Genomic DNA, 68,563 nt, shown 5'->3' on the forward strand with positions numbered 1-68,563 from the left:
GTGTGGCAGCTCCACTTGGTAAAGTCCTCATGGACCCTGAATTCTTCCAAATCATCACTCCACCATCCCTAGGGTATGACCTTTATCCTCAGGTCCAAGTTAATGGCCTCTTTTCCAGACAGTTAGAAAGAGGAAGACATAAGAAAGAAGATGAAGTGTATATGTACTCTGTCTCTTGAGGAAGATTCTTAGAAGCTGCCAAATAGACTTCTATTCATATCATATTGGCTAAAACTTAGTGTGAAGGAGGCTTGGAAAAGTAGTTTTTATTCTAAGTGGCCAAATGCCCAGGTAATAATTAGGAGTTATATGATTATGAGATATTGGGGGACAGCTCAGTCTCCAACACGGTGAAGCAATACATTTATTTCTCATTTAAAATGAGTTTATATTGGACTTTCTATTAACTTGTAGCCAAAGAGGTCTTGACTAACACACCCTCTATCTAGCACATAATCTAGAATACTTTTATTCTTCCAGTTTGTTGACTCAGAAGTTCAAGTCCTGGATCCTGGAATTTATAGACAGTGTAGACAGATTGTAATAGCACGAGACAGTCTAAGTCAGGGATGGAAAAACTTTTGTATTAAATGCCAGACTCATTTCACAAACCCTCCAGGAAGGTAGGGACCAAATTATGCATTGTCTGCTGCTACAACCCAGCACCTATGATGATGCCTGGCACATAGTAAGAGAGCAATAAATATTTGCTGAACAAATGAATGACTAGATAAACTCTGACTGATTCATGTAGGTTTCCTAAGGAGTTGTGTTGAGGAGGATTCCAGGGCTTAGTTTGGGCTGAGCCATGATCCATTCCTGATATCTGCTGTGAGCTCAGTGTGGGGAATGTCAGGTATTTGCTGGTGCTCGACAGAGAAATACCTCTGGTGATTCTTTATAGTAGGTCTGTTCTATGCACCTTACACCTTGTATATAGACTTATATTTCAATTAACAACCATCTTTTCCTATGAAATTACATTTTTTCCACATAAGAAACCTGCTATAACAACTTGCACATGGTAGAATCAATAAATATTGAGTCTCAATCGTGTTTTTCAAAAACAGCACTCTGTATTCACTGAGCAATCAATGAACGGGCCAGATGTGTTTTAATTAAATATTTCTACAGATGCCTTCTTACATATTTACTCCAATCAGTGCCTTTTAATTCTCAAAAAAGAAATATAATCAGTACATCACAACTTGTTGGTAATGCTAAACTGAAGGAGAAGCAAATACTAGTGAAGGACTTGAACCAATCAAAACCCATGTGAAGAGGGTTTTTGTTTGTTTTCAAGGAAAGTAATTCACAGTATGTATTAAGCCTCTAGGAGCAATGACGAGAACAGAAATGTCAAAATAATCATGGTGAACGAAATGCTAATGAGACCCACGTGTGAAATGTGATTTCCCGGTGGGAAACGGCAGGGCTATTTTGGCTGGAATGTCTCATGGAGGAGGGAGGTCCAGTCTTTCTCTTGAGTCTTTTAGGTGCCGTTGCATAGAGAATGCCAGGTCCAGTTTTTAGACTAGTTTGTCCCGATCCTCAAAAGATGCTCATATGGGTGGAATAAAGAGAAATGCACATAGATATATAATAGTTAATAATAGTTGATAATGGTAAAGGTCTTTGTATGTCCTGGCTACCACACTACATACTTTTCATTTATGCTGAATTTGGTCCTCACTACAAACCCTTGAGGTAACTGCTAATACTTTAGGGAATTAGGGATTGATTTATGATGAGAAATATAAGGCGAGAATCATGCATAGCTCAGTTGGGAAGAAGCAAGAAAGATGTCAGCAATAAGACAAAGCCAAGAGGCACTTGTGTTTGACCTAGGACATGAAGAGAAGAGATGTATTTCAGAAAAGGGCCTCAGGCTGCATGCTGACACAACACTTTTGTGGTAGTAGGATAGCTGAGATTGGGCCACAGGGTCGTCCCCTTTTGAGATGCTGGACTCTATCGACAGGGAAGGGATGGCCGGCTCAGTGGGTGTTGCCTCCTTCTTCAGTAGCAGTCACACACAAGACATGGGCCTTTGGGCAGGAAGATGGCAGAGGACATGTAAGTACAAGTATGGTGTTCTTTGAGGAGACACTTTCGATACTTTTTTTGTTTTTTTTTGAGATAGTGTCTCTCTCTGTCACCCAGGGTGGAGTGCAGTAGTGCTATCTTGGCTCACTGCAACCTCGGCCTCCAGGGTTCAAGTGATTCTCGTGCCTCAGCCTCCCAAGCAGCTGGGATTATAAGCATGTGCCACCACACCTGGCTTATTATTATTATTATTATTTTTTGTATTTTTAGTAGAGATGGAGTTTCATCAGTTGGCTAGACTGTTCTCAAATTCTTGGCCTCAAGCGAACCACCTGCCTTGGCCTCCCAAAGTGCTAGGATCACAGGTGTGAGCCACTGCGCCCAGCTGAGGAGATACTCTATGCTCTTTCTGACACTTTTAGGTTATAAATATGTAGATTAGGAAATATCCAACTCTGGATATTTTAAAAAGATGTCTCCATCTCTTTTTTTCCTGTTTTTCTGCTATAGTTTCTTCCTTGAAAAGAAACATTACAAGACCAAATGCGGTAGCTCATGCTTGTAATCCCAGCACTACAGAGGCTGAGGCAGGAGGATTGCTTGGGCCCAGCCTAGGCAACATAGCAAGACACCATCTCCACACACACACACACACACACACACACACACACACACACAAAACAAAATTAGCCAGGCACCTGTAGTCCAAGCTATCCAGGAGGCTGAGGTGAGAGAATTGTTTGAGCGCAGGAGATCGAGGCTGCAGTGAGCTGAGATCACACCACTGCGTGAGACCCCTGTCTCAAAAAAATAAAAAAAGAAACAAAGAAAGAAAGGAAAAGAGAAAAAAAGAAAAAGTAGACAGGAGGAAAGAAAAAGAAAGAAAGAGAAAGGAAAGAAAGAGAAAGAAAAAGAATTAGGGCTGGGCGCAATGGCTCACTTCTATAACCCCAGCACTTTGGGAGGCCGAGGTGGGTGGATCACTTGAGGTCAGGAATTCAAGACCATCCTGGCTGACATGGTAAAACCCCATCTCTACTAAAAATACAAAAATGAATTGGGCATGGTGGCGGGCGCCTGTAATCCTAGCTACATGGGAGGCTGAGGTAGGAGAATTGCTTGAACCCAGGAGGCAGAGGTTGCAGTGAGTGGAGATTGTGCCACTGCACTCCAGACTGGGCGACAGAGTAAGACTCTGTCTCAAAAAACAAACCAAAAAAAAAAAAAGAAAAAGAAAGAAAGAAAAAGAATTAGATTAGTGCTGTGCACAGCAATGGAGAAAAGAGCATGTCAGACAGATGCACTATGGCTGTTTTATAATTTTTTGTGGCCTATGAGTTACTGGGAAGGGCCAGAATGTTGCAGGAGAGTTCACTGTAACTTTGTCTTAGTCACGGTGATGAAGGGGAGAGAGTAAGTAGTAGAAAGAGTCTCATAAATCCCCTCATCACTAGTAGCTCATTCATCGCCTCCAGACCCCATATGCCTGGTCATCTTGTCATCTGTCTGCCTGGAAACTTGATGGGGAACTCAGAATATATAATGAGGAAAGCTATAATACCGAACTCTGTGCTGGAGTAGTTCTGCCCAACAGCCTGGGAAAATTCCTAACATGGCTGCAAGTGTGGGGCAAGACTTACGAGGTTTGTGTCATCGGGGTTGAGGTGTGATTAAAGGCAGGGTAGGGGTGCTGTTTGAAGCCCAGTTGCCTTCCCCAGGGAGGCTCTGGGTTACTCTGGGCCAAGGTCTGCAAGTCATTTAAGAATATTTAATTTAGTGCTGCCCACAGGATGTTAGATTGTGGAGGAGACTTTGGAGAGCAATTTCAATGGTGGAAGAAAACAAGGTGTATGTAATGAGGAGTAGAGGAATCACATAATATTGAGGAAGTAGAACATGGGGTAAGAAGTTAAACTGACTGGATGCAGTGGCTCACTCCTGTAATCCTGGCACTTTGGGAAGTCAAGGCAGGAGGTGCGCCTGAGCCCAGGAGCTCAAGACCAGCCTTCATAACGTAAGGAGACACTATCTGTACCAAACAAAGATAAAAAATTAGCCAGGAGTGGTGCCATGTGCCCACAGTCCCAGCTACTTGGGAGGCTGAGGCAGGAGGATTGCTTGAGCCCAGGAGTTTGAGGCTACAGTGAGCTATGATTGTGCCACTACACTCCAGCTTGGGCAATAGGGCAAGATCTTGTCTCAAAAAAAGAAAAGAAAAGAAAAGAAAAGAAAAGAAAAGAAAAGAAAAGAAAAGAAAAAATAATGAAAAAAAAAGAACTTAAATTCTGCATCATCATTGGCTATTTCTCTTCAGTGTCATAGCGCCTGCTAAACTAACCTGACCAAATAAGGGATTTGGGTCCCTCTCATATTAAGAACTGATGGTTTTCACTTGCAGAGATATTAAAAAAAACCAGTAATGTCGTATTTGCTCTATACTCTCATAGGTATTTGAACTAAAATTTCTAGAAAATGAGAGTGGTTGAACGATTCATGCTTTATGAGATTCCTAAATAAAGAGTTAAGATTGACGCCAGCAGGAGTTAGTAACACAGAGCGGATGGAAGCTGCAGCCGAGACGGCAGCAGTGCCTCCTGCCACGTCATGTGAACTCAGGAACCCTGTGAGAAAACAACTGGGTGCTTACAAGATTTTCCAGCCACCAAACACACATTGGGATCTCTTCCCCCTCTGCCCTTAGGACCCTAATTATTCAAGATCAATATTTCCAAAGAAAACAAAATCATTCATTGACGTTTAGGACTCTGTGGCTCTCTGATCACTAGTGGTACTGTCACCAGGGACTAACAGTGATCTTTGGCGACTGGTCAAGACTTTGATGAGCTCCTGTGCTTCAGGTGCCCATCTGCAAACCTACATGCTCGAGGGCAAGAATTCAGGAGTTAGAAAGGCCAAGGGATTCAATTTTGGCAATGAAAATGCTTCTATCTCCTGGAGTTTTTACTCTGGAGTTCTTGTATATTTCAGCAGACTTTTTTGTGACTTGGACATTGGGAATGAAATCAGCTCTTGAGATCAGCAGTATTGTGCCAGAGATCTCAGTCCTATGCCTGAGTCCTTCTGCCTCTTCATTCTTTCTCTTGCCCCTCCTTTATCTTCAGGGTCAGTGTGACACAGGCGTTTTAGTTTTAGGAATACTCAGCCTACCTAAACTGGACTGATGTGTGAAGTGTCAGGGTGCCCAGGAGAACGAAGTGCTGATTGACGGCAGCTTGCAGCCTGACCCTGCAGCAGCCTTCATTAACAGAAGCTTCTTTGAAGAGCCTGCTGTGCTCACTTCCAGATTGTCCCTTAGGCCCAGCTATGGTTCTTCAAAGTCTAAATGTCAGGGCTTGTTCTGCCTCTAGCCACATGCTAGAAATGTTTTCTGTTTTCCTCAGTCGGTTTTGTCTCTGGTGCTATGGAAATCCTCAACACGTTCAACCAGGAATTTAGTTTCCCATCCTTTTTTAGTCATATGGTCAGTAACTTTCAAACAGGATTAATATAGTCTCTGAGTTTCACCAGGTTTCCAGGTTGAAATCTGACACTGATTCCATCACACAGGTACAGAAGCAAGGGATGGCAGGCTGCTTCTGTGAACAAATTCAGGAATGGAGAGAAGTAATAATGAGTTTGGGGACTGGGGCTCCTCTCATGAAAGGAAAGAGCTTGTGAATCCAGCAACAAAACCACCGTAGTTCCAAAATAAGCAGAAAGATGATCCAGTGACTTCGTTTCTTCTAAGAATCAATATAATTTTTTTAAGAAAGACTTGATCCAGTTTTCAAAACAACAGAAAGATTTTTCTATTTTTTTCTTTCTTCTTCCTTGTTCTCTTCCCTCCTCTGCTACCTCTCTTTCTTCTTCTTCTTTTTTTTTTTTTTTTAATTTTAATTCTCGTGTCCTAGAAAAGATACAAGGGAAGTTATTTCTTCATTGAAAAATAGGAGATCTGCACAAATTATTCATTATACTTTATGATGCCTGAGTGCTTTGTTTACACTGCATTGCTCTTTTGTGATGTGCATCAAGGATTATGGATCTGGGGATTAGGAAAAATGGTGCTTGACTTTTATTCATTTCATAGCTGTGCCATCCATTTCCTTGGCTGGTGCATTTGATAGGCAAAAAATAAAACTTGGAAAGGTGTGGTGTACCAGGTATTTAAAACTAAATTTAACCATCCATGGAGACCCTAAAGCAGAGGCTTTGCTTAATATGCTTTCATGCCCCAGGGGCTCATATAGTCTTACATGGAGTGGATGCTCATTCAACTTTCACAGTGGACATACAAGATATTAGTTTCAATGACTGGTCTCCTTCACCTTTCTGTGACCTCCTGGAAGAAAGGAACTTGTGTTTTAGAAAAGCAAACAATCCTGAAACCAACAAACAAGCAACCCCTCCAAAACATGCTAGGTCCCATGTAGTAAAATAATTAACCCACAGTACATGTCTTGGGCTCAATAAGTAATGAGAAGGTTGATTTTTATGTGTATAAACACCTCTGGATTGCTTTTGAGTGTGTATATAATTAGAGAGGCATAGAATGTCAGTTAATCAATTTATGCTACTATTTTTTTTTTTTTAAGTGACAAAAGGACCCTTACTGTGCTTGGGCTGTAACCATCTAAATGTGTGCTACCAGCCTGGGTAATATTTTAGCTATAATCCATATGCTATAATTCAATGTCTGCCACTTGTCGGCTTTCTTCTGTAGAATGTCCAAGAAATCTTTCAACTGTGAATACCTAGCATCAGAATGTCAGTGTTGAATGAGCTTCTGCGTGCAAAGCCCTGACTCAGACACCATGTGTGAGGAGCAGGCAGGGCAGGAGGAAGAGCAGACACCACACAGACCATCACAAGAAGGGTCTTTAGGTTTCAGGGCCTTACTGTCTTGCTGGCTGAATAGGAAATGCACACAAACCCATCATCTCTCAACACCTATGGGATGTATGGTTGTTTACTCATTCTTAGCTTTTCGATAACCCCAAAGAAGGTGTTTTGAGGCTGTTACTATTTGTTTTCCGGAATCAAGGAAAGATAAATGAAGTTTCCCAAATGGAACTAGTATCTATCTGCATGACTGTATTTTACACACACACACACACACACACACACACACACACACACACGCACACACACGCACACGGCTTTCTTTGGTTAAGGTGAGTCCCCTTTGGCCTTGACCTTGGTTTGTCACAGTCTTTCACACGAATGGTGACTACTAAAGATGACGGGCTTTCCTGACAGCTTCTGGCACCCAGCAGCTTTTAGCAGGCATGCTTTCAATTTATATTCAGTCCCTTAGACGCCCTCAGCAGGCTCATTTGCACCATGAGGTGAATGAGGGTGGAATGGCCAGGCCGTAAATCATCTTCCCGAACATGTTCTCAAGGAGTCACTTCTAAAGGAGCAGGATCAGGCGACCTGTGTAGTACTTTCAACTAACAAGTTCAAAGCTCTTTTAGACAAAAGCCAATTGATCTCAGCAGACTTTCTCTTTGGAGGAAGATAGGGTATCCCATTTAGAGAGAGGGAAACTGAGACACAGAGGTGAAGTTACTTTCCTGAGGTCATGGGGATCTCGTGGCAGAAAGGAATAGAAGCTCCAGCCGGCTGCCTTCTCCTTTACAGCCCCCTGCCTCAGCTTCAGTACAGTGAAACTAGTTTTGATTCAGATCGGATTCCCCTGATCGAATCTTTATCCAGCAATGGGAGTGAGCTTTCCTTATTCCAGCCTGCTTCCCTTGGTGTCCAGAAAGAACTTTTGCACTTTGGGGCTTCTGCTAAATGGAATACAGAGGTTTGATCCAGGAGAGCTGATTGATGGGTCAGCATGGGCTCTCAGCAGCTGTGTGTCTTGGGAAAGTCACTGTATTGTCTGTGATTCGGTTTTCCTACGTGTAAAATGGGAAGGCAATCCTGACGACAGGGCCAGGTTCCGGTGAGGGCCAAGCGGGATAACACGCCGGAAAGCCTTTTGAAGCTTTTAACAAATTATTGTGTACAGTTTATTTATTTTTATTTTTATTTCTTTGTGAAATCTGCCACAAAGTGTGTGTTTATTTTTGTAAATCGGAAAACTTTATGCAAACAGAAATATATATACTAAGTATTCAACTCCCATGGAAATATTAACTTTCTGTAAGAATCTGTCTACTACTCACTTCTTTTGGAATATTTTGAAGCCAGGACCCTTCCTGCTGTCTGCTTCACCTACTGAACCCTACTCTCCTAAGGAGCTTCCTAAAGAACTTTGTCTCCCTAATGCTATGGCCGGTGACTTTGTCTTTGTGTTGAAACTGCTTTTATAAGGATTATGACAGTGTGAGAAGTCTAGCATGGCTGACTACATCTTGCTTCTAGCCTCACAGGCTGGCTGTCCTTGCTCATTCCTGAGCCTAGGCCAAGCTAACCATTGGAGGAATTTAGTTGATAGTTTAATTTGAAAACAAGAATGATAATCGTTCCTCTCTAAAACTAACTTTCTTCTTTCTCAGGGACCAAAATTGCCTTTATAAAACTAATGAAAGGCCATGAGATTATTGAAGGGGCCTGAATTTTACTACACCATAGGTATAGTTTCTCTAATTCCTTACTGCTCAGGTCACAAGATTTGTGACTTCCTAAGTTGCTCCTATAGATAACATCAGTATTGTAGAAGCTAAGATTGGTCTTTTGAGATGTTTTTCAGACATATTCCATCTGGACTCATGACTCATGACTCAGCTGGTCCTGTGGTCGGTCCCCCACCCAGAGGCAGACTTAGTGCATGAGGACGGTTTTCCACCCCTGTGACTGCATTTCCCCATCCATCAGCTGCACCATTCCCTAGTCCCCTGCCCACCAAATTGTCCTAACCTCTGAGCCTTTGGAAAGATTGATTTGAGTAATAACTCCATCTTCTATGTGGCCGACCTTGAATTCATAAAACTCTTTCTCTACTGCAGTAGCACAGTGAATTGGTTTTGTCTGTACAATGCGTAGGAAGAACCTGTCTGGCCATTATAATGTGCATCCTTCTAGTAGAATGTGGCCTCTGATACTTTTCACATCTTGATTGCAGTTGTTTGTTTGGATTTTACCAAAAGCTCTACAAAATATATGTACATGGTGACAGATCAAACTGTATCCAGAAGCGTATAAAGAAAAAGTTAATCCAGTTTCCTTCCCCTCCAATCCTGTCCCACTTCAGTAATCAATGTTATTAGTTTAGTGGTATGCTTCTACTCTTTTCTCTGTGCTCATGCAAATGCTTTTAACTGTGCATGCATGCCTATGGGATCCTCTCCCTTATTTTTTACAGAAAGGGAATCATATTATAAATACTACTTTGCAATTTACATTTTGCTTTAAAAATATAGCACATCCCTTCAGGCCAAAACATATATTATTTTTTAATGGATACACAATATTTCATAGTATGGATATACCATAAATTACGCAATTATTTGCTTATCTGGATTCATTGTTTCAAGTTATTCCCTCCACTCTCCACTAACAAAAAATGCTGTGACCAACATTCAAATACAAGTATCTTTAAATATATTGGTGCTTGTATTTCTGTGTGACAGTTTTTCAAAGTTGAGGTGCATCGTTGGGTCAATGCATTTTGGAATGTATTAGGTGCCACAGAAAACTGTTAAAAAGATGGCAGCCATTTCCACTCCCACCTGCAACATATTAAAGAGCCTGGCTCCTCACACCCTGGCTGCCACAGATGCTATCAATGCTTTTGACAGGTTTTAATTTACATTGCCTTGATTACTGAAGATTATGAGTATTTTTTCAGATGTAAACTGGCTGTTTTCAGTTCCATTCCTGTGAATTACTGTTCATATTCTTTGGTCTTTCTCTATGGCAGTTTTTTTCATATTCATATTAATATTAACTCATCTACTATATGTAGTTTAGATGTGTTATGGTCTGAATATTGGTATCCCTCCCCTCCAAATTCATATGCTGAAACCTAATCCTCAGTGCAATAGTATTTGTACTATAAGAGGTGGGGACTTTAGAAGGTGATTAAGGCATGAGAGCTCTGCCTTCATTAGTGAGATTAATTCTCTAAAACAGACCCAAGGGAGCGTGTTTACCTTCCACCATGGGAGGACACATGGAAGGCACAATGAACAGGCCCTCACCAGACACCGAAGCTGCTGGCGCCTTAGTCTTGGACTTCCCAGCCTCCAGAACAGTGGGCAATAAAGTTCTGTTATTTATACATTATCCAGTCTAAGGTATTTTGTTATAGCAGCTCAAAAGGACTAATTCAAGATGTTTTCTCCTAGTCTATTGTTTATCTTCTATTATTTATGGCATCCCTTGCCACATGGGAATTTTTGTCACTCACTCTCTCTTTTCAAAAATCTTTTAATTATCTGTGCTGCTTCAATATTTCTGTATTTCCCTTCTTTCCTTCACTCTTCCTTTTTCATTTATCTGCTGGTTTCTTCTTCTTCTTCTTTTTTTTTTTTTTTTTTTTTTTTTTTGTTAGCTTTGGTTTTTGATGCTTGGTTTTTTTTTTTTCTTCTCTCAAAATGTGGAACAGTCCTTTGTCATTTCTCACCTTTATGCTGATGACATCTTGATCTGTAACTCTAGCACCAACCTCTAGTCCTAGGTGTCCAATTCCCCATGGGCATCTGCACTTGGATCTTTCTCCCTCACCTCTCAGACAACTTGGGTAAGAACAAATTCTGTTTAACCCCCGCTCAAAGCACTTTTTCCCACCAACTTCTCTGACTTTTGCAATATAATTAGCTCTCTGTCACCTGGACCTGCGATTTTGGGTTCTTCAACTCTTGTCCAACTCACTAAGGTTTTTCAAACCCAGTTCTTATCTCTGCCCAACGCCTCCTCCCTGGTCTAACACCTGGCACTTTGTGAGAAAATACTTCCGTTTTTAAGGTGTGCGATTTCATGTGTGATGCCAACCACCTGGTGAACAGGTGAGTCCTAGGTATGTCCAGGGAAATGAGAAAGAACTTCCGCTAAGAAGCATCTTCTCTAAGTTAGATATCCAGGTAGTTGCTCCCATTTTGCATGTTTTAAAGATGGTTTTACCACATGAAAAAGACCAGAAGGTGAGGGTATCAGGCAAGAAGTATTCAGGGATATCAGTCCTTGGAGTGAGTACAGTGTTCAGAGATCATAAGGAACCGGGTAAGCGAGCTAGAAAAGGAGTAGAGATTTGTGTTCCATAAGTCAAATTGGTTTTCTTAGTATTCTTCCTGTGTTTTCACCTTATTCTCATTTATGAGTTTTTTCTTTTTTTTGTTTTGTTTTGAGACAAAGTCTCTCTGTTGTCCAGGCTGGAATGCAGTGGTATGGCCTTGGCTCATTGCAACCTCTGCCTCCTAGGCTGAAACAATTCTCCTACCGCAGCCTACTGAGTAGCTGAGATTATAGATGCCTGCCACCATGTCTGGCTAATGTTTTGTATTTTTAGTAAAGATGGGGTTTCACCATGTTGGCCAGGCTGATCTCAAACTCCTGACCTCATGATCTGCCTGCCTTGGTCTCCCAAAGTGCTGGGATTATAGGTGTAAGACACTGCACCTGGCTGTTTTTATTTTTTATTTTTATTTTTTTAAACAAGTTTTGGCTTGCTTCAGCACTGCTAAGGGGACAGGGCAGCAGACCACTACTGAGATCAGCATGGTAGTGTCAGCAAAGATGCTGATGGATGAGCTCAAGGAAAAAGGGAGGTATTATCTGAGAGAGCTAAATACTTGGGAGGCAATGCAGTGAAGCTGTGGAGGATGCAGGCTGTGTGGCTAGACTCCACCTCCACCACTTGCTAGCTGTGTAACTGATATGGTTTGGTTGTGTTTCTACCCAAATCTTATCTTGAATTGTAGCTCCCATAATTCCCACATGTTGCAGGAGTGACCCTGTGGGAGATAATTGAATCATGGGTGGTTTCTCCCATTCTGTTCTCACGGTAGTAAGTACGTCTCACGAGATCTGATGGTTTTATAAGGGGTTTCTGCTTTCGCTTGGCGCTCATTCTTTCTCTTTCTTGCCTGCTGCCATCTAAGACATGCCTTCCACCATGATTGTGAGGCCTCCGCAGCCAGGTGGAACGGTAAATCCAGTAAACCTCCTTTTTTTTTTTTTTTTTAAATAAATTACCCAGTCTTGGGTATGTCTTTATCAGCAGTGTTAAAATGGACGAAAACAGTAACCTTCAGCAGGTCACTGAACACTTCTGTTCCTTAGTTTTCTAATCCATAGATGACAGTAATAATAATATCCACTTCATGGTTCCTGGGAAAATTAAATGAATTAGTATGTCAAGTCCTTAAAACACATTGACTAGCGTATAGTAAATATTAGCAAGTATCATTATTGTATCACCTCTCCTTTGTAACAGAAGACTATGCTTTGGGTACTAAATTTTGGAGACTCTGCAGTTTACTTTGATAGGGAAGATGACATTCTTTTCTATCCTTTGTGCCCTGAAAAATATACTAACCTCCCATTTATCACCCTCATCTAGATTTTCTAGGCTCTAAACCAAGCTTGTCCAACCTGACTTATTTTGTTGTCATTGTTTTGTTTTGTTTTGGGCTTTTAGCAGCCCGGAGCCACGATTTATAGTTTCTGTCTCTAGTGATAAGCAGAAAAGAGGGATGAGGAAGGGGCTTTATTGGCCAAACCGGAAACAGAAACTAAGAACCTATGACTGTGTTCTCTCCCTTAGACACCCCTGCATCTTATCACCAGAATATCCTTCCGCAGAGTGTACTTTATCATGACCCTGGATTCCTTCTATCTGTGAACATCATCTTTTTCCTCACAATTGGCTTTGTTGAGGTTGGTCTCATATGCTATTTTTGTTGCTACCTCTTTGACTTCCTTAAGAATACAGGACTATTCACTTACCTGAAATGCTCTCCTTTGCCAGCCGCCCTCCCCCTCCACCCTTGCACCTCCCTCTGCAAACTCTGCCTAGTCTTCTGGGCCTAGTGTAATCCAAACTTTTCCAGAAAGTCTTCTATGGCTACCTTAGTTTTCAACTAGGGGATCATCTCTACTAGATTTTTCACATGCACCTTGAGCTCGACGTATTTAAATCTGAGGACTTTACCCTCCACTTTTCCCATTCATTTTCCTATAGTTTTCTCCTGTTGATGCCAGCCAGGGTGTGAGTTGAAGATTGCACCCAATCACGATCCGGTAGAAATTAAGACCCAATAGAGATACATTGTCCTTGGCACTTCTCATTCCATATTCTCAACATTAATTGGCTATCATGTCATCTCGGTTCTACGTCCTAAGTAATTATTCAATCCCTCTCATTGGCTTTTGTTTGTACTATGGAATTACTTCCTAATTATTTCCTTTCCTCTAATCATGTTCCACTGCAAACACTCCTCCTTGCAGCGATTACAATAATTTTTTGAAGATGCAGATCTGATTGTCCTCATCTCCTCTTTTGATATTCAAAGGCTTCCTATTGTGTAAAGCTGAACCCCCCTCCTTTTTGCTATCTGGTCTCTACCCACTACTGTGATTATGTCCCATGATTGCTCAGCTTTGACTGTGGTTCAGCGATGACTGAAGCACGATGCCGTTTCCTTACTTTGTATCTTGCACACTAGTTCCTTCTACCTGGAAGACCTTCACTCATGAGTCTGCTTGGAAAATACCTTCAACGCTTTCTTCAAATGTCACCTTTTTGTGATATTTCTCCTAGTTCTCATGCCCACCCTAATGACTGTCATCTATCTGACTATCTACTTACTTGCCTACCTATTTATAAACAAATAGTCCAGTCTTCACTGTTGTTAAAATATACGTATTTATTTTTTTCACCTCGTCTACTTCCATGTAAAAATATATGTATATATGACTACACACACACACACACACACACACACACACACACACGCACACTGCATTGAAAGTAAATGATTTGGGTTTGGCATGGTGTCTTATGCTTGTAATCACACCACTTTGAGAGGCTGAGGTGGGTGGGTCACCTGAAGTCGAGAGTTTGAGACCAGCCCAGTCAACATGGTGAAGCCCCATCTCTGTTAAAGCCACTGGCATGGTGGTTTGTGCCTGTAATCCCAGCTACTCAGGAGGCTGAGTCAGGAGAACCGCTTGAACCTGGGAGGCAGAGCTTGCAGTGAGCTGAGATTGCACCATTGCATTCCAGCCTGGGCAGCAGAACGAGACTCCATCCCAAAAATAAATAAATAAATGAAAGAAAGTAAACGATTTGTTTGGTGGCTCTCACCTATTTTCTCAGCATTTTGAGAGGTTGAGTGGGAGGATCACCTGAGGTCAGGAGTTTGGGACCAGACTGGCCAACATGGTGAAACCCCATCCCTACTAAAAATGCAAAAAATTAGCTTAGCATTGTGGCGTGCACCTGTAATCTCAGCTATTCGGGAGGCTGAGGGAAAGTCATTTGAACCTGGGAGGCAGAGGTTGCATGAACTGAGATTGAGATCGTGCCACTGCACTCCAGCCTGGGTGACACAGTAAGACTCTGTCTCAAAAAAGAAAAGAAAAGAAAAGAAGAGAAAGTAAATGATACGTTTATAGGTCTGCCCTGCCAGTCCCCAACCAGACCATGAGTTCTTGTGGGTAATTGTGGGTTGTTCATACTCTTCTTATCTAGCATGTGCTTTACATGTTGTAGGTGGTTCATTAATATTCACTGAATAAGTTAATAAACAGAACAAACATAGTCTTTACAACCGGAGCATACAGTCTGCAAGGGCAACCACAGTGCCTTTTCTGTATTCTTTCATCTCACTCATGTTTTACACTTAGCAGGTGATCAATAAATATTTATTGACAATCTCTGTGAAATTCTGCCACACAGAAAGTGTTTTATATTATTATTTGCAAATGTTTTAATGCATATATGCCATGCTTTCATAATTAGATTTACATTCTTTCAGGATAGGAGCAATTTATATGTATGAGTGAGATGGAGTCTTGCTCTGTTGCCCAGGCTGGAGTACAGTGGCACAATCTCGGCTCACTGCAACCTCCACCTCCTGGGTTCAAGCAATTCTCTTTCCTCAGCCTCCCATGTAGCTGGGATTACAGGCACATTAGCACACCTGGCTAATTTTTGTATTTTTAGTAGGGACAGGGTTTCACCATATAGGTCAGGCTGGTCTCGAACTCTTGGTCTCAAGCGATCCGCTTGACTCAGCTTCCCAAAGTGCCGGGATTACAGGCGTGAGCACTACGCCTGGCCAAGAGTAATCTTTTATACATTGCTATCCCCACAGTGACTCAGGTAGTGCCGTTGAATGAATGGCCACTGATTGAATAACCAGGTAGAAAAGCCTGGATTCTTTTCTTCCAACTTTTATGACATTTTACTTCCTAGAACGGTATCTGGTCTCTCCTATTAATGGTTTCTGGTGAAAATGTTGTCAAGGCCTCTGGGAACACTCCTCTTTGGGCCAAACACAGGCTCTAAGCTCTTTATACAAGCCATGATGTGCTCTGACAGGAGTAACATCTCTGTGTCTCAAATATCACTGAAAGCACCCGGTCATTGACTTTTGCCAAGAAATGGCAGTGCTCCAGGGCTTGCTCACTTTGACTGGTGGTGAATCAAAGGAACTCCCAGGGAGCCTGTCAAACCTGGGTGGCCATGTTCAATTCTGCCTTAACCAGCAGAGAGCTCCTTGGTGTTTCCTCATCTGCCAAACAAAAATTATAATTGCCTCTTATCTATCTGAATGAGTTATGATGAAGCTAAACAAGACTATTCAATATGAAGGAAGCACAGGTTGGAAGTGCTTGAACAGCATAAGTACCAAATAAAAACAGGAAATTTCCTTCTCATCCAGTATTAATACCTGCTGTGACCTATAGCTGAGTGATGGAAATTATAAATGATTAGGAAGTGGTGATTTGTTCCATTAGATAAGGATACTTATACAATGATGAAACGCCTTTTATTCTTCCATTTTAATTCATTTAAATCCAAATACAGTATTTGACATGTTCGAGGATTGTGTGTTTGTTAGTAATGTAAAATAAATGAATAATATTTTAGGTCTGAGTCCTCTATTTCCTTAACACAGGAGTGCCTCCTTACAAGGTGATTGTTGAGTCAAACGTGTAGTTGTCACCTGTGATCAGACATTGCCCCCTGGTGGTCAAAAGTGACCCCACATTTTTCTCAAGAAAGAAGGAATCCAAAGGAAACAGACCAATCTCTATTTTCTCCCTCTCTCCTCTCTTTCTCTGCCCCAGCACAACTTCGTTTCCCACTTATGTTTCTTTCTCTATCTACCGTGTTCTTTTACACCATCATATCTGCCATTTACTTCTGTCATTCATTCCTGTATAGACTTATTTGTTCAGTTTATAGTCAAGGAAACATTTACTGAGTACATGAAAACTTAAGAGTCCAGCACAACAATTTACAAATATTCTGGATTTTGTAAAACTCTTAAGGAATGATCTGTTTTTATTGAGGCTTCTTATGTTCTTAAGCGTATGGAATTCTTCATTGCTATCACAGTGGGAGGAGTCTGGTGTGAGGCTTGAAAAGAAGTCTGATTTGAATGTAGACTCCAAAGAGTTTCTTTTTATGATAATATTTTTTTGGGTAGCGTTTAAATAAATTCCAAGTAGTTATGGCCTTTAAAAAAGGCCAGGTGTGGTGGCTCATGCCTGTAATCCCAGTACTTTGGGAGGCCAAGGTGGATGTATTGTTTAAACTCAGGAGTTTGAGACCAGCTTGGGCAACATAGAGAAACCCTGTCTCTACTAAAAAAATACAAAAATTGGGCCAGGCATGGTGGCTCACGCCTGTAATCCCAGCACTTTGGGAGGTTGAGGCGGGTGGATCAAGAGGTCATGAAATCGAGACCATCCTGGCCAAGATGGTGAAACCCCATCTCTACTAAAACACAAAAATTAGCTGGGTGTGGTGGTACATGCCTGTAGTCCCAGCTACTTGGGAGGCTGAGGCAGGAGAATTGCTTGAACCCAGGAGGCAGAGGTTGCAGTGAGCTGAGATTGCGCTACTGCACTCCAACCTGGTGCCTGGTGACAGAGTGAGACTCTGTCTCAAACAAACAAACAAACAAACAAAAAACAAAACCCCAAATTAGCTGGGTATGGTGGGGGGTGCCTGTAGTCCCAGCTTCTTGGGAGGCTGAGGTGGAAGGATTGCTTGAGCCCAGGAGGTAGAGGTTGATGGAGTGAGATCCTGTCTCAAAAAAAAAAAAAAAAAAAGAACCAGTAGCAATAATGTCAGAAATTATGCTAATTATGTCAATCAGAAAGAGATGAGAAGAAATTAGGTGCTTTACCAGAATTTTGAAAGTGCTGAAATGGTGAAAATCAGAAGGCAACCACTTTAACTGTGATCCAGAAAATCAAGAAGTTCCTGCTGCCACCCAGGAACCAGGAGATGGTAGGAAAGGCCACTACTAGGGCACCATCGTCCTAAAATGACAGGTTGTCAGGGAAACATAATTACCTAAAACAATCCTGGTCCAACTTGTGGCCGTGGGCTGCATACAGCCCAGGACAGCTTTGAATGCAGCTCAACACAAATTCATAAACTTTCTTAAAACATTATGAGTTTTTTGGTAGTCTCTTTTATGTGTGGTCCAAGACAGTTCTTCTTTCAGTAAAACCCAGGGAAGCCAAAAGATTGGACATCTCTGACCTAAAAGACCATGTTTGCTGAAATCCACACATACACTGCCAATTACAGAGAAAGGCCTCTGCTCCCCTTCCATCTTCCAAATCTGACTCAGGTACATGTCATCGTAAGAATCTGTAGAGTGTCAGAAACTGCAGTAGCAAAGAAGACAAGGAAATGCAGTTCACAGACTTTTAGTCCCTGGAAAAACTATGGGAAGAAATGGGAATGCTGCTGAATGATATTACATAATATCTGGCATATTCATCAATAATAATTAAAATAGTTATAAATCTTACATATTTTTTATATTGACAGAGTATATCCTTGACTGTTTCAGAAATTGAAAAGTAACTTTTATGAGTTCTTATATTTCTAAAAATATCTTTATTTTGAACTCACATATGATTGATTATTTGGTTGCATACAGGATCTTAGATTCAAAATTATTTTCTCAAGACTTTAAAGATACTGCTCCATTATCTTTCAGCTTTCACAGTTGCCAAAAGAAGTTCAGAGGCAATTTGATTTTTATTACCTTGTAAATAAGTTATTTTTAAATCTGTTGAAATGTAAAGGATTTGAAATTTCAAACATCAGCATTTGTGTAGGTATAGTCTTTTTTTTGTTCATCTGTTTGGCACTTGGTTGGTTCTTTCTATTTGCTGACTCACGTTGCACTAGTACTAGACCATTTTCTTCTGTTATTTCTTTATTTTGTACACGAACTTCCCCTCTCCCACCTAAGTAATGTAGAAGAGCTTTTAGAAGAATGCTGGAGCCCTCCTTCTTTCTTCTTAACTTTTCTTTTAATGGGAGTGCTACGTTCTGTTCTGCATTTGAGGATATTAGCTACTCTTACTTCAAAGCCCTCTGTTTTCTTCATTAAGCCAATCTGAGCTTATCTGTTCATTTGTTTTTGTTTCTGTTTTTTTTTTTTTTAAATTTTAGTGTATCTACTTTATGGTATTTGTTTTTCTCAAACATTGTGATTCTCTGTGGCATGCTCTTCTTTATTTCTGAGTTTTTGTTTGCCAGCATTTGAATGCCATTTCTATTTAGCGTCAACTTCATGTGGTGAATATAGAGGGGGAATGGTGGGCTGTGTAGAGAGAGCGTTTGTTTTTGGATACGTGGACTCCTATCCTTTGGTGTGGGTAGCTATCTGAGGCACTACTTTGCCTCTGTGTCCTTGGGACTTACACTTTTATGACTGCCTTAGTGTGAGTCCGAAGAGTGATCACTGCTTAATGCTCAGCAAAACCTGGAAAGGGGAAAGGAGTCAGTTGGGCAGGATGCTCAAGAAACATGCTCTTATTTAAATATGTACTCTGAGATCTGATTGCTTTAGCATCTGTTACCTTTTGACTCTGGGCTTAGGGCTCCCCCAAACTGGATATACCTGTGCAATACATGGCTTCCTCCAGCTGGGTTTCCCTATAGATCTGAGTCCATCTCTCTTTCAGAGGTTGCTCAAAATTTCTGGCCTGGTTATAGAACTTTTGTTTTCCATTACTGCAATAGAATTACTTTATCTTTAAATATCTTTGATGCCAATACCCAGGTACTGAGCAGAGGCAGAGATAGATGAGTATATCTAACCTTACATCTTGATCCAACTGGTGACTTCTCTTTTATGAATTTTAAATTTATTTTCCTTAAATCATTTACAGTATCATTGAAATGAAAGAAACTCACCACTGACTTTAAAAATTTTAATTAAACAATTAGATTTTAAAACATGTATATACAAAATTATCATCCTTGGCTTATGGCACCAAAATTACAAAGTTATTATTCTATCTGCTTTTATGTGTTACAACGTGCAGACCTGCCCAGTGACTAAAAATCAACTTGTGACTGTCTTGTGATTGCTTTTGAATCTGGGTTTTTGATTGTTTTGTTTTTTACTATCCAGACATTTAAAAAAAGCTGTCATTGCCTATGGTTGTGGGCTACAGCCATGAAAAGAGAAGATGCATATCAAAATCATTAAAAAATTTATGTATTCCCTCTATTTTATCCATTTATTTTCATTCATTCATTCCCTCCATAAGTATTTATAAGGCTCCTGCTATAAGCTAGGCAGTTCGTTAAATGTTAGGAATAGCAAATCATAGTATTTTCCAGAAGTCCAAGGAAATGAAGCTGCTGCATAGGTTACGAGGCTCTAACTGGTAAGAAATGAAAGCAGTGAGAACACAAGTTTGTAAATTATGCTAGGGAATTTAGATTATCTTAAGGGCAATGAGAATCTCCCAAGATATTTTAAGTGGAGAAATGACACAATCAGATTTCAATTTTAGACACCTCCCTCCCTCCCTCCTTGGCTAGAGAGTGTAGAACAGATTGGAGGTGGGTAAATTTTTTTTTCCAAAATACTGCCTTGTTTCCAGCACCTTTTTCTTGCTCTTCTGCATTTGGTGTTAGCATCTTTTTACAAAAATGAAAACCTAGCCAAAAAACATAGTCTAGTTTAATTAAGAAGGTTACATTTGATTCTGTAATACATATTCTGTAACAGTAGACATTGCTCACCTTTAATAGATACTTTCCCATCTCTTTTGTGGTAATATATAACTATGCTTGGTTTATAGCCTTGTAGTAGAAATTATGTTTCTTTCTTCTGTAACCATTAATTTTATACTGAATGTATTAACATTAACAGTTTCCAAGATAGATATTACTCAAGATGTGAAACTTTGGGAGAATCATTGGGTCAGTCTGTTACTCCCACTATTTCCGTAGAGTATATAATTTACCATTAATTGTTCATCTTCCAGTAGATAATGAAAGAACTATAGAAGCAAAATATTGCTTCTGAGTGAGTGCTTGTTAGTGAGTAAATAAATGAATTACATGGTAGAAAGTTGTTGACAACAGCTTGAAGTTGTAACTGATTCTTATGTTTTGTTGGGTGATGTATTCCTTCATTAGAATAAAAGTATGTGACTAATACGTTTTCTCTTTGTGGCTGCAAAAACTGTAAGAAATATATTTATTTATACCCTACTTATGTTCCAAAAATAGTCCTGGATATATGTATATAAATATAGGTTCTCATTGCAGGTGAATATATGTTTGAAAATTAAATCTCTAATAAAACTTTTAAGAGAATGTAAGTTGTCTAGGTACAACTATAAAAATTCTTTTGAAAAGCTATTTGGAATGAATTTAATATAAAGTTCATGAAAAGAAAGCTTATATTTCAGCACTATTCATATCAAGCTACCAATGTCATTTTTCGCAGAATTAGAAAAAACTTTTCTAAAATTAATATGGAAACAAAAATACCCTGAATAGCCAAAGCAATGCTAATCAGAAAGAACAAAGCTAAAGGAATCACACTACTCAACTTCAAATTATACTATAAAGCTATGGTAACCAATACAGCATGGTACTGATACAAAAACAGATATGTAGATCAATGCAACAGAAGAGACAACCCAGAAATAAACTGCACACCTACAGCCACCTGATCTTTGACAAAGTCAACAAAAATAAGCAATGGAGAAAGGACTTCCTATTCATTAAATGGTGTTGGGATGGCTGGCTGGCCAGATGCAGAATGAAGCTGGATCTCTACCTTTCATCATATACAAAAATTAATTCAAGACGGATAAAAGACCTAAATGTAAGACTTCAAACTATAAGACTACTAAAAGAAAACCCAGGAAACACCATTCTGGACATCAGTTGTGGGAAAGAATTAATGACTAATCTTCAAAAGCAATTGAAACAAAAACAAAAATTGACAAGTGGGACCTAATTAAACCAAAGAGCTTCTGCACAGACAAATAAACTATTAACAGATTAGACAGACAACCTACAGAATGGGAGAGAATATTCACAAACCATGCATTTGACAAAGGTCTGATATCCATAATCTATAGGGAACTTGAACAACTGAATAAGTAAAAAACAAACCCATGAAAAATGAGCAAAAGACATGAACAGGTAGTTCTCAAAAGAAGACATACAAGTGGCCAAAAACATGAAAAAATGCTCAACATCACTAATCATCAGTGAAATGCAAATCAAAACCACAATAAGATGCCATCTCACATCAGTTAAAATGGCTGTTTTAAAAAAGACAAAAAATAACAGATGCTGGTGAGGCTGCAGAGGAAAGGGAACGCTTATATACTGTTGGACTTATGTACCATTGGTGGGAATGTAAATAAGTTCATCCACTGTGGAAAGCAGTTTGGAAAATTTTCAAAAAACTTAATACAGAGTTACAATTCAACCCAGCAATCCCATTATTGGGTATGCATCCAAAGAAAAATAAATTCTTCTACCAAAATGCTGAGTGTGGTGGCTCATGCTTGTAATCTCAGCACTTTGGGAGGCTGAGGTGGGAGGATCACTTGAGCCCAGGAATTCAAGATTAACATGATCAACATAGTGAGATTCCATCTCTACGAAAAATTAAAAAAAAATCAGCTGGGCATGGTGGCACACCCTTGTAGTCCCAGCTGCTCGGGAGGCTCAGGTGGGAGAAAGGCTTGAACCCAGGAGTTTGAGGTTGCAGTGAGCTGTGATTGTGCCACTGCGCTCAGCCTGGTCAGCAGATTGAGACTCTGTCTCAAAACAAAACAAAAGGAAAACAAAAACAAACAAACAAACAGACAAAAAAACCGCCCAGCCTGTAATAGTTCATTCTCACACTGCTATAAAGGACTGCCTCAGAGTGGGTAATTTGTAAAGAAAAAAAGGTTTAATGGACTCACAGTTCCATGTGGCTGGGGAGGTCTCACAATCATGGCAGAAGGCAAAGGAGAAGCAAAGTCATGTTCTTACATGCTGTCAGGCAAGAGAGCGTGTGCAGGGGAACTCCCATGTATAAAACCATCAGATCTTATGAGACTTATTCACTACCATCAAAATTGTATCAGATCTCATGAGACTTATTCACTACCATGAGAACCATGGGAGAAACAGCCCCCACGATTCAGTTATCTCCACCTGGCCTCACCATTGACACTTGGGGATTATTACAATTCAAGATGAGATGTTGGTGGAGACACAGCCAAACCATATCACCTTCCCAAAACCTAAAAAGACACATGCACTCGCATGTTCATCACAGTACTATTCATCATAGCAAAAAAGTGAAATCAACCTAGGTGCCCATCAGTGGTGGACTAGATAAAGAAAATGTGGTACACATACAACATGGAATACTATACAATTGTAAAAAAATAATGAAATCATGTGTTTTGCAGCAACATGAATGAAGCTGGAGGCCATAATCCCAAGCAAATTAATGCAGAATCAGAAAACCAAACTCCACATATTCTTAATTGTAAGTGGGAGCTAAACCTTAGGTACTCATGGACATAAAGATGGCAGCAGTGGACACCAGGGACTAGTTAGAAGGGAATGGGACGGAGGGAGGAAAGAGCTGAAAAACTAAGTATTGGATAGTATGTGTGACCGGATCATTTGTACCTCAAACCTCAGCATCATGTAGTATATCCATGTAACAAACTTGCACATGTACCCCTGAATCTGAAACAAAGTTGAAATTATATTAAAAAGGTATATCACAGTTCCATTTATTTATTTATTTATTTATTTATTTATTTATTTTTTGAGACGGAGTTTCGCTCTTGTTACTCAGGCTGGAGTGCAATGGCGCGATCTCCGCTCAGGGCAACCTCCGCCTCCTGGGTTCAGGCAATTCTCCTGCCTCAGCCTCCTGAGTAGCTGGGATTACAGGCATGCACCACCATGCCCAGCTAATTTTTTGTATTTTTAGTAGAGACGGGGTTTCACCATGTTGACCAGGATGGTCTCCATCTCTTGACCTTGTGATCCACCCGCCTCGGCCTCCCAAAGTGCTGGGATTACAGGCTTGAGCCACCGCACCCGGCCCACAGTTCCTTTTAGATAAAAATAACAAAAATAATGAATACTTTACACTTTGTAAGTATAATAGTATGTATGACTCACTAAGGGACAGACATTGCTTTTAGTCCTTAAAGTTGCTAATACATTTAATTCTCAATAAGTGTTATGAGATTGGTACTGTTATTATCCTCTAATTTATATGTGAGGAAACAGAGGTCAAAGGGGTTAATCTATCGGTTTATTGTCACGTGACTGCTAAGTAACAAAGGTCGGCTTTGAATCCAGCATTTTGTTCAAAAGTCCAAATTATTGTCTAGCACATCATGCTGCTTCCAAATAGCTATCTCAATAATTCAAACAAGAGATAATGGTAGATCAGACAGAGGCAATAGGGTCTGTATCTATATGTGTATCTCCATCTGGATAGGCAGATTTTGAGAACGGAGGCAACAGAATTTTCTTATGTTTGTCTGTGGGGAATGTAGAGAGTAAAGGGAATCAAAGATACTACAAGAATTTTGGCTGAGCAATTAGAAGAATGAAAATGCGAAATATTGGGAGGGAATGTTGGCATATTGTTTTGGATATGTTTTGAGATGCCACTTATGTATACAAAAGAAAATGTTTAGTAGTCAGTTGGTCACATGAGATGGGAGTTCAGGTGACAAATCTGGAAAAGTGAATTTAGGAACTAGCAGCATATATATGATGTCTGAACTGTAAGAGGGATGTGGATCACCCGAGGAAGTAAGAGTAAGCATGGATACAGAAAAGAAGAGATCAAAGACTGATCCCTGGGGCATGCCAACATGCAGAGTTTGGGTGGAAGCAGAGGTAGCAAAGGAGATAGAGAAGCAGCAACACTGAGATAAGAGGAAAGCCAGGAAAGTGTGGGGCAGGGAAAGCCAAGTGAAGAAAGATATAAAAAAGGAGACTCCTCAGTTATGTCACACAGTTGGTAGAGTAAGACGAGGGCTGAGAACTTACCATTGGATCTAGCCCCATGGAGATCACTGGTAACCTGACAAGAATAGTGTAACTGCAGGGGAACGAAGGTAAAAGCCTTCTTGGAGAGGGTTTATGAGAGAAGGAGAGGCAATAAATGGAAGACAATGAGTGGAGACAATGCTTCTGGAGTTTTGCTGTCAGGTGAACTAGAGAAGTATGTCAATAGCGGCTGGGAAATTGGAACCCAAAAGTTTTTCAAGATGAAAAAACACAGCATATTTTATGTTGAATTTGTAGAAAGAAAAATGATGAAATGGGAGGGAGAGAAGAGAATTTCTGCAGCAATACATCTGAGCTGGTGAGAGGAGATGGGATCTAGTGAACAAAAGGAAGGACTGGTTTTAGATGAGGAGATGGGAACTAGTGTACAAAAGGAAGGACTGGCTTTAGATGAGGAGATGGGATCTAGTGAACAAAAGGAAGGACTGGCTTTAGATGAGGAGATGGGATCTAGTGAACAAAAGGAAGGACTGGCTTTAGATAGCTCATCTGTAGTAGTAGCTGAAAGGCAGAGCGTAAGTGTGGTAGGTGGGTAGATGTGTTGGAAGGAGTCTATGGAAACTATCTTCTAATTGCTTCATTTTCTCAGTGAAGTAGGAAGAAAAGTCATTAGCTGAGGATAGGAGAGGAGGTGTTGGAAGTTTGAGGAGGTTTAAGAGAGTATAAGACTAGGGACATATAGTGTAATTGCCAGGAAAAATTAAGGGCTCACTTGAGGTTCCTGTTCATGAATTTAAAGAGACACCAGTCAGCACAGCTATTTGATTTCTGCAGTTGTGTTCATCTATATGGGTACAGGCATGGATGAGGTGGAGAGTTAATTTAGCTAGCATGATAGATTTGACCTACTGAAAACAACACATTAAGAGAGGGAGTTATGGGGTTATATGAGAGAGATTACAATAACTGAATGATTGGAATTTAATCTGGGTAAGGAAGGAAGACTAAGGATGATAAGGGACATGGAAAGCTTCTATAAATGGATGGGAATCCCAGTGATGTTGAAGGATAGGAGTCAAGCTACTGAAGAAATTTAGCTGGAAAGACAGGAGATGGTGGTCAGAAAGTGGCGTGCATTGATTGGAGCTAATGGAAGGATTGTGATACTTAGTAGTGAACACCAGCAAGGAAGAGGGTAGTTGAATAGGCTGGAGACATGAGCTTCAAGAGTGGGTGTCTTAGAAAGAACTTAGAATTATCTAGAAGTCACAAATGAGAGCAAGGAAGATACTCAGCGTAACTCCTTGAGAAGACTGCAGAGGAGGCAGTGTCCTCAGGGGAGAGAGAAGAAACAAGCTCTCTGCCTCTGGATTCTCTCTCTGCTTCTCGTCATCCTGCTCGGCCTTAGAGGCTGAGTTCTATACACAGGATAACTGGGCTCCCCTGCTCTGTAATTTCTGGTTGTATTTGGCCAATGTGAAACCTTGGCTCGAGATTGAAGGGTGAGGAAAGAAAGATATTTAGATATTTATCCTCAAATCCTTCCTTGCTAGGCTGCATTTGTTAGAGGCTGAGTTCCTCTCCTAAAGGTCATAGCTTCTGGTCAGGCAGTGCTTCATCATCCTCTGTTGGTTTCTGTTAATCTGCCCACACCCTGATATAGTTTGGATGTTTGTCCCCTCCAAATCTCATGTTAAAATGTGATCCCCAGTGTTCGAGGTGGGGCCTGGCAGAAGGTGCTTGGGTCAGCAGGGATCCCTCATGAATGGCTTGGTGCCCTCTCCATGGTGATGAGAGAGTTCTTGCTCTATTAGTTCATGTGCGAACCAGTTGTTTAAAAGAGCCTGGCAGCTCTCTCTTGCTCTTTCTCTCACCATGTAACAAGCCTGCTCCCCCTTTGCCTTCTGCCGTGAGTGAAAGCTTCCTGAGGCCCCATCACAAACTGAGCAGATGCTGGTACCATGCTTGTATAGCCTGAAGAATTCTGTGCCAAATACATTTCTTTTTTTCAGAAGTCACTCAGTCTCAAATATTCCTTTATAGCAACACAAAATGTACTAAAACACACCCTTTTAATATAATTGGCATAAAATCCTTTTCATTTACTCTTTTGTACTATGCCTTTTGTTTCCTGCTAGGATCTGACCCAACATGGTGATCAGTGAAAAACCTAATGACTTTCACGTCGCCAAGTCTGGTGGGCAGCAAGCAGGCCAAGAAATCTGCTTCCAAGGAGATTCAGATTCCAAGGAGCCATATTTCTCAATGTCCTTGTATATATGACCAAGGAGAATAAAGAAATAGGAAGATTTGCTTAGGGAACAGCCAAGAGCCATGAAGAACGTTGGACTGAGGAGCTCTTTTCTGGGAGCATAATGGAGACAGTCAAGGAATGTGTTCCATCTCAAAGGTAGAGGGGCCTCATGATGTCTGGCCAGTGGAATGCCAGAATTTATATGATCAGTAAATGCGGTGTTGCTCCCATTCTTATCCTTTAGAATGAGCATGTTTGTTGTGATTATACTGTCCCGTTTTGCCATTACATATTGAATATTCAGGGAAAGATGACTTCTTAATTTATTTGTTTCTCAGGTCACAAGAACCAATGTCCAAGTGTGTGTGTGTGTGTGTGTGTGTGTGTGTGTGTGTGAGAGAGAGAGAGAGAGAGAGAGAGAGAAACTGTGCATCATCCAAGACATTGACCTTGAACTTGATGCCATGATCAAATGATACTTTGAGGTTTTATACCTTGTGGACAAGGTGAGTGTACTTTACATGGAGGAAGGAGAGTGAGCTGAATATTTAGTGGTCAGCAGGGTGACAGTCATTGGTATGACTCACCAAATAAATATTTCTGGCTTTCCTCCTGAGCTTATGATGAAACTGCACTTTTGTGCCCATTCAAGTTAAATGAGATCATGTCACTTGCTTTGGCCAATGAGATGTGATGTGTACTTCTGGGTAGAAGCTTTAAGAGAGCCGGTGCATGATTTGCCGTGTGCACATTTGTTCCCTCTTCCATAGTGACCAGCAACGTTCCAGATAGAGGCAGCTCCATCGCCTTTGGCTCCAGAGTGAGGCATAACATAGAGGAGAATCCACAGTGAGCAGGATGAACATGTAGCAGGAGTAGGAAATAAACCTTTCTGGTTTTAATTTACTGAGATTTGGGTGTTCTGTGACAGCCTGACTTAGCCTTTCCTGTTGTACTGTAGTGAAGATAATTCCATACTGCGTACAGTGTGTGTGTGGAAGCCACTGGCATGTCAGAGTGAATAGTTTGGGGTTCAACGAGAGTAGTGTTTGTTTTATTTGTTTTGAGACAGGGTCCCTCTGTGTTGCCCAGGCTGAAGTGCTATGGCACAATCACATCTCACTACAGCCTCGACAGCCTGGGCCCAAGCAATCTTCCTGCCTCAGCCTCTCAAGTAGCTGGGACTGCAGGTGCATGCCACCATGATGAGCTAATTTTTTAAAAAATTTAATAGACATGGGGTTTCACCATGTTGGTCAGGTTGGTCTCCAACTCCTGAGCTCAGATGATCCACCTGCTTTGGCCTCCCACAATGCTGGAATTACAGGTGTGAGCCACCACACCTGGCCAGCTAATTTTTAAATTTTTTGTAAAGACAAGTTTTTGCTGTGTTGCTCAGGCTAGTCTTGAACTCCTGGGCTCAAGTGGTTTTCCCATCTCAGCCTCTCAGAACGCTGGAATTATACGTGTGAGCCACTGTGCCTGGCCAAGAGTAGCGTTCTTGAGGAAAGAGAGATGGTGGAACACTTTAGTGTCATGTAGAGGAGGGCAGATTGCATTCTACAGATAGAGGGGAGGGGCAGTAGAGTCCTGGAGAGACTTGATGACTATGTGTGGGCGCTGCGAACTGGAGAAAAGGAGGCTTGTCAGAAGGCTGTTGCAAGCGTCTACCAGGACCCAAACTAGGTGGTGGTTCTGGAAGTAGAAAAGAAGCAAGGGCTGTGGAACAGTGTGGAGGTCAAATTGACACCATTTGATATTCAACTGGAGGTGGGTGGTGGGGGACAGTGAGGAATCCAAGATGATTCAGGTAATCTGGGGAGCTTAGGGGCCTTAGCTTGGCTCTGGGCTCTGTGATGGTCTTAGCAGTTTCAGCAAATGGCCTGATGTCTTGTCCAGGGGTTGAGAACAGAGGGATGATGGCTTATTTGGCTGCTAATGCCACAGAGGTCATGTCTTCCCCTTCTCATCCTCTCCTTCAGTAGGAGGAGGGTAGATGGGACAGAATACACCTATTGGCACTTTTTTCCCCATTGTTTTCTCCTCTCAAGTGTTGTGAAGGCTGATAAAGAGCACAAAGGTGGGACTCTTGCTACAAAAGAGAAGGACCTTTGTCAACTTTCAGTTGTTCCATATAGTTTTGGGTGTAGGAGAGATAGGAGAAGAGGATGAATCATCAAACCAATGGAACTTTGTGAATTTTCACAGAACATTTCAAAGGCATTTATGCAATTTAAACACAGTACTGAAGAAGCCAAGACTCTGTAAAAAAAAAACAAAAAAACAAAAAAAACCCAACAAATCTGTAAATGGAACCAGGCTAACAAACTGGGCAATTCACAGAACGGCAAATCCTCGCAAAAAGCACTCAGTTCATCTGTTAAAGGGTGGGGCGCGTCTTCAGATTTTTGAGCCTTACTGAAATCAAGTTGTGTGAAAGATGCTGAGTCATTGGTACTCTGATTCCACCTTAGCTCTCTCCCAGCCCCTTGGGCGCACGATTGCTTCCATTGTTTCGTTATCCTGCAAGCCACAGCTGTTCATCTTGCTTTTTTCTGGATTCCTTTACATCCTCCCACCCCCGAACTTTTTTGAATAAGAGTGAATGAGTTTCTTTTCATGCCCTGCCTCCAACGGAACATGCCCCGATTGAAACAGATGCTCTCTGTGGCAGTCACAGAGAACGTACACACCTGGATCAGTTGCATTGTTGATAGCAGGACATCTCAACTGAGAGCTGCAGACAAGCGGTATTAGCATCTTCTGGGAATACGTTAGAAATACACATTTTCAGGCTTCCAGAGACCTCAGGAATCCAAAGCTCTGGAAGCGGGACTCAGCAATCTGTTTTTAACAAGCACTTCATGTAACTCGGAAGCATACTAACATTTGCCGCCCCCTGCTCTAAGGAAGCTTCCTAGACATCATCCACCCTCACTGGTGTGGAAGGCTTGGAGGTGTTCTTTTTTCCCCCACTGTGAATTATGCTCTTTCATTTATTTTTCTTTTAAATTTTTTTTTTGCTTTTTTATTTCCATAGGCTTTTGGGGAACAGGTGGTATTTGGTTACATGAGTAAGTACTTTAGTGGTTATTTGTGAGAGTTTGATACACCCATCACCCACGCAGTATACACTACGCCTAATTTGGAGATGTTCTTCTGCGGAGCCTCAAATAAGGGGAGAAGTCATGAGATGTGGGCACTGTGGTCTGGAGCTGACCACCCACCTTGCCCTCCTCTGCTTTTCACTTTCTTTCCTTTTCATTTCTTTTTTTTTTTTTTGAGACAGGGTCTCATTCTGTCACCCAGGCTGGAGTACACTGGTGCAATCTCAGCTCACTGCAGCCTTGATCTCCCTAGGCTTAGGTGGGGATTCTCCTATCTCAGCCTTTCAAGCAGCTGAGACTATAGGTGCTCACAACCATGCCTAGCTACTTTTTGTATTTTTTTGTAGAAATGGCATTTCACCATGTTTCCTAGGCTGGTCTCGAACTCCTGCCTTCAAGTGATTGGCCTGCCTCGGCCTCCCAGGTGCTAGGATTACAGGCATGAACCACCACCCCAACCTGCTTCTTCATCTTTGAGATTAGGCAGTTGGACTAGTCAGCAATTTCAGTTCTCATGCAAAGTACTATGAGAAGCTTATTAACTATTTCTAATATTTCAGAAACTTCTTAGAAAAGATCTATTTCCCCCCAGTATGCTGCAGAGGCTGACTAACATATTATGTTTGCTGTTTTGGGGCCCAAATAAGCTACTGGACTGTGAGCTTCTTGTGGTCATTCATGTTCATGTTTCCAGGGCTTATTCTGATCCAATGAATAATTCAGGTAAGGTTTTCCAAACTAAATTATATAAAACCAGTATGAAGAGACAGCTCATTTCTTGCTAATCGGAAGCTCATGTGTATCGCATCAAGCATGGATGTCATCTATTGCAGTGTTAGATTCCCACAAATATTAAAGGATATTCAAAATAGAGACGCGGTGGCCTGCACCCTAAACTTGGCTTATTAGAGCTCCTGTGGACCATGGCTCACTGTACTTATTCATAAATCTGTGTGGTTTCAATTATTTATGATTTTCTGCTAAAACTGGATGTGGTTCCTTTGGTCCTGTAATATCCATCTGGGTCACTGGCAGGACCCTGCTGTGTCCATGTGTGCCGTGTGTTTATTGGCAGTACAAAATTCGGCAGTACGGCAGGGAATCACATCTTAACAGACGGCCTGGGCTCGGGGAGACATTCTGTGGCCACAGGGGAGAACTTGAGATGATGCCAGGAACCTTCAGTGTTTTGAAAAGGGCTCTCTTCCTCAGAGTTATCAGTCTGAATCTTTGGTATCTTGTTCAGTCCTGTATGTTTTTAAGGGGAACAGATTGAATACCTCTCCCACTGTGTTGGCCCATCAGAAGGCAAAAGAAGAGAGAGGCAGCCTGCTGCTCCCAAAGGGAAATGACTCAGCAAGGCATTGGTTTCCTTCAAACCCTCATTATTATCTCTTTTTATGAGATTGTCTTATTCAGTGGCCGCCCTTTTAAAATCTGTACTCCAGGGTCAGACACACGAGGTGGCAAGAGAACAGACCAAACCTTTATTAGTTCACAGAACTCCAATTCTTTATTAATCACAGCTTGCTCACAATGACATACAGGAAAATAGCACTAATGAAGAGTAAATATGCAGGCAGCAACCTTCAGGAGTTGGGAGTTGGGGAGAAATGACTTCAAAACTGCGATAGGTACTTATGGTGCGTTATCTGGTGATTCTTAGTTGGCACAAATGCCCTGCCTAGCCCCCTTAACTGCGTCAGCTTCACAGATGGAGTGTTTTGTTGTTGTTGTTAATAGGCAGGATTGCCTCACACTGGGGAAGAAAGACCAGCTTGAGTGAAAGTCCGCAGTGTTTTTGATTTTGTTTGTATGTGTGTTTTAATGCAACAACCAGCTCACAGTTTCCAAGTGGAAAAATATTCAGTAGCATCATGTACTTGTACTATAGGTAAGAGCTTAAAATGAACATCATCAATCATGGCATCCACAAATAAGCCACCTGACACATTAATTAATTCATTCCATCAAAAGAACTTAAACTAGAGAATTAAGCCCACTTTATGAAGAGCGATTTCACGGCTGCTTGAACCATTCGAATTTGGATTTGTGTTCAGTGCTTTAAAAGGTTCAGCTTTTTGCTTCTACCCAGATTGGTCTCAGATCTGCCTTCTCATCCATCCCTTTCTAAAGCCAAAGCACATTTGTAGCACATAATCCAGGAGAAGAAGAAGTAAATGCAATGACTGGTGGTATTTCTTAGCCTGGTTTTGTAGTTTCTTTTAGGCAGTAAGTAGATTATGAGCAAACAAATGTGAAGGTTCATGTGGAGTCATAATACCTGTGATCTAGGTATGGTCTTAGTCAAGCTCAGAGATAGCAAAGCCTTGTAGGTCATTAGGCAATGGTGGGTTTCTAGCACCATAGACTGTCTACTGACCTCATTTTTCTTTTGGAATGGAGTTAGACATGGGGAGCTTCAAAAAGAACAGACCTAGCAAATTCATTTGAGTGGAAAGACACAACATCAAAAGCCTGTTACAGGACATGTAAGATTATGAAATAACTTGCATAATGCAATACTTGTATTTTTTAACAAAAATGTAAGTATTTACAAAATAAGATCCAAGGTATTTTTTAAACATCAAGCAAAACATTCTGCAAAGAGACCGCATTGATTTTTTTAAATTTTTGATTCTTTTTTTTTTTTTTTATAATGAGTTCTTTTTAAACCATGTCATACATTCCCCATCCTGATATCGCATGATCCATTATAATATAGGCAGGGGGATTTACTATTGGTGGGGCGTGCCAGACCCTCCCTTGCTTCAGCCAGACAGTTCAACCTGGAGTTCCTTGTTCCTGCGCACCTCCGCAGCATGCCTCTCCTGAAAAACACAAAAGGAAGAAGAAATGTCACAGGCCCTTGTTGTCTGGTCCTTTGTGTACCATGCGCTTGACTAGAAGTAACCCAGTTTGGTGTTTTCTACCTTTAGGAATTTTTCTCATTTCATCAGAGAGGAAATCATGGGCCCCAAGAAATGTCATGTTAGAAGAGACCTTACAAGACTTACCATGTTTTAAAAAATATGTTTTACACTGTTTTTGTTTAAAACTGTGACCAAAAGTTCATGTTATTAAGATAATTTTGAATATTAGGACTACAGTGTAACTCCAGAGAAAGGCAATAAAACATCACATTATTGTTTCTCTTTCATTTCTGACGATGTCGTTCCTTTTCACTAATATTTTAAGGACTTCGTAATCCTGATGGACACTTCAGGAGGGTTAGATCCAGGAAGAAGACTTTCTATATTGCTTCTTAAGCTCTTGACCTATTTGTCAAGGCCTTTTGTAACTGCAACCCAAGTGACTTTGCCAGTCATAACCCCCATCTTTTCCTACGAACACTTGATGTTTCAGTTTAATGGAATTGTCATATGCAGTTTTCAATGCTTCATAATCCTCGTCTTTCATCTCCACTGGTCAGGATTATAAACTTACTCTTTAAGCCCTGTGACTGTTGTCCTTTTCTTTACAAAGATTTTTATGAGACTGCAAAGGCTAATCTGCAAACCTATCTCACTTTCCATTTGAACACCTGCATACCTCTTTCCTTTTATTTGGCAGTTGTTTTATTCTAGCTTGTATTATGAGCCTCTATGTTCTTGTCTCCTCTGTTGCATTTGACTGTAAGCTCATTCAGGGCCTGGACTGTGTTTTCTCATTTTTCTTCGATTTGCAGGGCCTAGAGGAGTGCTTTGCAGACAGCATGTGATTGGTGGATGTTTATTTACATGAGAAACCAAGGTACTGGCCTTGGGTTGTGAACTGACTTTCCTGAAGAGAGAACTGATGGAGGAAATGTAGCCTCAGTATTTTTTATTACATGGCTATACATCAGATAGCCAGAATCGCATTGTTTTGTATATATCATAGGTACTAAATAGATGTTCATTGAACTGAAATTTTAAAGTGTGAATTATTATTAGTATTATTTATATTTCTATTTAGAATGTTGCTTATATGGCTTCTCTCCCTCCCCTGAAGCTCCAGAAATTATTTGAGGCTCTATAGATTCTTTTAGTTCCGTTGCTTATAGCCATTACTGGATAGTGAAAAAACAAAGAAACAAAAACAACAACAACAAAAAAACCAACAAAAAAAAAAAAAAAAAGAAAAGAAAGAAAAATTTCTTTTAGTTCAGGAGAAATAAACTTGACCAACTATAAAGTAAATTTTATCATTAAACTCTATTAATCTCCAGGAGTCTATGCTAATAGGATTCTTTATATTATAATACTGAATATTTATTAGGCACTTAATATGTACCAGGCCTGCATCAGCACAGCTTTTGCCCATATTAATTCTGGTAATCCTCACAATAATCCTACAGTGGACATTCTATTATTGTCCCCACTTTGCAGATGAAGAAGCTGAAACAAAGGAAGGCTGAGTAACTTGCCCACGTTCATGACACTAACAAGTGGGATTTAAACCGAGGGAACCTGGCTCTACAGCTCACCCTCTGAATCACTGCTATACAATTTCAGTGTTGAGTGAGGAGAACATATTATAGTTGTGTGGAAAAAATGTGTCTTTTCAAGTGTAGGTTCTGGAAGAAAAAAGGCTTAGACCACCCTACACTTTTTTCAAAGATACAGAGTTAGAGTAAGCAGGAAGTTGACTCTAGAGAAAGAGATTAAAAACAATTTTATTTAATTTATTTAAATTAGCTTTTGTGTATGTTCAAAAACCATGAAGGGAAGGAAAAAGGCATGCATAGAGAAATCAAATCCTGTTTGGAAATGTCACAGGGGAAATTAGCATGGATGCAGCTGATTCTTCTTTTCGTTCTGCTGTTATGAGGAAAAAGATGAAGCAAAATCTTTTTCTCATGCAGAAAGAAACTAATTAGTGAGAGCTGAGCTCTGGCAAAAATTGAGAAAAAGCCCAGACCATCACTATGCTAGGAAAAAAACCCCTCAAGTCTAAGGATTCACATAAACTCAAATTTATAACATAGCGGGAAACATTATAATTAGTATTATTAGGCTACTTTGGAGTACACTTCTTGGTGAACTCAAAATTAGTGTTAGCGAAATGGATTTTGCCATAGGAAAGAATAAATAGAATTTGTGAGCTTGAGATAATGTGGAAAAAGATAAAATGAATTATTGTGAGTTTCTAAATAAAAATTATTTGTTTTCAGGCATTTAGTCGCTCCATTATTTGAACACTTTACATTCACATGATCAAATATCTACTCATGAAATGTTATTGTGACTTTATATCAAACTGTGGAGGAACCAAAGGAAGTCCATGCAGGAAGCATATAATTTCCCGCACAGTCTGTTTTTCTTATCAGCTCTCTGTTTGCAATTATCAGACTGTGAGTCTAGAAGTTCCTAAGGCAGTTGAGATACTCAGAGAAGGTTCATCAGGAGACTACTCTTTGATAATATTTATTTCATTATTGAGCTCCTGGTATTTGCTAGGCACTGTCAGAGGCCCAAGCATATCTAAATTTACAATGTTTTCGGCAATTTACCCCCTTCTTCCCATCAACATAAAGGAAATGTAATACAGTGTTTTAGCATCGTATGCAACTATGCCTTTTATATGAAAAAATGTATGAAAGTTCATTTTAGGAAAAATTCTGGTTCTCTACTCCTTTCCTCTGATTTCATAGAAAGATTTCTCTTCTGGAAGGTAAGAAATATGGGGTATTTTCTTTCTTTACATTTTAATGTCCTTTTAATCTCACTAGGTTTCCAATATAAACAAGGCTTGGACTACTATGACCTGGGATGTCAATTCCATCTATAGAATTCTGTCATATGAGCCTAATTAAATTCAAGATGAAGTCAATATCATCAAAATTCCTTCTTTTTACTAATGACTATGGACTTGCAATATAAAAGAGGGGTTAGGGTGAGTTGTGTGAGCTAAGAAAGCACATGTTCATACATTGAGATGATAGTGATCAGGGGTGATGGGCAGCTAGTAAAAGGGTTTGGCGTCAAAGAGACTTGCATTCAAATCTAGTCTCTGTGGCCTACTTGTGATCCTGGCCAAATGACTTAACCTAAAGACCAGGTTCCTTAAATGTGAAATGGGGATAATCGCAGTATTTTCTTTTAGGGTTGTTGTTTGGATGAAATGTGATAGTACATCCAAAAATGCCTGGCTTATAGCAAACAATTGATAAAGGCTAGTTTTCTGTTTCCTATTTCATTATTCATTCATCAGACATGTTCAATAGCAAATGGTTGCACAGATGCTATTTGTGAATCAGAATGACAAGAAAACAAAAGATGAAAAGAATAGACGTAAATTGATAATAGTTGAAATTATAACTAAAGGGTTAAATATTATCAACATCAGGGAAATGCAAATTAAAACCACAATGAAATACCATCTTATTCCTGCAAGAATGGCCATAATTAAAAAGTCAAAAAACAGTAAGTGTTGGCATGGATGTGGCGAAAAGCAAACAGTTTTACACTGCTGATGAGAATGTAAATTAGTATGACCACTATGAAAAACATAAAGAACTAAAAGCAGAACTATTATTTGATCCAGCAATCCCTCTACTGGGTATCCACCCAAAGGAAAGAAGTCATTATATGAAAAAGACAGTGTCATGCCTGCTTATAGCAGCAGCACAACTTGAAATTGCAAAGATATGGAACCAAAAGTGTCCATTGACCAACAAGTGGGTAAATAAAATGTGGTATATATACACTGCGGAATACTACTCAGCCATAAGAAGGAATGAAATAGTGTCTCTTGCAGCAACTTGGGTGGAGCTGGAGGCCATTATTCTAAGTGAAGTAACTCAGGAATGGAGCACTAAATATCATATGTTCTCACTTATAAGTGGGAGTTAAGCTATGAGGATGCAAAGATATAAGAGTGATATAATGGACTTTGGAGACTTGCAGGGGAAGGTTGGGAGTGGGGGTGAGGGATAAAAGACTACACATTGGGTACAGTGTAAACTGCTTGGGTATCAGGTGCACTAAAGTCTCAGAAATCACCATTAAGAAACTTTTCCATGTAACCAAACACCACCTGTACCCTCAAAACTATTGATGTTTACAAAAGAGTTACATATTATCAAAATTACCTTTTAGGGAAGGAATCACAGAATCTTATTCTCTGAAAATATTTTTATCATTTTAAGTTACATCATATTATGTGCTGCTATTGCCACTAAAATAATGGCTATATTTTCATTTAATATTTTCTAGATATCAGAAGTGAAATGATAAATTATAGTGAAATGATTTATTTCCTAAGCACTGTACCGCATGGTTGGATAGGGTAAAGCAGTTGTCAGGTTTGTCTGGGTTACTTACTTCTCTCCTTTCTGAACAATACTGAAAGCTCCTTTGGTATTTGTTATCATGTTATGAACTCGGAAGTCTTGGCATTGACTAAGATGATACAGTAGAATTACAAAAGAAAGAAGATACAAAACAATCTGGATTAAGTGGGGAATTCAACAAGGTTCAGTAGATGTCCTATTCAGTGACTTGCCAAGTTGATCCTCTCTATTCCTTCCATTGTCCTGCTGTCTGATGGCTCCTAAATGCTGAGTTGTTTGAGAGGAAAAGGGTTTTCCCTAGTATTGCCACATACTTTCCCCCTCATCGGTTGTGTTATATGCTTGATTATAGCCAATGGTATTTCCACAACTGTTTAGCAATTTGCATTTGAAAATTTAACTATCTAATTTAATTAAATACTACATTAATGGAAAATTGTGAGGGTGGAGAGAACCTTTGGAAATACTTGAGAAAGTGAAATATTTAGTAGATATTGGGTGAATCAACTAAAAAGCTATGGAAAAGTTGAAAAAAGTCCATATCCAGGTTATTTTGCAGGTGTCTTTAGTCCCTACTCGATTTTAAAGAAATTAAAACTGTAAATCATAGCTAATGTGAATAGGTGTGAATAATGACAAGAAAAGAAATTCCCACAGAACCCCCATTAACCTATCAATTTTTTGAAAAGGTATTGGGCCCAACTACATCAAAGATTGGTCAATAAGTTTACATTTACATAGTTGACATTAAAGTTATATGTTTAGTGAATAGATGTATTGTTGTTAAAATGATTATGTCTGCTTTAACTGATTTTTCAAAACTGTCTCACTGCAATTCCTGATTGGGTCTAAAAGGGTCAAGTGGTGGATTTTCTGCTGGATGCTGTGTAGTGCATTAGGGGAGAAAGGGACACATCAGGGGAGAAACGAAGTGTGTCTTTTATCACTGTATGGCAAGAACAGGTGTTCCCCCCACTTTCCTTTCTCTCCTCTTCCTTTCTTCCTCTCTCCTCCCCTTCATTGTTTCTCTCTCTTTCTACTTCTCATACCACTCCAAGAATAAGAACATTTTGAACTTCACTAGTGTGTCAGTCATAATCCACAGACTCCTTGTTTGAGTCCTGGGTATGACATAAATAGATCAGCCTAATGCAGGTCTTTGTGGCAGAGGCATCCCTTCTCCCACATCCTTTTCCACATTTGATTCTTTTCTATATAATAGCCTGGAGTGTTAAGATGAGGTGCTATGAAAACAGGAAACTGAAATAAAAAGTAAGTGTAACGTTCTTTTTTGGAGGAAGAAAGAACACTTATGCAACAAAGACAAAAACTACTAAAATATAATTTATAATGACATAACAAAGTATACTTAAGCATACTTAAGTATGCTAAAGGTATAACCACCTTTAGCATAGTGGTTCTCAACAATGACTAAATATTAGAGCCTATTAGTGAGGCTTTAAAATAATACAAGGTTCTTGGCCCTATTCCAGACAATTAAATCAGAATCCCTTAAATAGCTGTCCAGTAGATTCTGAAATGCAGTCAGGGCTGCTTTTGCTTTAGGCTTTCAGTTTTAGTTAAAGGCTTTCAGATAACATGGCTGGGGCTCTGAGGGGTTTCTGGGAATTTATCAGTCAGTGACATTGAAGATACCATTATGAGCATCATGGTGAAAATATGCTTGAATGCTCAGTTCTCTTAATTGAAGGGAAGAGGGACTGAGGGCTGATTGGTAGGCAGATAGTGGAAAAGCTTGCAGAGTTGTATCATGTCTCTTGCCTAGTTGATAGGGGCAGTGAGGGCTGTCAAAAGGGTGGGTGCATGGTGTAGTGAATTTATTTTTACTGATATTATTCAGTGTCTTTGTATTTACTGTCTATATTGGACCATACTACATGTTGTCTTACTCTCTAATTGTTGGTGCTATATTATTTATTGCTGAATTTTGCATTGCCTGTATTGGAAATGACATGGTTGGTAAATACCTTTCATATTACATCCCCTTCTAGGTTCCTAAGCATATAGTAGGGACTCAATAGATATTCATTGAATGATTGACTCATTAATAGGTGTCATTTCAGTAATCATCATCTTTTTTTTCTCTTTTTGTTTTAGAGACAGGGTCTCACTCTGTTTCCCAGGTTGGAGTGCAGTGGCATGATATTAGCTCACTGTGGCCTCGAACTCCTTGGCCCAAGCAATCCTTCCACCTCAGCCTCCTGAGTAGCTAGGGCTACAGGCCTGTGCCACCAGTCCTGGCTAATTCTTAAATTTTTGTTTGAGACAAGGTCTCGTTCTGTTTCCCAGGCTGGTCTCGAACTCCTGGCTTCAAGCAATTCTCTTGCCTTGGCTTCTCAAAGTGCTGGGATTACAGGTGTGAGCCACCATGCCCAGCATAATCATCTTTTTATATGGTAGATTTCAGGACAGCTTATGTTGCCTTGGCAATTTCATGCCTTTCACCTTTACTGTTATTACTGACCCTCTTTTAAATTTCTAATTTTATAGGAGTAACTTCATTCAAACAAAAGGCTAAATATTGATTACAATATAAAACTTTGTCTTATTTTAGGAAAAAGCAAAGTAGTTTTAGTATACACAAACACATGCACAATATATAAACAATGTTGTACTAAATCTATGTGATATACATCACATCAAAGTAAATTTGGTATTTCCTCTTTATTGAGGAGATAAAAGATCTTGACTGACACTGCCAAACATCCTATTAGATTTGAAAAGCACCTCATTAGCTATGAAACACCAGAAAAAAATGTGGTCCTAGAAATTATCTGGGCTACATTATTTGACATGGGATAGAATGCTGACAGCTGAGATTTAAATCAGAATAGGCAGCAAACCACTAGCTCTCAAATCTGGCTGCATATTGGAATCATACAGAGACTTTTCAAAATATATGGATGCTGGGTCCCATCCTTGGAGATTCTGTGGGTTGATGCCAGGAATTTTAAGCACTCTTTAGGTTGATTATTTCCAGGAAAAGTGGTGTGCAGGTATGCATGTATGTATGTATGGGGGAAGTCACTACAGTTGGGTGGGAGTGGAAAGAGTGCAAAAAGGAGCTGAGCATGGCTGGGCTGGGTGAAGAGAAAAAAACACAGAGAAAAAAAATGGCCTATTAAAAGCTAGCACTTTTGGAAATACTAGATAAAATATGCAAATTTTATGAACTATTTTACAATTGAAATCAAGAAGGATAAGCCCTGGCCGGGCATGGTGGCTAACACCTGTAATCCCAACACTTTGGGAGGCCGAGGCACGTGGATCACTTGAGGTCAGGAGTTTGAGACCAGCTTGGCCAACATGGCAAAACCCTGTCTCTACTAAAAATACAAAAATTAGCTGGGCGTGGTGGTGTATGCCTGTAATTTCAGCTACTGGGGAGACTGAGGCATGAGAGTCACTTGAACCTAGGAGGCAGAGGCTGCAGTGAGCTGAGATTGCGCCACAGCACGCCAGCCTGAGCAACAGAGTGAGACTCTGTCTCAACAACAACAACAACAACAACAAAAAAGGAGGATATGCCCTGTGTTTGTGTATGTGTAATTTGAAAAATAAAAATGCTCTGGGACTGCCGATGATATAAATCTTGCATTGGAAGCTAAAGGCCTAATTGAGGATGTTGCAATAAGATCAGCATGTACCGTTGTTAGCAACTTCACTTAATTTTTTTAGGGTCTAGGATGTGAGATGCAGGTTGAGTCACAGTGATCTCAAAGAGAACACACGGTGTCCCTCTGCTGTCCATGTTATGAGCACTGGTCAAGCAGGAGCGTTCTTAGTCCTCTAGAGAAGTGCAAAATGGGGACAGATGGAGGAAGACTGACTGGTTCAATATCAGGGGAGTAAACTTTAGCAAATGGAACTTTGCTCTGAGTAAAACATGTATTCCTATACTGCCATCAATCACCTGCAAATTCTGTTGCCTCTTCCAAATCCTGACTTGACTCATTTGGGTGAAACGCAATGGCATTGTTCTGAGAGTATGAAAACACCATCTTATAAATACAAATTTAATCTGAACTTTCATGTTTTGGATAAGACATCAGGTGGCTATTCCAGCTCTTGCCCAGGTCAGCAGTACTCATCCGTGTTCCTCTGAGAGCCTCCATGTCTTACTGCTGCATCAGAGCCCACACACCCTTCCCCAGCAATGCTTTTAAAATTTCTCAAGAGCACAATTGAAAATCTCCATGCAATTATACCTTTAAAAGATTTCATGCCTGATTTTTTTTTTGTTTGTTTCTAGCTAGATAGTTGCAGTCAGAGATTAAGAATGAAAACAGAATCATCAGAACTTCAGGATAAGGTTGTCTGAGCCCTAGATGAGATGGGCCATCTCTAATAGAAGACATGACACTCTGAGAAATAGTCAGAAAACAGGAGGTTCATCTGACTAAACTCTCAGGGCTCTGATGACAGGCACAGTCCGTTTTACTCTGCATCTCCGATGTCTATCACACGAAGGCACTCACTGCTGGGGGGAAGGGTGACTGATTGCTCAGAAAAGGATTGAGGCATCTTCCTCAAACATTCTATTTTCAATACTTAATCCAGTTTCTGGAAATAGATACAGCTAGACTACTCACAGCTAAAGTGTATATTTTCAAAGGAAAGGGTTTTGAGGGGTTGGGTGGAGACAGCATAGAAAGTGCAAAAGTGAAAGACAGTGTTTTTCAGAGGACCTCCAGCGCAGTGCCTCCTGACTCATGGGAATGAGTATATGTTTAGGTTGTTGAGGAGAAGGGCATCGGGACACCAGAACTGGACAAAACATCCTCTATGAGCTAATCTTTGCTATGGTCCTATGTGATGTTAGTATACCCTAGTTTTCCATGTAGAGTTTCTGCATGGAAAGAATGGGTTTTCCAGTGTTCATAAATATCCTGGCAAATATATTTTCCTAATTTAATATTTTAATTAAATATATATTTAATGCCACATATTAATTAAATATTCAGTCAGTTATTTATATTTTATAGCAATATAATATATTAATATTAATATTTCCAATGTAACATTTTTCCAATAGATTGCCTCTTGAGGTTTGTATAGAAGTTACACATTTCAAAAGCATGAATCGGCCTCCCTGAATCCACTCACCATGGGAAAACTTGACAAAATTCCAGCTTTAGTGTTAGATTCCCATTCCTATACCATGTTGCACCTCCTGCTAAGTCAATGCTACACTATGAGACCCTGCCCATGGGAGATAGTTGTCCTCACACCTGCAGCAAATTTTGACTTAGTCTCTGGTGCTTAGGCATATGAGAGTTCACCCAGCTGTGTTGCATATGAATATATCCATCTTGCATATGAATATATCCATCTGCTCAGGATTCTGCTGCGATTACCTTTTCCTGCAGACGTTCAATAATAGCAGCTAGATTAGCCTCACGGTTTTCCTTAATTTGTTCCATTTTCAGGATCAGCTTTTCCTCCGCCATCTTGCTGAAGTTGTTGTTCTCCTCCAAAGCCTTCTGAAGGACTTCTCGCTCGTGTTCCCTCTTCTCTGCCAATTGTTTCAGCACCTGGGCCTCCTGAGACTGGGGAAGAAAAACATAGCCATCTTACAATTATCCAAACACAAACCTAGCGGAATAATGGCCCACCAATTGGAGGGAGCGTTCTTTTCAGATGAATAGTACTTCCAGCCTTGAGCACTATTGTCAAGTCTGTATTCATCTGCATGGCTTAGAGTTTTCTATAGAATGTGGCTAGTTGGGAAATGCGGTTAGCTGAATTTTCAGCTGTGAATATATTTCAGACTGTCTTAGAAGAAGCATTTAATCCTCATTGAGGAGGTAAAAATTTTTTTAAAAAGAAGTTTCTGCTAAACATCTATGCAACAGAAAATGCTATAATGACTTACTGGATGGCAATATTCCATTGAAGCCTGAGAAAAATGGTTGAGGATTGAGGCAAGTTCTGATCTTCTTCCTGATCTATTTTTTTAATCAATGGTAGGCTGGGCCCTGCAATGAGCTTTTCAGCTGTCATCAATCAAATCATCAAATTCACTTTCTCCTTTTATTTCACACGTCCTTCCCCACCACCCCATCCTCCGTACACCAAAGTCTCTTTGAAGATCTGAGAACAGTGCAAACTTAGTGTCCACTTGGCTACAGAAAGCAGAAAGTCCTTGTCTTGACCCTCTCTTGAAACCCTGTGGTTGCTCAGTGATTAGAGCCAGATGTACACCCTGCCCTGCACTTTGAACACTGTAATTTTCTTCCAGCATCAGGAGGTTGTATGGCTCTGAACAGTGGATAATCATTGGAGCATTTGACAACAATGCAGGTGTCTGGTATCTCCCTCCAGGGATTCTAATTTCAAGGTTCTTTGGTGAGGCCCAGTGATAAGCATCACCAGTGATTCAAATGTGGGTAGTCCAGTATACCTTTTGTAAGTCATACTGGCATGGGCTTTGATGTCAGGCCTGTGTTCAAGTCTTACCTCTGTTGTGACCCAGGATGTGTTATATAGTTTATTTCCACATTCATTTTATTCTCCTCATTATGCAGCTAAGAAAAATCCTACCCAATACTGACCTATCCAGGTTCAAGACTAAATTATTACACACTAATGGCTCCTGGATAATTCCTTAGGATCAGCTGAAACCCTGAGGCATTCCTTCACAAAAGTAATTATAAATGGGGACATCTAAACAATGATTGATTTAAAAATATTGCTAAGTGCCCAGTTAAAAACTGATTACAATTGAAAGCATTAGTGGGAAAACAGTTGATGGTAGTGGTTGCAGGCATTTACTGGAAGGGTCTTGATGTATAAACAATATGGGGCCTGGAGAAACAGGAAACTTGTCTTCAAATAAAATTCTACAGAAATGGTAAGGTCAGACAACCATACACATCTTTATTGATGTGTTTATTTTGATGTTGATCAGAAGTAGGTCTGTGGCTACTGGAGGTTAAGCAGAAAATCCTGGGAACCAGCCTTGCTTCTTGCTTTAACCCCATAATGGTTTCAGAACATTTTGTTATTTATTTGTTAATTTTTTTTAAACAGAGTCTTGTTCTGTCACCCAGGCAGGAGTACAGTGGCGTGATCTCTGCTCACTGCAACCTCCACCTCCTGGGTTCAAGCGATTCTCATGTCTCAGCCTCCCAAATAGCTGGGATTACAGGTAGGTGTGTGTCACCACACGCTGATAACTTGTATTTTTAGTAGAGACAAGGTTTCACCATGTCGAACTCCTGGCTCAAGTGATCCACCTGCCTCGGCCTCCCAAAGTGCTGGGATTATAGGTGTCAGCCACTGTGCCTGGCCGATTTCAGGGCATTTTTAGTGGACCAAATGTATTCTTACTTTGTATTAGTTTCAGGAAAACTAACACAAAAATGATAAGAAAATTATAACATAAACAGTTCAAACTCCAAAGGAGCCTTTCTGGAAGAAATATGAATCAAATATTTTCTAGCTGGTTCACTCTCCTGCCTCTAGGTGGGACTGTTGTTAAAGCAACCTACATAGATTTTGCTCATTTACTGTTATCAGGACTGCTGAATTGTTACAGGGAGAGAGATGTGTGTGTAAATATTTCTCTCTCTGGGAAAAGTCTTCATGAAATTAATTTTTTTTTGTATGTGGATAAGAATAGTACCTATCTCATATGGTTGTCAGGATCAAATGAAATACTGTTTGCAAGATATTTAATGCAGTGTCTAATATTAAGTAAGTCAGTACTGAATGAATGGTAGTCATTATCAAAAACAAAACAAACTTAAGACAGTTGTGACAAGGAGATGATGGCAACTGGACTTACTGGTACAACTCAAATGTAAAATTTTGGCAGTTTCATGTGTGTGAAGTATTTGTTTACACTTCTTTGATTACGGACAGTTAGTGGATTCGGGAATCCTGAGGGTTGATGAGAATCCAATTCCTAACTTCCTCATCCCCACCTCACACATGTCCACTGACTCGGGCTGTATGGATAAGAAATCTCACAGTGAAGTGGGCACCATAAAGAAATAAGAGGAGACAGCTTTGCACCTTCATTTCGGAAAATTCCATACATGTAACATTCAGTGCAGAAAGCCATCTAGAGGAAGAAGGCTGGGTTATCACAAAATAAGGGTGCAATGTGTCCAAGAATTAGGAATTGGAACCCTAGGTTTCTCTTGTAATGAACAGAAATCTGTGGGGCATTCTCCAGGAAACAAAGCCAAGCCAAAAAAAAAAAAAAAAAAAAAAAAAATCAAAATAAAGCAAAATAAAACTTCAACATCCTCTAAATGCAGTGCTTTAAAATCAGTTTTCTATCTTACCACACAGTTAGATAATACTCTTCTGAGCAACTCGTGCCCATCAGCCACAGCTGCTAAAGGCAGGTAGCAATGTAACATTGCTGCTCATTGGTTTAACAGTTCCTTCCTGCTCCTCCCCCCATAGATCAGTGTTTCCAACACTGCCCTAGATAGGATCCACCTGGATTTTTAATGGCCACTTTTTTCAAGTAGCCTTTCTGCAGAAATTTCTGTGGCACAGTGACACGAGCCCCAACCTGGTATTCGGAAGGCCTGGGTTTGCATCCTGCTTTGCTGAGCCTGGCGCCTTGAGATGGACTTCACGGCCGGGGGCCGTGTGCCCGCTGCTCTTCACACAGGGTCCGCTTACACAGAGTTACTGTGCAGTATTGTCAAGAGGCCACTGTTAACCGCCAAATGTTTCATTTTCAAATGCTCCAATTAACTTTGGCACTTTATTCAGTTGTGCTTTAACTTAATGTTTATATTTGCATTCTTAATTTGCCTTTGTGAAAGAACCAGAGTCAGGAGGAAACAGCAGTGAAATAGGATTCAGACAGGAAGGCTTTGAAATTACAAGGTAACACAGCAACACACACTTTTCCAAATTTCTTGCCTTGGTGGGACACATTTGATCTGCATGAACAAACTCCTACTGTTCCCATTATGAATAATGGACAATTCCCATTATAACCAATGCCTACTGCCTTTACTGGAGTGCAACGTTTGGCTCAGTTTGAAATGCTTCATTTTAATGGGGTTAGCACTTTTGTAGCTATTGGGGCTAAATGAGATTACACAGCATAGGTGTCAAGTGCATTTCTTTAGCACAATTAATGGGGTGAAACAGAAACAGAAGGCAGTACAGAGTGTGGTCATGTGAGTCTGCTGCTAACTCACAGAGACCTGCCAAACTGGGCCAGGCTATGCTTTAGGGCTGCTCGCTGCTGTGGTGCCTTTTCTTACACCCTGGAAGGGAATGTTACATCCACTGTTATCTCAACTCACATATTTGCAGGACCTAATAATTGTCTGTGTTTCAAATATTTAAAGCTGAAGTCCACACATACAAATAAAGGATGTGAAGTCAATTACGGTGGAAAGTATTCTACCCCAAGGAAACACTTACGGCTTCCTATATTAGTTTCTGTTCATAAGCACTCAATTTTGAAATAAATTTAGAGACAGGGTCTTGCTTTGTTGCCCAGGCTGGAGTACAGTGGTGTGATCTTAGTTTACTACAGCCTCAAATTCCTGGGCTTAAGCGATCCTCTTGCCTCAGCATCCCGGGTAGCTGGGACTATAGGCATGTGCCACGACACCTGGCCAGCACTCAGTTTTTGAGCAAATTATTCTGTGGTGCTAATAACCATGGGGGCATCTACCTCAGTTCCTAAGGTCTCTGCTACTTCATTGGGGCAGAAAGGCATAACCTCTCTTCCTTTTTCACAGTGTAGAATCCAGATAGATACCGCTGCCTATAACTCATTCCTAGGTAGAAATTGATTCTCATATGAACAGCATTTAATCTTCTAGTCATACCTTCAAGGAATAAAATTGGTTCTAATTCCAATGAGCAAATAAGCAGTTTAATCAATGAAAAAATTAGCAGTTCGTTCAGAAAACTGCACTAAAACATGATGAGAAATGAGTGAGGCTATAAAATAAACACATATGCTATACAAAAGTGGAAGTATTTTTCTTCATTTTTGGCAGAGAAGTAAAGTTCTCACTACATGTTCAAATAGGCATTCTTACTTTATATCTTGACTGTGCCAATTAACAGAAAGGAATTGTGATTGCGGGGACTGATAGGGAGGGTGGTGAAGTGAGATATTTGCTAAAAGCTGTTAAAAATAAATTGGTCAAGGAAGAAGTATCTGGCCTTGGCGGAACACTTCTAAATAACCTGTACCTAACATAGAAGGTCACTGAAATATTAAAATGGAAAATTAGGGCAAGACAATGATCAGCTGATATAATGCAAATGTCAAGGCAAAATATAGAACTGAGATATTCAACGTGACATTCTGGAGACTAAAGAACCTTCTCCATCTTGCTATTATGGGATCCGAGGCACATTATTGGTGAGCAGCTTTTCTGAAACCTCCTCTCACTGAACTCAATATCACTGAAATAATTACATGAGTGGTATGTGAAGGGAAAAACAATGAGACAGGGAAGGTGACTTATTGTACATTTAGGAGCACCTTAACATTTTGCAAAGAGGTTAATTAACATTTTTTTGTATTACTGAGTATAAGAGTTTAATTACTGTACAAATGGAGTGTAAGATAAATTTGAGTAACTGGTATATAAAACTCATTTTACTTTATGTACACAGATGAGACTTAAGACTACATTTTAGATGGCACTAATTTTCCATTTATTTCCGAAGTAAACATATTTATTTTCTTGTTACTTTTCATTATTTGGGGGATATATTACTTGCTATCCAAGACCATTGATCAGACACTAAATTTCCTAGTACCAAAATGTCTTTATACTAGTAGGTTAGATGATGTGTCTGTAATTATTGGCTTTACTGCTAACAATGAAAAAACATTATCGACCCATCTAAAGTCACAAATAATGTCCTGTTGAAATATGACAATTGAATATAATTAGGTAAAGCCAAAGAGTGCAATATTCACTTTGTGTTGAGGAGCCTGAAGCATAATAGGAAATTTAAAATGATTAAGATCCAAAGACCTTCAGAATGAGCCCTTCTGCTGAAGTGTGTAATGGGTTTACTGTGGTTAGCTCCTAGGAAAAGAAATGTGGCAGTGTTCTTCCCCAAGAACGTAGCACACAGGAAGATGCTGTGGCCCATGTGCCAAATTCTGTAAGGAGCAGAATGTTTCCTGAATGTCAAGTTGTGAATAATCCAGTACTTTATTTCATAATCCACTGCTATACAAACCTCCCCCTTTCCCTGGATTCCATTTTAATTGCCATCGCCAATGTGAGATGTCAACAAATGGAAAAGGTAAGTCTGTCATGTTTGGTGACTAACAATCCACTTTTATACCATTTTATTAAGAATAAGCAACACCTCTTCCTTTCAGAGCCTTGTGACTTTGAAGCTGATTATACCAGTAATGAGAGCATGCTAATGAATGAAATCTCACTGGACTGGTTGGAGTAGGGTGCTTTTTAATTGAATCTCTTTTAGGGTGAGATTTTTATCAATGTCATTAAGATCCTTTTGTTTTCACAATATTAATTGTTTTACAACACTTTTAGTTGGCTTGATCTATTTATGTATCTATTACTTATCAAACTGTCTATTCTTCTATGCAATTTGATAAAGAATATTTTATAATATTTAAAAATATTGGCTGGGCATGGTGGCTCACACCTGTAATCCCAGCACTTTGGAAGGCCAAGGTGGGTGAATCACCTGAGGTCAGGAGTTTGAGACCAGCCTGGCCAATATGAAAAAACCTTGTCTCTACTAAAAGTATGAAAATTAGCTGGGTGTGGTGGTGGGTGTCTGTAATCCCAGCTACTTGGAAAGCTGAGGCAGGAGAATTGCTTGAACCTGGGAGGTGGGAGTTGCAGTTAGCCAAGATGGCACCAGTGTACTCTAGCCTGAGCAAAAGAGTCAGACTCCATCTCAAAAAAAAAAAAAAGCAACGTATTATATGGTAGCATTTCAGTCTCTGTTAATGAGAAACATCTTTTCTTTATGCAATCATGAGTTTCCTAGATTATCTCTGTAAGGGCAAAAACTGGATGCATCTTCAAATAGTAATTGCCAACCCTTTTACCATGCCTGTCGTATGTCTTTATGTAGAGTAACCTTCCAATTCTCACAATAACTTCATGACGTAAGTTCTATTATGAGTCTCATTTTACAGATCATCAAAAGAAGACATAGAGAGATAAGGTGAGTTGCTTGAGGTCACACAGCTTTTAAGCAGTGGAACCAGAATTTGAACACAGACATTCTCTTAACCATATGTTCTTAAACACAATGTTTTAAAGATGCTTTTAAACACTGTCCCCTGCTAAGGATGACCATGTAATTGATTGTCCAAACTGAAACGCTTATTAGAGTAAAAGAGAAATAATTAATAATGGTATCAAAACAACAGGAGTTAGCTGGAGTTGACCTGGGCCAACTGACAGTTAGGCTAGCTCTGCTGCCTCTTGCTAAATAGGTATTTGTTGAACGAATGAATAAATGATAAATGGATGGTTATTCATGTCACTTCACCCTTGTGGGTCAGTTGCATTATGGAAACTTTGATTTCAAGAGATGAGCTTCAAGCTGACCGCATGAGATTGATACAGACTCAGAGAGGTGATCACTGACTACCAGAGATAATCAAAGAATGGAGAAAAAGCGGGGAAAGGGCTTATTCTTTTTATGACAAGCTGCTTCTACTAGCCAATCACTGGAGCATTAATTCTGGTTCAAAGAAGCCTGAGGGAGTATCCTCCAACCTAGTAACCAGATGGTCAGTGCTGCAATCGTGTCAACAGATGGAGTGGGGAAGTGGGGAAATAGCCACAACATTGAACACAAAGTGCATTTGAGCCTAAATGGAGATGCCTCTGTGGCACCTTCCAGCTATAAATCCAGGAAGTCCCCCAAACACAGCCTAGGTCATTAGTTCCTTGAAGGGGTCCCTGAAGTCCCAGAAAGAGGCTTTCAAAGTATTAAGGGTAGGGGGAGGGAGGAGAACTCATAAGCGTTTTATGTTTAAAAAGCCCTAACAGAAATCATATTTCACATCTATATCCATGTCTATCTTTATATTTACTTTGAGTTAGAATTATGTCAATTTAGTACAAAAATGCTTATCTTATAATAATTAGAAATAATAGGCAATTACAGATTACTTTGATTACAATCATCGTAAGATAATTTATTAATACTTACTTAAAAGTAATATGTTTGCTAGGTAGAATCTTAAGAACTGCAACTTACGGGAAAGGAAATGGGTCCAGCGCAATGAAAATGTTGCAGACCCCTGGGCCAGGCGGAACATGCATGTATTTTTGGAGAGTTCTGTAGTGACTCTTTGCTGCTTATATAATGCAGTTTTCATACTAACCTGGCATTCACAGACCTCCCTAATCTCACCTCGCTACTCTCCAACTTCCTATCCAAATCCACTAGTCCAAACCATTGGTCTACCCACTGCCCTAAAACACATACTTTCTGCATTCTCACCTCTGTGGATTCTTAGTTCTGGAATCGCTGTCTTAGTCTAGAATGTTTTCATGTGTTCTCTATTTATCTAACACTATTTATTTTTCTAGTCATCTCCCCCTTTAAAAAAATGGATACTTCTTTAAAAAGATGCTACGATTCACATAAAGTAGTGAAATGGCTTTATTATCCTCAATGATCTCTCATTTCAGGTGAAGTCAAAGTCCTTGATTGCTACCTCTGACTTCAGTTACTACTATTCTCCCCCTGCTCTCTCAGCTTCAGCCACGCTGGCCTCCATGTTATTTCTCAAACATTCAAAGTAATGAGAGTAGCAGGGCCTTTGTACCTGCTACTGTCATTGCTTTGAATGTATAGAACCCAGAGAAGAGCTGCCTGCCTCACTCCCTTTCTACCTTTGTGCTTCTTTTCAAATGTTCTCTTATTCAAGAGGTTTTTTTCTGATTATCCAACAGTTATATTATTATATAGTAATAATAATACATGACATTACACTATAGCTTCTCTCCCCCCCACTCCCCTGGTTCTCTTTGTCCTGCTATATTTTGTATCATCTAATATACTGCATATATATTTATTAGCTATTTCTTCCCCACTGGAATGTAAGGTTGATGAGGGTCTCCTCTGTGCCTAGAACAGGGCCTGCCAAATAGTAAGTGCTTGATAAATATCTGTTGATTTAGTGATTTTGCCTAGACTAGGAATTCCTTAGTACAGTTTCAGATATCCTTTGGAAACTTAGTGACTATAATTGTTTTAGGATGGGAAGATGGGATTAAAAAATCCAAATGAACTATATATTGCCACTTCCTCATTTGGCCCTGAAAGTTATTATTTATCTATTCACTTAAAAACATTTGTAGTACTCAGACAATGACTAGTAGGAGTTGAATAAGAAAGAAAAAATTTTTGTAGTACTAACTTGCCAAGTAGTATAAACAAAAGACAAGTTCTATCTTCATGGAGTTGATAATCTAGTGGGAGATACAGGGCTAAAAAAATAAATATTCATATAGATACTAAAATGTCAATAAATACTAATTATTTACTAATTGTGCTAGGTGCTACAAAGGAAAACCTCGTTACTGTGAAAGACAGTAAGAAGTGAAACCTGGGTTCAGAGAAGTCCCCTCCCCATGGTAAGGAGTTGACATAGAAACTGAGAGTAGGCAGCTAAAGAAGAGGGCGTGAGATTTAGAAGGTCCTGTTACTTAAGCATGTCTTAAACCTCACACTTGCCTTAGTTCTGATAATGTAGAGATTAAAATCATAGAATGGAAATTTCTTTTGAACTTTCTGAGTTCCTATATCGATGTAATTTTTAAAGAATATATATATAAAAGTAAAGTTGAATCTGAATAGTTATCTGTTATCAGTTTTAAAAACTTAGGCCTAAAGTTTCCCCATTGTTCATTAGATATTTTTTGGTTTAATATCTGTGTCTGTGTTACTGGCTGCCTTTGGCTACTAGGCACTGGGAATATGTTTAATATGAATTGAAGTGAGTGGTAAATGTAAAATAAACACTGGATTTCAAATGCTTAGTATGAATAAAAGAATGTGAAACAGCTCATTAATACTTCTATATTGATTACATGCATATTGAAATAATAATGTTTTGACTATATTGGGTAAAGAATATTTTATTACAATTAATTTCACATTTATTTTATTTTAAAAAATGTGGCTTCTAGAAAATTTAAAAATACACATATGGCTCACATTATATGTCTTTCTTTCTTTTTTTTTTTGAGATGGAGTCTTGCTCTGTCACCCAGGCTGGAGTGCAATGGCACCATCTCTGCTCACTGCAACCTCTGCCTTCTGGGTTCAAGGGATTCTTTTGCCTCAGCCTCCTGAGTAGCTGGGATTACAGGTGCCCACCACCATACCCAGCTAATTTTTGTATTTTTAGTAGAGATGGGGTTTTGCCATGTTGGCTAGGCTGGTCTTGAACTCCTGACCTTAGGTCATCCACCTGCCTTGGCATCCCAAAGTGCTGGGATTATAGTGGTGAGCCACCCTATCTGGCATGATTCACATTATATTTCTGCCGGACAGTACTGTTTCATGGAGCTGCTTAGACTGATAATTTTTATTCTATCGATAATAAATTAATCACAGCAGGGCAACAGGAGAGAGTTACACATTGAATAGTGTATGGACTAAATAATTATTCTGATTGTTACAGTAACACCAAACATTTGTAGATAAAAAATGTGGACATCTACAGATTTGTTTACTTAAGATATGTTACTTCTTCCTCTTGTGAGAATACCTCGATTTGTTTCTGGGAAACTACCCCTCCACAATTCTCACCCCAGGGATCCTATCTAAACTCCTTTGCAGGTCAGTGGTGGGCATGTGATTCAGGCTAGCAAATCAAAGTACATCCTTTTGGCCACAACGATTGATTCAGGGTTGAGCATGTGATCCAGGTCAGGCCACTGAGACTCAATTTCAAGACTTTTGTTAAACTATTGGGAAAAAGAAGCTCTGTTTCGGCTGAAGTCTCTAAGTTGTGAGAAAAATAATTTGGAACTGACTACTGAAATTAAACTTTCATGGTAATGAAACCACTTAAATGCAGGAAGACGTGGCAGGCATTGAAAGAACGTTTTCTGATAATTCTGTGATCCTTGGATCCAGCTGTTCCTGATGCTGTAGCCACTCCTAGACTTTTTGGTCACATATTCACTCTGTTTTAGCTAGTTGAGTTGGGTTTTGGTTATAGGCATGTCCTTACTAAGATAATTACTGAGATATATGCACTTGCTAAATTCTTTAAAGATAATTAATAGTTCTTTAAATTAGTGCTAATTAAGTCAGTATAACCCAATAGAATAAAATCAATTAGTGATTTTTTAAAGTTGGCACTTTCTTTAATTAGTTGTATTTTCTTTTAATTAAAATTCTGCCATTAACAAAAAAATAAAAAAATAAAGGACAAAAATAAAACCCTACCACTAGGACATAATCTATATGGTGATTTTTGCATTACAAAAATTTTAACAAATAATTGGAAAGGTGATGAAATATGGCTTTTAAAGGGTTCCAAGGAATATTCTTTTCTGGGCATTGTAATACTGGATGATTACATTTGTAAATGTCTTTTAGCCATGTGGCCAGTTTCTAGTTCAATTCAATTGTTTAAATGTATAATCATTGACAATTTCTTGCTGTCAGGGTGCAGGAGCTTTATCATATTCATTAATTAGTAATCTCAGGGAGTTTTATAGGAACACCTAGTTAATTTTGATAATCTCAGTTCTTTTTTTATCCTCAATAATTTCCTTCAAATTAAGTGTATTACCTAGAAACACCAGCAACATCCTAAATCAGGATGTTAAATTTTGGTTTCTGAGTTTTAATTTCACCTCAGTCACTGCCTGTATTCTAATCAAGTCAGAGCATCTCAATATAGGTCAACCTATGAAATATCTCCACCTATTACCTATAAGATGACAATGCTTGGGTCAGAACTTAAACTGCTTTGGGTACAACATGCTCTCCACTGTTTTAGATATTGCTTATATCTGTTTGCAGCAGTTTTGATAACTTTGAATAATTTATTTTAGCTTTACTATGAGAATAAAGCTATAAATAACAACAAAAAACCAATAAAAATGTTTTAAAGCAACTTCCTGTAGTTACCTTAGTTGAGTTAGTAGCTCAGGTTCATGCTTTCTAAATCTAGAACAATTATATCTAGTATTATATGTATATATACACACCCCCAATATTTATATATAATTATGGTATATATATACCAATATTAATATATAATTATGGCACATATAATAATATTAATTATGGTATACATATACACACATCACATATATACCAATTACCATTGTTATGTCTATATCTATGGTTGGTATATGTAATATATAGAGGTAGCTATATATAATATGTCTATAACATGGATATCTCTATATACCAATTACCATTGTAATTATATATATAAAAATTTATATATATATATGAAATACTCATCAGGCATTTGGAGAACATCACTCTTAGGTGAAAATTGAGATCAGTATGTTAGATATCATAGGAGGATTCTTTTCAACCACAAAGGTTGGTATTTTCTTGTTCAGAAAATTTAAGGGTTTCTAATGTTTGAGCCTCATTATTTGATAATACACATATTTGTGTAAATATATGTGTGTATAAATGCATATATATTATACACGCATATTTGTTTTGTTCCACATTCCCTCTTGGAGAATTCAATCTTTAAGAAGACCATCTTCATTCTGTTTTTAATTATCCAACATAGAAGTGTCTAAAGTGTTGGCTGACTTTTTATAGACAACATGATAAAATTGTGCAGGGAACATGTTCTTAGTGACTACCTAATTCTAAAAATATATCGTTAAAAAGTAATGGAAAATACAACGTAGGGATGAATTACCTGAAAGCATTTCATTTTTGGATGATCAAGAGTACCTTGATGGGATTAACTACCATAACCACATGGTTGGAACAGACACATTCAAATGACTTCTGTCTGTGTACAGAGTCCCTAGGATTTCTGAATGTTCTCAAATAATACCCTTGGCTCTTCTTAGGCATGTGATTATAGAAATTCAAAGATTTGGCAAAAGGAAAGCTCTTTAATACAAGCAGGGACCAATGGCAAGAAGAGAAAAAAATCCCATCAAGGCTTAGAAAAAGATAAAGAACATATTCAAAGATCTCAGTGAAGGTCCTGATGTTGGAAGGACCTTCTAAGGAGGAAAGGCGCAAGCTCTTGGCCCTTACCCTTGGGGAGAACTGCACCTGGGCAGGAAAGATCTTGGAAGGAAGATCTGGTAATTTATAATTCCAAGGAAAACCACACCTGACACTGGGGTTGACACAAATCCTCAGAGGGAGGAATCAGCATTCCTTCCCCTCCCCGCCACTGGAGTTTGCCAGGGCTGTGTTTTCTCTAACACGGTGCTTCTGCTTGATGGACTAGGGAAGGGAGATTTTATAATAAGGGGATTCAATATAGGGGAAGGGACACCAGTGCATTGAAGCTCTTTGGGTTTCTGAGAGCTCTGGTTTGGCTAGCCTAAAATTAGCATTTATCTTACCATAATTGAGGCAAGCTTTACCCTAACTAGCCTGGCTCTGTGTCTACTGAAAACCTATACATGTTGAGATGGTGCAGGTTCAGATGTCATTGTTCTCTGTGTGTGTGCTCGTGTGCATGAGAGGGAGGAGCAGAAGGAGAAAGAGAAGAAAAACCTATGGAAAGAATTACCTTTCTTCTTTCCTCGGCAGCCTCCAGTTTCTTCTGGATCTCCTCCAGGGACAGGTCTTTCTTCTTTGGAGAAGCTAAAGTTCGTGGGGCTTCTGAGATAGGAGATGGTGGCTTCAAGATCAGCTCAAAAGCCTGGCCAGAGGCACGTTTGTTGATTTGCTTCACTTCCATATCTGAAAAATGAACATTTGAGAATGTTAAGCATATAAAGCTTGCAGCATAGGTTCATTTTAATAATTAGGATTCCAGCATTTGGAAGTAGTGTTGTAATTCTGGGAGACAGGAATAAAATGCTGTTTATGGGCATTTGCTCTATGTTGTTTTGAATGTATAAGACCTCTCTGTCTTTATTATAACTTTGGATATATTTTAACAGAATACATATTTATAACATTGGGAAATTTGACAATATCTACAGGGAGTTGAATAATGGTAAGCATACTTACAAAAACAAGCCTAAATTGATTTTAAATTAAGCTTTATTTTCCTTTTGAATAAATAGGAGCTTTGCATGAAAATCAAATAGCACAGATTTATGTTTTTGGAAATTATCATAGCTGTAGGCACTTTTTGGTTAGATAAGAAAAATAACAGAATTCTCTAGTTCTCACATATAATAAGATATCATTATATAGGTATGTATATATATACATACACCATTATATATATTATCACGATTCCTGTGCTTAGGAATCACAGGAGCTACAGTAGAACCAATATAACTCCCGAACAGTTGGACATATTTGGCAAAGTCAATGCTGATATGCAAAGCATCCTGCTGATTTCCGTTTTGCCCTTCTTTATGTTCATTGCTTCCAGTCATCAGTCATGCACAGTGTCCACTCCAGGGATGACAGCATCACTCTGTGATGGGGGTCCTTGTCTTCAAGATGCTTACAGTCTAATGGGGGCAATAAGACAACACCCCATTGTAATGTCTTTGCTTCCGTGTTGCTGCTGCTTAGAATATCCTCCTCTAGTGTACCTCGGCTGGAGCTGGGAAAGAGCCACTGTGGTGGAGGAGGGAGGAGCAACATCTATTAATCGAATTTACACACATGCAGTTGGACGTGGTGGCTCACGCCTGTAATCTCAGAACTTTGGGAGGTCAAGGTGGGCAGATCACATGGTCAGGAAATGAAGACCATCCTGGCTAACAAAGTGAAACCCCGTCTCTACTAAAAATACAAAAAATTAGCTGGGCATGGTGGCATGTGCCTGTAGTCCGAGCTACTCAGGAGGCTGAGTCAGGAGAATCACTTGAACTTGTGAGGTGGAGTTTGCAGTGAGCCGAGATAGCACCCCTGCACTCCAGCCTGGGCAACAGATTGAGACTCCATCTCAAAAAAAAAAAATGTATACACATACACATATAATACTATTCAGCCTTAAAAAAGCTTGGGGGAAATCCTGTCATTTTTGACAACATGGGTGAACCTGGAGGACACTATGCTAAGTGAAATAAACCAGGCACAGAAAGACAAATACCACATGATCTCACTTACATGTGGACTATTCATAAAGTTGAACTCACAGAAGCAGAGTAGAATTGTGGTTATCAAGGGCTAGGGGTGGAGACTGGGGAGATGTTGGTCAAAGAATACAAAATTTCAGTTAAACAGGAGGAATAAATGCAAGAGTAATTGTACAACATGCTTACTATTGTTAATAACAATGTACTGTGTTCGTGAAAATCACTGAAAGAGTGGAGTTTTTGTTCTCATCACAGATAAATGATAGGTGTGTGAGGTAATGCATATGTGAGTTTGCTTGGCTTAGGCATTCCCTAATGTATATCTTTTGAAACACGCTGTACACCACAGATAGATATAATTTTTATTTGCCAATTAAACAAAAGAACTGAAGAATGGTTAGCCATTTTTTTCTATCAGTGGCTTACATATTAAAGATAAGTAGATTATCAGGCCCTTATGTTTTAGGCCTGCAGAATATAAATTATACTATGAAATAGTATAATTTATAATAGAAAAGATCATAGCTAGCACCTGCTAGGATATTTATAATAGCTAGAACTCACAATTTAGTAAAATGTAATGATTTTTAAAAGAACCTCGTTGGTCAGCCCTCGATTTCGGATGAGCATTCTTTGAGCCCTGAACTCCGTCTCTCTGGTTTTAGCCCACTGATCCTTGTTTGAAATCCGAAGCTACCCATGATTAGGCCATTCTCTGCGGTGCACCACCATCTTTCAAGTATTTTAAAACAGTTTGGTTCCATTTCAAGTTTCTCCCCTGGGCTAAAACATCTTCAAGTGCCCTAGAATAACACTGTTTCTACATCTCTACCACCATATTATTTCTTAACCTCTAAGTGCTCCCTAATTTATTACTGTCTTTTAAAAATTGTGGCAACCAAGCCAGCCAGGTCTCCAGGCTCTTGATGTGCAGGTTACGTTCCCATTAATGTTCTTTTAGCAGCCCGGTTAGAGGCTGTAGTCAAGTCAAATCCCAGGCTGGAGGGATTGACCTCATATCCTTAGCTGCTAATAGATAGTCTAGATAAAACTAATGCAATAAGTACACTGGAAATAATGTGGGGTTTTCCTTCATAAATGTAAAAATGTTTTTCATTTTCCTGATGGCATCCAAGATTATACGTAAATTTTAAATACAATTCTATAAACATTTTGTTAGCCTTTGGCAAAGGATTATAAGAGAACTCGGGCAAATAAAAACAGTTTATTTGATGAGGTGATGGGGTTTTAAATGGCTAAGGCTAGAGGCTCTGGAATTAGAACGGCCTATACTTGCATCCAAATAGTGAGCATCTCTTAATAGCCGTGTGACACTGGGTAAGTTAATTAACTTCTTTATGCTTTTATTTCCTCATTTAAAAGATGGAAGTAAAAAGAGTACCTTCCTCCTAAGTTGGCTGTAAAGATTAAAAGATAAAGGATGCTGAATGCAAAGCACAAACCATAATACTTAGTGCTTACAAATAATTAATGATAATAATAATAGTAATTTCTTGTTATAATGTTTGCCTGCAATAAACAAGTCACATTATTATCTAACATAGAAATATCAGGTCAAGTTAAAGACTTCAGAGACTTGAGATTCTCTATGGACTCTTTGAGGAAGCACAGTTTACAAGCAGTGTTGATTTGTCTATTCAACTTCAACTTTAAATACAACTTAATAAACATCATGGAAGCCTATAGAAAAGGATTATAAGAGAGCACAAGCAAATAAAAACAGCTTATTTCAAGACTCAGGTCACACATAACTTCACATTTTTTTCTTCCCCTTTTTTCAATCCCTAACCCAGCAAAAACCATCCCTGCCTCCTTTGTCCTAACCACTCTGTTTTCTATTGGTCATTTGCATAAGACTCTTACTAAGCCCTGAATTCTTTGTAGGTGAGGACTCTGCCGTATTGAAATCTGGATCCTTAGGGACAATTCGTAGTTCAACATTAGAGTCTCATAAGAAACGCTGCTGGATCCTTCATCACAGCTACATCTAGCAAATAATAAAGATCTAATTTATTTGTTGACTGAATGAATTTGTACAAAGTAGGCATTGGCCCTGCATTCTAATGAGTATTGTGTTTGGAAACACAAATCCTTTCACATGGAGGACATTGCCTTATGAAACAGTTAATTGGCATTTATGATGCTTGTGCCATGATGGAATAACGTTAGAAGGAAAATGCCTTTGAGTCCTCGAATAGGTTTTAAAGGCACAGAACGGGTTAACTGCCACAAAGTGTGTTTGTCTTGTCTTTAATGTCTTTGTTTACATATGTGGAAAGGAAAAATAATAGTGAGTCTGAGAGGTAGCAAAATATGCCTTAGGGATATCCAGGATACATATAACTGTATGAACTATTTTAGTTAAATTGACTGAATTAGGTAAGGATGACGTTGATAATGATAGCTATCATTGTAGAGTGATATAATGAGCTAGGCTTGGTTTTGAGTATTTGACTTACATTAAACCATTCAAACCTCACAACAACCCGGGAGGAAGATGCCAGAGTTAAATGAGACTCAGAGAATCTACGTATCTATTTGCCCAAGGTCATGTGAATTGTGGCAGAGCCAAAGTAAGCAAAATGAATCAGGATAAATCAAACCTAAAGAGTTGCACTTCAATAATGTTAATTGTCATGCTAATTCTTTAGGCTTTTCTTTTCAGACCCTCTTTATCTAGGGCCGCAGTCGTAAGCCAGTTTTATTTGTTGAGTCAATTATTATTGTTATTATCCTTAGCTTCTTGACATGTATGTACAAAATACAGAAACTTTATAAAGACTACAATAAAGCAAAAACAGTGACGGTTGTTGATACTTTCCCTTGAGTTTTCTAAGTTTAAAGCATTTTCTTACAAATTTTGATCTGCTCTAGTTATGGCTTAGCCTATTATAATATTTGCAAAGGAAGGCCTTAGGCATATTGTGGGTGTTGATATGCTGGATGTAGCTGTTAATAAGAGTCCATCCACATTTCTTTAACGGACATTGATGTGTTGTTATTATCACCAAATTCAAACCGTTTTGAGCAATAGACAATTGGACACAATAGGTAGACACAGCAAGTCAACAGTGAGATCTACAAAATATTGATTTAATTACATTGGGAGCTGTGAGAAGCAAACATACATCAAGCTTTCCAAATGATCTAGCTGGCAGGGGCAGGTCTATCGTAGGTAACTCACCATCATAAGTATAGATGTTGATGTTGCGAGGTTCTGGGTAAAAGCAGGAGCAGATCAGTGACAGCATGGACAGCTCCTTCATTTTTTCCTTGTAGGCTGAAATGAAAAGCTGAAGATTAGTATATTTCATTTTTTTTTCTGAATTTCCCTTTACTGCTTTCTTTAATTTCAATAATAATTATAGCCTCCTGTAGAGTGAATATTGCCAGGTAGACTCCTTTGCCTTCTTTCACTAAATATAAATGAATGCAAGATGTCACAGACTTCTGAAGGGCATATTCCTTATTGCAGAGGACATAAATTGCATAGTATAGCAGGTTAAATAACAAGGGAAAGAAAGGGAGTTAGAAAAACAAGGGAAGGTCAAAGGAATTAAGATCCAGCAGGATAGGAGGGAGAGAGAGGAAACAGATGGAATTAGTGGAAACAGACATGATTACCAGAGAGAGAGGCTCATTCTAGTAAATACACATGCACATCTATTGTACATAAGATTCCAGAGGGTTCCTCTATTGGTTCAGCCTGAGTTGCCACGTACTCATTTGGGGATAGTCAGAGAACTCATCAGGATAGTTATTAAGCAGATACATTATCCAGGGTCCTATGTTGCTGCTTTCTCTTAATCTCCAAGTGCATTTTCTTATCTGTCCCTCTTTTCTTCTTTTCCCTCTCTCTCCCTCTCTCCTCTTACCCCTCTCTCAGACAGAGTTGCTCACCCAGGCTGTAGTGCAGTGGTGTGATCTCAGCTCACTGCAACCTCCACCTCCTTGGCTCAAGTGATCTTCCCTTCTCAGCCGCCCTAGTAGCTGGGACTAAGGTGTGCTCTACCATGCCTGGCTAACTTTTGTATTTTTTGTAGAGACAGAGTTTCTCCAGGTTGCTCAGGCTGATCTCGAATTCCTGAGCTCAAACAATCCACCTACCTTAGCCACCCAAAGTGCTGGGATTGCAGGTGTGAGCCTCCATGCCCAGCCTCCCCCCCCTTTTTTTTTTAATTTCAAGTTTTATTTTGTATACAAGGGGTATATGTGCAGTCTTTTTACATGGGAATATCATACGATGCTGATGTTTAGGGTACAGATCTCGTCACCTGGGGATTGACCATAGTACCTGATAGTAGTTTTACAAACCTCTTTCCTTCCTCCCTCTGCTAGTCTGCAGTGTTTATTGTTCTCATGTTTCTGCCCATGTTCAGTGTTTAGCTCCCACTTATAAATGAGAACAGGCTGTATTTGGTTTTCTGTTCTGTGTTAATTCACTTAAGATTATGGGTCCCAACTGCATCCATGTTGCAGCAAAGGTCATGATTTTATTTTTTCTTATGGCCGTGTTGTATTGCATGCTGTATATTTACCACATTTTCTTTGTCCAATCTACCACTGATGGGCACCTAGTTTGATTCCATGTCTTAGCTGTCGTGAATAGTGCTGCCATGAACATACTAATGCATGTGTCTTTTTAGTAAAATGATTTATTATATACCAAATAATGGGATTGCAGGGTCAAATGGCAGCCTCTGTTTTAAGTTCTTTGTCTCTTTCTTTCTCAAAGCCCTGGATCTGAGATCTGATTAAACTGATAAGGATCTCCTTCCTTCCCTTGCAACTCATCTTCGGTGCCAACCTTGCCAAACAGTTGCAGGAGTCCAGATTGTCACCTCCTTAGTCCTTCACTCCCCTTTCCCATTTCATTTTCTCATTTTTCCTCTAGGAGGCCTCCTGCCCAGGTAAGCTTGGTGAATATCTCATCACTGTCAGTTGCCATCAGGCCAAACTACCAGGTGGGGGTAAGGAGGTGAAATTTTCTTACTTTTGCTGATTATTCAATTAGTAAAATTAATAAATTAAGGAAAATGGAAGAAAACGAGAGATATACTGTGCACTAACTTGTGAGAAAGTATAAACAGATGGCTGTGGCCTAAAATATAGACCTCACAGGTTAACAGTTGCCTCTTGGCAGGGACTTCTAATCATTACTATAATATAACCCAGGGGAGAGTGGGTATCTTGGGAAAGAGCATTCTTAGAAGATGAGTTTGGGCATTATTGACAGGTGCAAGTTTTTTTGGCCAGAAAGAAACATATTCAACACTTGGATGCTTTAGATCCACAGATATTAGAATTATTCTAAGAGATTATTTAGTTAACTGTCCACATATCTCACCACCAATTTTGCAAATGAAGATATAGCCCCACAGAGGCGAAAGTCACATGTAGCCAGTGGAAACGCTGAAGCTTCTGAGTAAACTGACATAAATCAATCTATTTTAAAACTGCCAGAAGGCTTTCTTCTAGCTCTACTTTTTTAGGATGAGATTCAATGTGTTAACAGGTGCAAAGATCAAATATCATTTGCCTGTGATTCAACCTAACACATCCTGAGGCTCTGCTAAAAGAATCTCCTCACTATTTAGCTTATTTTCTTAAAATAGGAAATACATTTTGTCTTGTGCCATAAAAGTCCTGGAACACCCATTTTGAGACATTTTATTGAACACCTTTGGAATTTTACAAGGCTAAGCCAAAATTCTTTGTATCATTTGTTTACTCGGTTAATGAAATTGTGTCACTATAAAGGCCCAGGCAGATCTAGATTCATATGGATGTTCAGTGAGAATCATTATATCTGCCAGAGGATAAAACATTTGGTGATTTAATACATTTAATTCCATGAACTAATTGAGAACAATAACAGCAAGGCTTTGTAGGCTGGTACCTTTTTTGGAAGAGAAATGCAATCTGGTATCCAAAATATTTTGCAAAATTAGCACATATTAGAGGCACATGAAGCATATTACATGCTGACTTTACTAAGAAGAGTCAATCCAAACATAAAAGTAAAATAAAAGATTTTCCATCTCACAAAGTAGTAACAGATGAAAGCTGTAGCAGAACATGAATTTTTAGTGAAGAAAAAACTCCTCAACATCTGTCCTAAGGAAATGAAATTCAATAATTTTCAGTAAGGCCACTGCTGTAATTATGCTTGACAAGCTAATAAAGAGAGGTGAGTGTAAAAATTGCCAGACTCTAGCACATTTAGAGCCCTATGTGTAATGAATAATTATTACTATTATGGACTAAACATTTGTGTCCCCCCACAATTTGTATTTGAAATCTAATTCCCAACATGATAGTATTTGGAGGTGGGATCTTTGGAGAGTAATTAGTTTATGTAGGCGAAGCCTTCATGAATGGGATTGGTGTCCTTATAAGAAGAGACCAGAGAGCTGTATCAATCTCTTTCTGCAACATTAAAATGCAACTAGAAGTTGGCAGTCTGGAAACCCAAAGAGGACCCTAACTAGTATCTGATTATCCTGGCAGCCTGATCGTGGACTTCCAGTATCCAAAACTGTGAAAAACAAATTTCTGTTATTTATAAGCCACCTGGTCTATGGTACTTTGTTATAGCAACTAAAACTAAGAAAATGATGATAAAGATGTTCTTTCCTGTTCGAGGTGGTCTGGGGACAAAACCTAGTTAACCTCTGTGGGTGATTCCTTTAATAACATTCTTGTTTTTAGTGTTATTTGTATCAAAGGCTATGACTCCACATAGCATGACTCTACCCAGTGACAGCCATTGCATCAGTTCTCATTGATAAGTTGCTTGCATTTTAGGGAGATCCTTAAAAGCCAGCTGCAACCACAGCCCAGGCAAATCCCGATTGCTTCCCTGCAGCAAAGGAACAGGGGTTTCTTCCTAACGTGGTGAAGTTGCCCAAACTCCCCAGATGGCATTGCTGGAAAGATATGTTATCAGGAAGCAAACTTAAGACACAAATGCATAAAGCACAGCAGGTTATGTTACCTGGCTAAGGGAAATGGTAGTGCAAAGAGAAAAAATGGGAAGAGACTTAATGAAAGAAGAACTGATAGGAAACAGTAACTGAATTTGGAGCCACTGAACCCTTTGAAAAGTGGGATTAACTCATGAAAGACTCTTCTTAGATTTTTTTCTGGCTTGTGCGGGAATAATCATGAATATGAATTTAAACACATCATTTTGTTATTTAATTTGGAATTGATAGTACAGTATCATAAACATTGCTTCTGTTTATTCATCCTAGGCAAAATTTTATTTGACACCTTAGTTTTGGCTAATGCTGTGGGTGAAAGAAGTAGCAGTGTGTATTAGACTTCCTGATCACATATAAAAGAGGGTAAAGAATGCTCTGGAAATGTCATTAATATACTACTTTGGGAGAAAACGTGTCATAATCCCTGACAGGAATACTTGTTTGTGTCCTGACCCACTGGTGTTCTTAATGACCATAAGGAAAACGTCATTCATGGGACCAGATGGCTGACCGCCGTCTTGTGTTCAGGACGGCCCTGCTGACGAGTGCCCGGGGTCTGTTATCACATTCCCTTGCCACTTTTCCTTTCTCTTGTTTTCCCTGCAATCATGTTAGTCTAGTGGGAGGTTTTCTTGGCATGTCCTAAATACTCCATTTAAATTCAACCTCATTTTTTCCTTTTGAAAAGTGCCTGGGGATAAAGTAAAGGATAAAATCAGATGTTATAGAATGCAGGATAGATGTCTCTTGGCCTTGGTTTTACAGCAATTTGATTTACACAGTTTCTGATAGACAGAAAGGACAAAAACACTTTTTTGAAGCTTACCGATTTATATATTCAGTGGCAGAAAGTACCCTTTCCTCAGGAAAAAACAAAAAAAAACAAAAAAACCCACAAAACCTGTCATTTCTGGGCAGTGACGTCTTTAACACCTGGTAAGGGGCACTAGCTATGGACCTTGCAGTCCTCAGAGCTGGTGCCTGGATTTAAAAGGACAGCAGTTAATGGGAGAAATAGGGATCTCTGCTAATGGGTTCTAGAAAGACCTGAGCATTGCACCCACAATTGCTAAACACTGCTCCTTCCCTAACTCTGTCCTCCCTTTTCTCTTTCCATTACCTAAGTCTTAACAGAGACAGAAATAGCTACCTTGTAGTTTATTTTTGGTTCTTTTTTTTCTTTTTCATAAGGAAATAACATTTCCTTTTTAATTTCAGAAATTAAGCCCCTGATGATAACTTTAACTCAATTCTGATCATATTGTGTGTATTTGGAAGTTTGTTTACTTTGGGGCACTATAACTCAAGGTCAGATTATTTTTCTAAAAGGCAGATATGTAATCCCATTTAAAAATCCTTTTGGGAGGTCCGTCCCTGTGATCTTCTTCTTTTAAGACAAAATAGACGAAAATAATTTCATTTCAAACACTTCTTACATACTACATTGGCTCAAATTTGGAGCATAAAATATTTAGGTTGATGAGTATGTAATTAATGATGTAACATTTGAAAAGAAAAAGAAATAACTCAGATTTTTAAAGACCCTTTTAACATCTCAGAAGATCACTGACATGAGGTAATGTTCTAGGTATTTCTGCTGTGATGATGTAATGCTAATTGGTTTAGAATAAAATTAGATTCAGTTCACATTTTATCCATCTCTGTCTACAAAAATTATGGTTTCCTAAGCCAGGGGGGTTTTGAAAGATTAATATTTTGTCCAACCAAAGCATTATAGTTTTTCTATAGGAATAGATAGCAAATCAAATAAAGGGACATTTAAGAAGGTCAAAGCAGTACAACGCATCACTGGGTTATATAGAAACATATGAGGGTCTTAAATTTCAATTTGATATATTCTTGGCACCAGCGATAGTGACAAGGAAAAGGAACTAGATGACATGAATCAGTCCTTGTGATCAAAACTGTAATAGAAGCAGTAAATTGTTCCAACCTGGGACCTCAACTTACTCTTGATTCCAGTTAAAGCTCCTGCTGTGTTTAATGAGAGATCTGCTACATCATGGAGTCTCTTGTCCTTTTTTTCTTTCCTCTGATGAAAGAAATTTTTACAGTCCTTGTTGGAGACCAAATGGCTATGGTTTAAAGGAGTAATGAAAGCCCTTTATTCTGTGTATGTGTCAGGATTTTTATCACCAAGTCTAATTTTGAGTATTGAGGGTTTTTTTTCCCCCCTAAGCCCCTGTATACTAACAGGTAATAAAAACCTAAAATGATAGCTAGATTGATTGGGACTTACATGAGACAAAGCCAGGGTAAAAAAATAGAGAGTCTGTTCATCTGGTTAAGGACAGTGAATGACTGTGCTCTTCCCTTCCTGCAGTCTTCTGAGCTGGGATGCTCCTGAGCAGCAATTTGAGGCTGCGATGACGTTCTCTGAATTGTTTCTCCAAAATGGCCCAATGTAGCACCCAAGTGATTTAAATTTCTCCCGATTACTTTCTAATTCTTGGCTGAAGAGTAGAAAAATATTTTGCATCCATTTTTAATTAGCAAAGCTCACTTTCTATGCAGAATGATTATTGCATTTGTGAGGCCGATGTCTAGAGTCACAAATGTTTTGGTCGTCAGTGATAAGGATTCTGGCTTCATTGTTCACTGTGTTGTAATGTGTGGTTTTTCTCCAGAAAATAAACCCTGGCTCCTGTCTCACATAGGTTTTTGAATTTAGCCTGACTATGACTTTGTATATAAGACTACATAACGGTGGATTGGCTATTATGTTCTCAGTGAAAGCAGGAACTTTCAGAAATAAAAAGTGCAAGACTTTTATCACACTGCAAAATAAGAAAAAAATTCAGATGACATTATTTCAGTTCATGGGCCAGTTGACTTTTCTGTTTGAATTAACCAGAAGTTTGGAGACTGAGAATACAGACTTAATGAACTCAAAAGGAATCCTAGAGCTATCACCGTGGGATTGGGTTGACTGTCTTCAGATAATGAAATATGCTAATTTATATAGAACATTGGGAAGACATAGAGTCAGATTAAGCAGCAGCAATTTGTACCACAAACCTATTAGTTATATCATGATTTCATTCCTCTAACAATCTGAGAAGTTAAAAGTTCAGAGCATATTTCTTGAAGAGTTTGCATAAAAACCTCAACTTCTTTGGGCTGGTGTGAAGTTTCAGTGCATTTGAAGAGCTCCATATTGCTGTTTTAGATCTGAGTATGTCTTATAAAATTCACTGTATGTGTAATAGTTATTAACATCAACTGTGAAATAAATATTTTAACTTGGTGTTATTGCCAATTACTATTTACTAATGTTCGACCAAAACAGAATTCTTATCTGGGTAGTGTACAAATTGTACTTAAGGTAGTCTCCCTGAATGTTGCCTTAGGAAATGAATGATATCTAAATAATTAATGAAAGATAACTATTTCAGGCAAAAGTCACAAAAGTTGCATATAGGAACCAAAATTTTGCTTCCTTCCATAATACTAAAAAGAATATCCAAGTGTCCTTCAACTAAATTTTGTAAAATACGCAGTGTGTAGCATTACTTAATTGTGTCCTAAAGCCTGGATTTTTCAAATCACATTCATTAGAGCTTTATTTTATTCAAGCACTGTGCATTGTTTGCACAGTTTGCAGCATGAGTTTGGCTTACATAAATGGTGCAGTGAACAAAAACCAACAGTCAGGTAAGAGTTTCCACCTGAATGACAATAAGCCCCATGATTTTGCTAGTAATACTTAAGTAATATGTCCTATGGTCACTTTGTGTCAAAGAGAATAGAATCAATATATTCTATTTTATATTTGTAAAATATGTTGGCTGGGCGTGGTGGCTCACACCTGTAATCCCAGCACTTTGGGAGGCTGAGACAGGCGGATCACGAGGTCAAGAGGTTGAGACCATCCTGGCCAACACGGTGAAACCCCATCTCTTCTAAAAATACAAAAATTAGCTGGGCATGGTGGCACACGCCTGTAGTTCCAGCTGCTCAGGAGGCTGAGGCAGAAGAATCGCTTGAACTCAGGAGGTGGAGGTTGCAGTGAGCTGAGATCACATCACTGCACTCCAGCCTGGTGACAAAGAAGACTCTGTCTCAAAAAAATTGTTATATTTTATACTTACAAAATAAAAAATCTACTGTATATAAATAGAAAATAATAGTGTCAAGGTTTAAAACTACCTGATGTTACACAAAAGGTTACAGTGATTTTGTTTTG

At 39.2% G+C, this 68,563-nt stretch overlaps 1 protein-coding gene across 1 annotated transcript; it reads right to left on the minus strand.

Moving 5' to 3' along the window:
• Positions 1-31,352: 31,352 nt before the first annotated feature.
• STMN2 (stathmin 2) lies at positions 31,353-60,671 on the minus strand. Its single transcript, XM_032250711.1, has 4 exons — positions 60,555-60,671; positions 55,876-56,048; positions 42,521-42,712; positions 31,353-32,697 (listed from the first exon to the last, which is right to left on the minus strand). Exons 1-4 carry the CDS (start codon positions 60,634-60,636, stop codon positions 32,638-32,640), a joined length of 507 nt encoding a protein of 168 aa, XP_032106602.1. The 5' UTR covers positions 60,637-60,671; the 3' UTR covers positions 31,353-32,637.
• Between the last annotated feature and the right edge of the window lie 7,892 nt (positions 60,672-68,563).

This window comes from Sapajus apella, unplaced genomic scaffold (assembly GCF_009761245.1).
Source record: "Sapajus apella isolate SASKATOON/1434 unplaced genomic scaffold, GSC_monkey_1.0 scaffold3, whole genome shotgun sequence".
NCBI classification, from domain to species: Eukaryota; Metazoa; Chordata; class Mammalia; order Primates; family Cebidae; genus Sapajus; species Sapajus apella.

Bases quoted from the DNA above. Each gene is read 5' to 3' on its own strand.
- STMN2 (XM_032250711.1), bottom strand. From the start codon at position 60,636: ATGAAGGAGCTGTCCATGCTGTCACTGATCTGCTCCTGCTTTTACCCA. The intron at 56,049-60,554 runs GTGAGTTACCTA...TTCATTTTTCAG, and splicing joins CAACATCTATACTTATGATG to ATATGGAAGTGAAGCAAATC. The intron at 32,698-42,520 runs GTAATCGCAGCA...TGTGTTTTTCAG, and splicing joins TTGAACGTCTGCAGGAAAAG to GAGAGGCATGCTGCGGAGGT.